Here is a 69875-nt window from a genome sequence, read left to right on the forward strand (position 1 = left end):
TCTGAAATTTGAAATTCATCCGAAATTTGAACCCTAATTTGTATGAAATTTGAATTTTGAAATTCATCCGAAATTTGAACCCAAATTTATCTGAAATTTGAAATTCATTCGAAATTTGAACCCAAAAATTTATCTAAAATTTGAATTTTGAAATTCATTCGAAATTTGAATCTAAAAATCTTATCTGGAAATTTTATTTGATTATGAATAGTCTTCACACGTAGGAACCCGGAAATCTTATCTGAAAATATTATCCAAATTAATTATTTTCATTAAAATAGGGGGAAAAAACAAAAAAATGAATAGTAATTGCCCTTAGCCATGACAATGGGTGGAAACACAAAATACTATTTGCAAGGGCAACCACTATTCATGTGAATAGTGGCTGCCCTAGCTCCACCGTTGTCATGGCTAATGGCAAATGAGTGGAGTTGCTCTTAGAACTCTTATCGATTTCAAGCCATAAAAGTGAAATTTTAGGTTTGGGCCTCATCGGTAAATCTATCTAGAGTTGTACGCATCCATGTTGTTAGCCCCGAGCAAATTTTGTAATCTTAGAACAATGTTTTGGAATGAAGTTAAATTATTTTGGATTTATTTTAATTTATTGGAAGTGCTAGAAAAATGTTTGGAATTTTTTTAAAGGTACAAGCCCCATAGAATTTTTCGGGGAATTTTTACCAATGACAATGATATTGACAAATGCTATTTATTTGTATGATAAAATTGGATTTTACTTTTTTAGGCTTGATTATTATAAATATAAATTGTTTTTGTTTTACTTTCTATAATAGTTTGATTTTGTCTCAAATGCAAGCTAGGGTGTAGATCCTTTAATAATAAATACATAAAATGATAAATAAACAACAAAAAAATCCTTCACGCAAGACATAATGTTAAAATGGTCGAGTTCCTCTAGAATTGGACAAATCGGTCCAGTCAATGTTCGAGAATGACATGAAATAACTCTTTATGCCACTGTCGGATAGTGACTCAACCAATTTATTTAATTTTTATGAGGTTGGACTATTTGGTCTTGGTGTCCTCCTATTTGTCCTTATATAGTAAAATCCCGAATAAATATTGATTAAAATTTAATAATATACAACAAAAAGAAAAGAGAAAAGAAAGAATAAAAGCTTCGCAAATTGGCTATTTATTCATTAATGAAAGCTTCGCAAATTAGCTATTTATTCATTCATATCCAAAAAGATATTGAAAAAGGAGGGATCAAATCCATGGTCACTGTAAGCAAGTTTATGCGATCACTATGTTATTTATATGTTGTATTCACTAAAAAGTTTACGACGAATCACATATTGTTGTATTCAGAAGCTAATTTTGTTTTTTTGGCAAATTGTATTCAAAAGTTAATTAAATTATTGGAAATTATTTATCCACCGTACAGCGAAGCATTTAAGCGGTAAATCTCAACCGCCGAGTTGGCTTCGACTGAAACGACTCCACTCGCATCACAAACCGCAAACAAATATTACCGCTGTTAACTGTAATTACCGAACGAACCGTGTACGGTATGGTCAAATCAATTTACGTAGCCCTGGTCAAAGGAATCAAATTTATTTAAAAAAAAAAAAAAAAAGAAGACAAAAAAGAAAAGAAAAGAAAGAAAAAAAGTAATTCCAATTCCAAAGCCTTGTCTGTATTCGAACGACATTATCGTCATCGTCGGCGTTGTCTTATCCAACCTTTTCCAAGTTCTCACCGCCACAAAACTTCCGCCCATTTGATCACAGGTTCCGCCAATACGCACCGTTTTGAAGATCTCTGCATGGGCTCACCGAGTTAGGGCATTCAGTTCCACAATCTCGCTGAAAAATAAAAATTCCAATACGAAATTCCCGAAATGGCCTCACCCAACCGATCCGTGGACGACATCGTCGATACGACGCCGTTGCTCAGCAACTCGGGCGGGTCGTCCGACGAGTCCAACTCTGGGCGCCACCGAATTGTGCGCCGCCAGAGCCTGCGCGACGCCGCGCGGTTTCTACGCCAAGCCAGCAGCCGTCGGCTCATGCGCGAGCCGTCGATGCTGGTTCGCGAGACGGCGGCGGAGCAGTTGGAGGAGAGGCAGAGCGATTGGGCGTATTCGAAGCCCGTGGTGGTTCTCGACATCATCTGGAACTTCGCATTCGTCGTCGTCGCGGCAACGGTCCTGGTTCTGAGCCGATACGAATTGCCGAATATGCCCCTGAGGCTCTGGATCATGGGGTACGCTTTGCAGTGCGTGGTTCATATGATTTGTGTTTGTGTCGAGTTTCGGAGAAGGCAGTGCCGACAGAGAAGCCGGGTTTTGGGGGTGAATTCGACGGAGGAAGGAGTAGGGAGTGTTGGGAACTTGAGTTCTGGGTCGAGAGAGGAGGATTCGTCATCGCAGTACGTGTCTTTGGCTGATCATATGAATGAGGAGGGTACCAGGTAACAAATGACTTTTTTTTTATGTAATGCAATTGAAATGTTCATGCTTCTATTTGATGTTTGTTGATGGGTTGTTGTTAGTTGCTGCAATTTATGAACTTCTTGTGACAATTCTCGAGTGTTTGCTTAAAATGCTGGCATTTGATTTGGAGCAAAATAACAAAACTTTTAGCAGAATAAGATTTTATGTGTACGTTGACCGATTATGTTGTTTAACATGAATTGCGGATATAGGATATATCTGCAGAATCTATCATGCAGAGTAGGGCAGAGGATTAGTTTTATGATTCTTCTTGGCTTTTTAAGGCTTGTTGATGACTGATGACTTTGGTTTTCTTTCAATTAGTACTTTCTAAAACTATATGTATGCATATTAAACTCTGTTGTTGATTACTGAACTGGTTTTCCACTGGAAAGGGAAGGATGCTGGTTTATTTGCAGCTGGTACTCTGTGAGAAATTGGATGATTTATTTTGGACTATTTCGTTTACATGCTCAATGTTTTTGCTTTAATCTCGCAGCAGTGTTGCAAAGCATTTGGAATCTGCAAATACAATGTTTTCATTCATCTGGTGGATCATTGGGTTCTACTGGGTATCAGCCGGTGGTCAAGCTTTAGCGCATGCCTCCCCTCAGCTTTACTGGTTTGTGCTCTCTCTCTCTCTCTCTCTCTCTCTCTCTCTCTCTCTCTTCCATTTATTTGAAAATCAAGACATTAACAAAATCTTAACTATGGCTATGTGGCTTTTTCTGCAGGCTATGTATAATTTTCCTGGGTTTTGACGTGTTTTTTGTCGTTTTCTGTGTTGCACTGGCATGTATCATTGGTATCGCTGTTTGTTGCTGTCTTCCATGTATTATTGCACTTTTATACGCCGTGGCAGACCAGGTAGTTCTTGTGTATTCTTACCTCTTTCCTGTGTGTGTTGAGTTCCATGTTCATAACTATCAGTGTCTTCTATCATTACCACTCTGTAGGTTATGTGAAATTAATGCAATACTGTTTGAGAAGTACGATATTTGTATGATGTAAATGGTTCCAAATTGAAACCAGAAACTGAATCATTCTCTGTTGTTCTATGGAAGGAAACAATATGTACCTAATAATTAAGTATTATAAAAATTAATCGGGTTTTGTTAGTTTGAATGGAGATATGAACATATTAAGATCCTTGGTTGGAGGATTTTGGACTCTTTAATTTAACTTAACTATGATGGGATTGGTTCCAATTTAGCGTAAATAACTCTATCTGGGGTGGGGGTGCAAAGTCCGGCACAAATGTTTTGTGTAGCTGAATGAAAGAAAGTTGATAGAGTTGATTGCCTTCATGATTTCAATGAAACAAGCAAGTTCCCGTTGTGGTAAAATAATGTGCACTGAGTTAAACCAATGTCTGCTTTCGTCTGGTATATTTATCTTACATTTTGATACTCATCTTAGACAGTTGCATTTCACGGTCTCTCCACAGAGCACCTATGCAACCATTATGATTGAGAGCTGTTATTGGCACTCCAAAATAGTCATCATGCACTCTTCTCTAATGAAAAAAATAAGGACAGAGTGTAGAATGACTATTACAATGGCTATTTTGGAGTGCTAATAATAGTTTTCAAATGGTTTTATATCTTTCTCCTTCTGTTGGTGTACAAGAGTTTGAAAACTTGATGTATAGTAGTTGGCCTTGAAGCACTTGGGGACAATAGAATTATTTCTGTTTTATCAATTCTTTTCGTTTGATCCAAGTTTGCTGACTCTGTTTTAATTGTTTCAACTTTGAAGGGGTTGTGCATGATTTTTTGTTGTTGGAAGTATAGTTTACCTGATCTGTAAATTTACTGTTGTGTAGTTTTAAGAATCTTATATTAAATTTTAATGGCTTTCTTGTCCTCTCTATTGTGTTTCTATGACCTGTTATTGAAGCAGGATGGAGCATCCAAGGAAGACGTTGAACAGTTGTCAAAATTCAAATTCAGAAAAGTTGGCAATGAGAAAGTTGCAGGTGATACACAAGGTGGAGGAGTAATGACTGAATGTGGAACAGATTCACCCATTGAACATGTTCTTTCGCAGGACGATGCGGTGAGTGGGCCCTTTTTTTGGATAACTAATCTTCTTCACTTTCTGAGTTGTGTTTGCAAAAGAGGATGTTGTCTACGTGACCTGTTATGTACTTGGTTTCCTTTTATATTCATATAACAAATCCCAGTTAATTAGTGGACTAACAAACTCTTTTTGGACTGCTCAAAAGATTCTTGTCACATCTAAGTGATGATCATTTTGATTTATAGGAGTGTTGCATCTGCCTTTCTTCTTACGATGATGGAGTGGAGCTAAGGCAACTTCCTTGTGGCCATCATTTTCACTGTTCCTGCATTGATAAGTGGCTTTATATCAATGCTACCTGTCCTCTCTGCAAGTACAACATATTGAAGAGTACCAGCCATGATCAAGTGGAAGTGTAGAATACTTCTAACTGAACAATTGTGCCCGTGCATGCTGGGGGTTTACATACAATTCTTGCTTGAGTGTAATCCAACGCCAAGCTTCGCACTTGACTCACTGCAGGTTTTCTATATGGTCATTGTCGATGTTGTTTCTTGTTGTAGAGTAGGTGTAGCAATTGTCATCGATCTTGTTGTTCCCGTAGTGATGATGGCAGTGGCACTTCGTATTTGTTGTTGCTCTGGCATCTTTAGGTGCCTTTGTACATGGGTATTGCCAGGGTGTCTCCGCAGTAATTATATATCACAAAGACAGTTGTCTTGAGTTACATTTCAATGTGAAGGGCTCTTTGTTGCCAATATTGGCACTCGACGAATGTTGACTTGATACCTTAGAAATGTTGTTAAAAGTTAATAAGATTCTTGTTCATGAAACTTGTTAGATTGTTGTAACATATATGTGGACAGTCACACTGATTGTATCTGATTTGTTGAAAGAGAGGAGCTTGTTATGTGTTGATTTGAGCAAGCTATTCCTTGGCACTTGCAATTGGATAATTCATGTTGTTAATAAAGCTCTCCCATCTATGATCCCTTTTTTTCCCTTCAAATATTGAATCGAAAATAAAGAATGGTATCCCCTTACTTTTCTGAGTAACCACGAAAATATTCAAAACTCCAAGGTGCATTTTTATAAGACTCCAAGAAGTTTCTAGTTCAAGCGATTAAGAGCAAAAGATCCAAATAATTTTAAGAAAAAGCCATGCTAAGCTAACAACTCGATCCTTTATCAAATAAAAAAAGTTATTCCATTATCCATACGGTTATATTAAGAGATTGTTAGGGAAAATTTTGAATTCAAATATCATAATTATTCAACTATAAAAAATAAAAAATAAAAAATCTTCATGCTATACCTCATCGAGAGGTATATTTGAGTTGGATTTTAAAATTCAAAATGCAGGCAGCCAGAGAAAAAAAACATAAACAAAGACAAGGGGTCAACATAAAAATTATCAAAAGTCTGAGTCAAAAAGTATAATAAACCCAAAAAAAAAAGACAAAAAGCATCTGCCGAAAGCAAGAAATGAAAAAACAACATTGTGGGGTGGGCTTCGTGCTCCTTTTCGCGCTCCTCCTCCTCCTCCTCCGAATGTCTGTCGTCTGAGCTGTCTCCTTCTCCCTTGGTTTGTTTCGTTGTTTGTCGTCACTGTCGCAAGTAGGAGGAGGTGTCTGCTAACAATGGAGCACCAACCTCTTTTGCAGCGATATCGCCGTGATCGTCGTAAGCTCTTAGAATTTCTCTTGTCGTCGTCGGGTCTCGTCACGGAGCTCCGGACCCCGACCGGGTCCGCCGCCTCGCTTTCCCACATCGATTTTGATACTCTCAGCGCCGATTATGTCCTCGACTGCGTCAAATCCGGCAAGTCTTTTTTTCATTTTCCCGACAAAATTCAGCTATATAAGTAAATATATTTTTGTCTAATTTTGTTATTGGAATTTGTTTAGGTGGAGTTTTGGATATATCTGAAGCAACCAAGAAGTACTTCCATGAATCTTCTTACCCTCTCATGGTGAGCATGAACACTCTGACACTCGTTTAGCTATTTCTTGAGTATACATACGTAGGCACAGATAGTTGTGAAATTTTGATTCTTGTTATGGTTTGAAGTTTTGGTTTTGGTGGTGGTTCTGCTTTTGTTCAAGAACTGGGCCAAATGTGAGTGTTTTGAAAATGCTATGTTTAAGAGAGATTAAACATCTTCAGAAGATTTTCAGAAGCTGTTTGGCTGACATAAAAGTGTGATAAGAAGTAAAGCAACTGACCCAAAACTCATAGAAGCTTGAAATGAATCTCCTCAAGTTTTTATTTTTCTTTACTGCTGCTAGGTCAAGTAGGTTATGTTTCTTCTGAAAAAACCATAGAATTCATTTTCGTTTCATAATGCTCTAACTTTTCGGCAGATTCATTCCCAATTAGGCAATTCCTTTTTTCTACTTTCTGATCCAGAATTATCTGGATCACCTCCTCGGCGTGTGCCTTCTCCCATAAATGTGAACCGAACCTCCGAGAATGCATCAAGTTCATCCACCCAGATGGATTCTTTGAATGTTGAGGACATTGCAAAGGCTGGTGATTGCTATGGTTTTAAAGATAGAGCCATGCCGAGTGCACCTCCGAAGCCTGTTAAAGATGTTACGAACATGTCATTGGGATTGCCTCATCTGAACACAGGTATGGGTTGCTTTGATTATAAAATAATGGCCCCTGCTATTTGGTATGGTCATTTCTGAAAGAATGTAATGAAATCAGCGTGTCCTCAAATGATAGTCAGACTCTTCTTTTTTAGTGATGAAATTATCTCTGTTCCACAACATCATATGGATTTTTTTTCTTTTTGCAAAAGATGTATATATTTGTATCCTGAAGCTCCGGCCTTTCACATTTTAAGTAAAACTGTAACGTAGCTTCAGAATTTTTGAAGGATTGTCGGATGATGACTTGCGGGAGTCGGCCTATGAAATATTGCTTGCATCTATGGCAACTTCTGGGTAATCTCTCTTTTCTCTCTTTCTATGTGTGAGGGTGGTGAAACCCCTGTTTCTTGCATTCAACATATTTACTACTTTTCAGTTATGGCATTTTGAGATCCTGGTTCGATTTAGAATGAGTCTTTTACTCTCTAGTGCTCTCTTGTTGTCTTACTCTTTGTCTTCATGGAACAGGATTGTAATATGTTCAATTGAGGACAGAAAGAAGCAAAGGAGTTCCAAATTGCTGTCCCGATTGAAGAGTAGAAAGGATACAGCAAATGTGCAGTCTCAGCCTCTTGAAAGACATTTACAGCTCCTCAACACCATCCGTGTGCAAATGCAGGTAACTATTATTTTCTCCTCTTCACTTCTGAGCTGTACTTTTATGTGCTCAGTAAAGAGTGTCAGACTTTAAGGAAAGATGCAGAAAGCTTTCCAATTTGATGTATATTGTGGATATATTGCAGAATCCATGCCTGGAAAGTTGTTTATATGTATGACGTCGAAAACTGAATGCACTCATAATCATCTTTTAACTAAATGCTTCACTTGAAGTCGTCAATTAATCTCTGACTTTGAATTTGAAGCAGCGTACTTTGACATGTCAGATATCAGTAGGACTGTGGCTGGTTTATTTCATATACCAGAAAAGATATACGATGGATGTCTTACTCTTAAAATAGTTGGGTGGTAGACGTCGAAAAGTACTTTCTAATAAGTTGATGTGAGAGAGTATGGATACGTTAATATGAGAGTCTAGCTTAAACCAGTTTGATTCGAAGTTATTCTTTCATAATTCTACCGCTTAAATAAAGTGTTTCTAGAAAGAAGGGGTAAAGAAAAGCTTATGCAAATATTTTTGCATTTCTGTTTGTGTTAATAATTTTCCATGACATGGCCCTGGTAGGGATGACAAACACCAACGTAGACAAGAAGGATATTTCTGTTTCTCACTCAGTTTTCCTTTCTTTCTTAGTAGTGCGACTATTCCATCTCAGACGCAATTATTTCTTCTTTTGTAGATTTCAGAAGCGATGGATGAGAGCACTAGGCAAAAGTTGATGCTGTTAGCGTCGGGGAGAACACGGGTGCAAATCGATGTTCCTCAAGTTTTGATGGGGCTTTTAAATGGAACTTTTAAGTCTGATTTTCCAAATGAAAAATCTTATTTGCAATGGAAGAATAGACAGGTATGGTCAACTTTGGAATATTTTAAAAATGAATCCTTTTAATATCAAAACTGGCTAGAACAAATAGCTGGACTTGGTAAACTGTCATATTAGTCGGACACCTTTCACATGCTGTAGTTTGGCACAAAATTATTGACTAGGACACATTCTGAGTGAGACTGATATAATACATGTACTTTCAAGGACATGCTGTAAACCTTTTACCGACCAGGCTCTGCAGAATGTGATACTGGTTGGGCTTGTGATTCCATGAATCTTAATACTCAAAGCATTAGCCCTGATAGTAGGGTAGACAAGTTGCCAAACTTAGTGTAAACATGCTGGCCTTACCATGGCTGTTCTCATTTTGGGCCTTAGGTTGGTTGTTGGTCAAGAATATTAGAGCTGCCCTGATGTTAAAGGTCGATATATAAGGCACCATTTGGCATTGTCATAGCAACTTTAGCAGTAATGGAAGTTGTTTTTGTGGGATCTAGGCAATGTGTAATGGGTCCTGCCAGAATCTGTTCAGCTGGTTAATTGTTTAATCCAAAATACAGGGTAAATTTGAGAGGTTGAGGAATTTGATAATTGGCAAGATATCGACGTAGTTCTTGTCATGTTTGTGTTGTACTAAAGGACTTTGTTACCTTGTTAAATATAGAAAGGATCGTTTTACGCTTTGACTTAACAGAATGATTTTGTACTAATTTTGTAGGCAAGTATCTTAGAAGAGCTTCTCTGTTTTTCTGCTAATCTTGTAGCACATGATCAACAAGCTATTAAGCGCTCTCTAGCTGTGGTCAGAAATTCGAAGGTGTGTCCTTGCGAGTTTGCAGCAGTATAGCAACAGTTAATTTGACTACTTATTGGGATGCTTATTATTAATTTTCTTAGCTGTTTCCACAGTTCGATTATGGCCCTGATTGGTCTTGATGTTGCAGGAATGGGACTTTATGTCTCTATCTGAACGGGCAGAGGTTCTATCAGTTATCAAAGAGGCGGCCTTGAAGTTTTCATCTCTTCCAGGACACTTCGGTATCCAAAGTGAGACCTATTATTGGACTTCTGGGTATCACCTGAATATTAGACTTTATGAAAAACTACTTCTTGGAGTGTTTGATGTTCTTGATGAAGGCCAGCTGATAGAGGTAGATATATCCTTGTATTAATTTCAGTTAAAGATCTTCTGTTTTTGTACTTATAGTTTTACTTTTGGTTGAAGCTCAACTCTGCTGCTTTCGTTCTTTTAGGAAGCTGATGATTTCCTGATGCTTATAAAGATGGCATGGCCTACTTTAGGCATTACTCAAAAAATCCATGATGCACTATATGGGTGGGTTCTTTTCCAACAGGTATACATATTATCTTTTATGTTTAACATCTGTGGAGCATGTTTTGTGATGCAACTTTATAGATGCATTCTTCAATCATGATAAAATTATAGTAATCATTTACCCTTCTCTAAATCTATGTGTACTTGATCATGAATGTTAATTTTATAGTGCACGGGGTAAATTTAAGTAAAAGAAGCAGTAATCTATAGTATTGTAACTGAGCAAATGTCCTCAACAGTCCTGAATTCCATATATTGCATTTTGATGGCATCAAACCTTTTCTAATTTTTGGAATAGTAGATTGAAAGAATATTGCACCATTGTTGTTTAGGTTACCTATACCATTGCCTTTCACTTGCCATGTCAATACTAAGTACCATCCCTAAGCAGTTATCTGAGGCAAATTTCTGTGCTGAAGTTTGTTGCGACAGATGAGCCTGTGCTGTTGGAATATGCAACACTAGAGTTGCAGAAAATTATATCAGCTGAAGATGATGATGAGAAGTTGAGGCTATATATGAATAGCCTGTTATGTTCAAGGCAATGCAATGGCAGTGAGATAAAGCTTAGTTTGGTAGAGGCTGTCTTCTACTTGATAAGCATCTGGTCCGAGAGTAAATTGGAAGATTATCATCTGCATTTTAGTCAGGTTAATTTCTATTCTTTAACAGTGTTGTTATATTATATCCCATTTGCGTTTAGGTTTTACTTTTACGAAGAGACAACTTGTTATATCTTGCAGCATTGTCTACAAGATGATCATAATCTTTATCATTGTTACTCAAATATACAAATGAAATGATAATAATCTAAACTTTGTAACTTCTTGTTAAATAATGTTGACTTATTTTATTTTTCTTTTGCATCCTTGGATGTCGTGTGCAAGTGAAATTTACATATTGAAAAAGGCTTGTAGAATGGTTTTGCATTTCCCGATATTTTCCTTCTAATTTTGAAATTTTTATTTCAGCAACCTTGTCACTTAAAGAAGGTATGGAGCTTAGTGTCAGTAGTTGGCATTCATACTTTCCGCGATGGTGGTGATATGAAGGTTAGCTTATTGTCAGGAGTTGGCATTGATACTGCTTCAATGGTCTAATATGGTTCTGCTTGTTGCTTGATTAAATATTTAACTACACACATTAGTTTTTGGATAAAGAAGCTTGGTGGTTGGATCTCAGTTGAATTTTGAACGGACAAATAATCTTATGAAAACTTTCATACTTGCAGTTGAGCAGGTTGAATATTCTCGATGAGGATCCTTCTACAATATTTGAATCTTATGTGAAAAGGTCCATTGAAGCTGCATACAGACGGGTGAGAGATGTTTGATTTCAAGTTTGTATAAGATTTAGTTGGCCTTTCAGTTTTGGATGACACTTATTTGTTTATACTTTTAGGTAGCAAGTAACATAGATCAGTTATCCAAAGTGGAAAAGAAACATCCCTTAAATGTGCTTGCAAATGAACTGAGGTTGATTTCTGAGAGAGAGTTCAATGTGTTCTACCCGAAGCTATGTAAATTGTGTCCTCAATCTGTGATGATCGTGGCTATGCAATTGCACCGGGTTTATTGGGAAAGACTGGTCTGCTTTTGCACCTCTATAAATGAATTATCAATTTTCTTGCAGCCTGTAGGCTGTGAACTTGTAATTAATTTGTTGTATTAATGTGCAGAAATCATTTATTGATGGAGTATCATCTCTTTCTGAAGATGTTATATCGGTGCTTCCAGCTGCTCATTTATTGGATCAAGGCCTAACTCAGCTATATAATATTGGTAATGGAGCAAACAGCGGAGATCTGCACCATTATCCGGTTAGTTTATGGTTAATGTATTTATTTTTTAAAGTTTTTAATGTGAGGATATTGTATATTTGTTTTTTTAATTGCATCTCATAAATACTGTCGTAAATATACCGGAAACCAGAAAAAATATGCAGATGTTCAGTTCCATTCTTGTCTCTTTTTTTCTTTTGGGCAAGAATGCTGTTATTGTCACGTTTTCTGTTTGAAATGTATTTGGATTAGCAAATCTACTAGCTTAAGTTGTCACTTAGGTCTGTTAACTGAGTTTCTGAATTTCAATTGCAGTCGATGCTCAGTTTTATTAAAAAAATTATTTTGCTTTATTCTGTGATCTTCCTTATCTTTTTCTGATTTGTTTTCTGCTTGCATAAAATTTTGTTGTACTGCTGATGATATAATCATTCTGTTCTGGGATTAACGCACATTGAGTTCTTTTATTCTCTATACATATTAATGACTTAATGGCGAGGTGATCATTGTGGTCTGTAGACTTCAGGAGCCTTATAGCATTCAATTCAATTTCTGCTGTTCATTTTGTTTGGTGATGGGTCCAACGTAAGAAGAAACTCAAGAACTGACAATGTCAGTTTTGAAAAGATTTGCATCATGCATGCATTTTAGAGCTTATGATTGTGATTGAATTTTTCTTTGTTATTTAGTTTACAATGTACTGGATTTGTTCTTGCGTTCTTCAGCTTTAGGTTTTGTTTTTTCTTATATAATTTCTTCGGCTTTAATTAGATGAGATGTCAAAGAATAATCTGTTTGGCCTTTCTATTTTGGGCAGATTGGCGAGGTTGCTAAACCTATCATTCTTGATTGGGTGATTGCTCAGCATGCACGTATATTGGAATGGACTGGACGCGCGTTTGATCTTGAGGTTGGCTCTACGTGGACTTGGATGGTGTTGTTTAAAAATGCAAATTTAGTTTTTTCCTTCCCGTCTGACTAAACAGATGCACTAAGTTAACAAGGAAATATAACAAGGAAATAGTATATAGCTTATCAAACAAACTGATAGTGTGATTCTAGGCAACCAGTGGGTACAAGAAAGTAGATACATTGCTGCTTGATGATGTGTACAAATGCATTTGTCAGAAAATAATGTATTTACTTTTGATCAGTTGTCATGCTGATCAGCCTGTAAGACACTTTAGCATGGACCTTCACGTGTGCTTGTGCATGTGAGAAGAGAGCAGATGATGAAGGCAAGGGATAACTTGTTGAATTTTGTCTTTTATATATTTCCTCTCTTATTTTCCATGATTTTAGCCTGTCCTATTCCTTGTGAAGTGTAACATCAATAATCCTAATTAGTTGGGATCTAGGATTAGTTGGGTTGCGCCATATAATTTTAGCAATATGTAATTATCTCAGCGCACAAATGAATGAAAATGTGCCTCCAAGTTTGAATCTGTTGGTAAATTTTTCTTTTTCTTCTTTCCCAGTTGTAGATAAGTTTGATATCTGATGTATTTGTTGACCATCTACTTGGTAACCACCTAACGTGTTTTCAAGTTTGGATATGCTTTAAGAAGAGGACGTCTTCTCTTTAATGCTTGGTACTTTATGTTTTAATTTTTTTGGAATGTGCAGGAATGGGAACCTTTGTCATCTCAGCAAAGGCAGGCACCATCAATAATTGAAGTATTTAGGATTATAGAGGAGGTACTTATAGCCAAAACATGATTTGTTGCATTTTATTGAACTGAGATCCAACCGTTTGCAATGTTTTCATGATATTTGTGATAGAGGTTCACTGAACTGTCTTGACAGACAAATAGGTGGGAAGTTCAGAGAATGGAAGTTGTTTGATTCAGCTCTTTGCATTTGTCTTTTTCTTTCTTCTTCCACTTAGAAATCTCCTTCAAGTTTCCTGTGATTGTTATATTGTCCCAATCCAGATTACTGTTCTAATTGTTTCTCTAAAAGTATATCTTATACCAGGTTTGATATTTGCTTCATTCCATTGTTTATTGCAGACTCTGGATCAATTTTTTGGTTTCAATCTCCCTATGGACATCACACATTTGCAAGGTCTGTTATCTGTTGTCTTCCACGCCCTGGATGCCTATTTGCTGAAATTGCTCGACGAGTTAGGTATTACACATCTCTGCATACTAGTATATTTAATGGATTCATTTATTACCCTATATGCTTCCTTGACTTTCACTTGAAAAAAAATCAATCTTAACATAACTTCACTATGGAATTTGATTTTGGTGTTTTGACTTATTTTCTTTTGGGGTTGGGGCATGTGTGAAGGCCTGGATGCTTGTTACTAGAGAATGATATTGATAGTTTTATCTTTTTATCTCTCTGTTGACATGTTTTAAAGCATAATGTTGATACTAGAAAAATACCTTAACAAAAACTTTCTGAATTATCTATCAAGTTTCTATAGGACATAACGTATCAGAAAAGGATTTTTAAAAAAAGCAAAAGTTTTGCTTATGGACACTGTTTGTGTAGCTGTAACTATAATGAGACAATTCTTCTGCCTGATCAGGCAAAACAAGAGAGTTGTACAAGATGTATTGAATCAACTCCATTCATTTGTGCCGAATTACTTGAGGCTTTTGAGAACTTGACAACTAAAACTTTTCGCTAATGATACCAGGTGTCAATATATATGTGTGTGTGTGTGTGTGGCTTGATGATACACAGTATATTTTAGTAAGTTTTGAGTCTGCATTGAGTGGACGGATAATTTACTGTTAGTCATTACAAGGAGATCTAGTTTCTTGTATTAACAGTCACAGTGCCTCCATGCAGTTGAGAAGAATCATTTATATCCATCACCTCCTCCATTGACTCGTTACAAGGAGACGACGATTCCTGTGATGAAGAAAAAGTTGCTGGAGTGTGTGCCTCTGGATGATAATGTGTATGACAAGTTGAATAGTTTGACAATACCCAAACTCTGCATCAGACTGAATACTTTAAAAGTACGTGAATGTTGTGATTTATAAATACTTAAATAATCAGTTTATTTTTTGCAATTTGTATAAATAATTTTGCAGGAACAATTGAATCTTTTTCTCTGATGCAAAGTGTTTTTTCCTTTTATCTGATGCTTGTAATTTTCAAAATGGATCATGTAATTATGTCATCATTCATATCAAAATATTGAAGATTTGGATAGTTAGAGAAAGATTAATATCAAAGTTGAGTAGTAACCATCATTCATAAGTCTACTTTGATGAAGTTTATTGGCCAAAAAGAGACATTTCCAGTTTATATTCAAACGCCTGGAGACAACAATTATTTGGGACATTTGAGTCCTTTGAACACAACGGAAGACTACAAGCCCCATTTTGATAATAAGACTGCAACCTGTAAGAGTGTGAAAATCTAGAAATATATTGGAATGATGAAGGTTAAAGTAGAGTCGTAATCCCCCCAAATTTAGTGTGCTGATGTTGCATGCATATGATAAATACTGATTACAAGACATGGATGCAAAGGAGAACTGATATGAGGATTATGGGGGTGATGACAGACAATGATTTAACTCAGAAGCTCTATATTTTGATACTTTTTTGCCTTATAATATCGGCAGTTATTATTGTATTATATACCATCTTACCAAATCTGGTAAACTAATTTAAATGCCTGTGAAATATTTTATGTAGTAAGCTCAAGTCAAGGTCTTTAGTGGGATCATTTGTTACTCCCATATCCTCGGTTCTGATGATAGAACCTCAACTTTGGTATTTGGTATTGCAGCATAAGTTCTTGAGCCCATCTTGAAAATTGTTTGCATTTCATTCTTCCTCCCTTTTCCTTTAGATGGTGCTACTTTTGTTAATTATTTGAAAGAATACAATATACTGATATATGTTTGTTCCTGCAGTATATTCAGAAACAAATAGACATACTAGAAGAGGGGATCAGAAAATCTTGGGCACTTGTCAGACATTCTTCTGATAAAAAATGGGGTATGCTACTTTGTATATTGATACTCAGTGATGCCCTTTGTATCTATTGCAGTTAAGTTGTAGGTTTCGTGCTAGGTATAAAAGTTTCCTCATAAGGACAAAACTAGAATTGTGGCATTACAAGGGAAGTACTTACTATTATTGTGGTACTCTTTTTCCTTTTACTACTGTGCATAATAGCCATGGTGCTGACCTTGCCTAGTCTTTGATTAGGACAATACTTTGCAAGATGGACCAACCAATCAACTGATTCTGGTTGGTGCTGTCACAGAAAAAGGCAGATCTTAAGACTTGAATGTGTCATGCTTTATCTGAACTTCATTCCTTTTTTTTCCACACAGAAGGTCCAATTGCTTAGTTAATGGATAATCAAGTTGAGGACATTATAATCACATGTAATATTAACAAGAGTTATGCCATAGTTAAACAAATGCTTTGTTTCCTTTAACTGGAAGATGACAAGCAAAATCAGAGTAAAATGACAATTTTCCCAAGTAGTACAACTCAATTGATTGATATTTACACGCTTATGGTAATTTTTATTTGATCAGACAAGAAACAGTCTCTAGGAACCTCAACATGTAATGAACAAGTTGATGAGCTCTTTGCCACCACCTTTGAAATTATCAGGGATACTGCAGCAAATGCTATCAGCAGACTTTGTGACTTTACTGGTGAGTTAGCTTTTTCTATCAACTCACTAAACGTGCTAATAATATGCTATCTAATTTTTGTATGTCTCACTTCATCCATAACATTATCATTCTTGTAATGAAGATATTTGTCTGCATAATTTGAAAGTCAGGTCCCCTCATTTGTAATTGTCCTTCTTCTGCTTGATTTGTGAAACATCACCGTGAAGCTCTATCTACAGTTGGTTTTACTGATGACCAGGCAATGGATAAACCCTCTTACAGAAATGTGGCTACATTGAAGTTTGTTATACAATGACCAAATATGTGGCTTTCCTATACACATCTAGCAATAGGCTTTTATGCTTAGCTTCACTTGAAATTTTGAATAGAGTGTATGTGAATGTTAAGTTTCATGCTTCAAGGGAGGGGGTGATACTTGATGGTCTAATATAACTTGTTTGCCTAACCTGCTCTTGCTCACCATTCTGTATTATTATAATAATAATATTATTATATTTCTGTGAACTTATCTCATTGTCGCTTGGTGAAATTAAGGAACCTACTTAGTTTTCTCCATTAAAATAAATTTAAATGATATAAGTGTGCGGATGTGCATGATGATAGAAGACAATTATGCTCAATCATGTTTGTTAAAATTCAATTACTAGGTGCAAGAGTCGTGTTCTTGGATCTCAGGCGTGCATTCCTTTTCGGTTTATACTGTGGTAATGTTGAAGGTGCTCGTTTGGATGGTGTTCTCACACATATTGATACTGTAAGATATTAATCTCTCTCTCTCTGTGTATAAGTTTGTGGTTATGGTTTCATCAAATATTGTCAAGTGGATTCTCTTCATCTTAGAGGCATTTTTGTAGGTCCTTGGTCATCTATGTGGTTTAATTGATGATTCTCTTAGAGATGTCGTCGTTTTAAGCATCTTTCGGGCATCACTGGTATGTCTCATTATTAGAAACTAATCTTCTGTGGCCCGTTTCTTGTGGTGGTTTTAATCTTGCATCATATGTGGTTTAGGAAGGCTTTGTATGGGTGCTGCTTGATGGAGGGCCTTCTCGTGCATTTTGTGATTCAGATATTTTACTGATGGAGGATGACCTTGCCACACTAAAGGTATGGTGCTCTGTCTCTGTCTGTCTGTCTGTCTGTCTGTCTCTGTGTATCTCCAACTAGCATTGAGACAAAATCACTCTTAATTCTTAGATGCTTAGGTAAACTTGTTCAGAAAGAAATGGTCAAATGTGTTGCCACTAACATTAATATCAAATTTCTTTCAAACTCAATGACCTAAGAGAACAATTTCCAAAACTCTGGAAGATGCTTGCGTGCTTAAACTTGAGCTCATAAACAAATACCACTTGATGTACATCCCTAACTTATGGAGATAGCTTGGGTCTGTAAGTACCGGGGGATGGTTTACGCTCATACATGCTCATTACTTTTTGTCAAAATACATAACCATATATTGGTTGCTAATGGAGCTATGCTGCTAAACTTCCTAGGAATTTTTTGTAGCTGATGGAGAAGGCCTTCCTCGATCGCTAGTGGAGCAGGAAGCAAAATTTGCTGAGCAGATACTGAACGTGTATTCTTTTCAGGTTTGGTCTCTTGTAATGAGAATTGTATACCCTCTCTGTTGAACTTGAAAGGCTGAAACTGGAAGCATGACACGACCTCTGTTTCTGTAGACTGAAAGTATTATCCAAATGCTGATGGCTGCAAGTGAACAAATATCATCAGGCTTAGATTCACATGATCACAATCATGTGCGCTTAAATAATGCCCACACTTTGGTACGGATTTTATGCCACAAGAAAGATAGAGAGGCCTCCAAATTCTTAAAAAGGCAATATCAGTTCCCCATGTCTTCAGGTAATTTTTCCTCTCCATCTATTTCATTGCATGAAAGATAGGGTTCTAATGCAATAATATCTATATGCTAGTAGAGAAAGTGGGTTTTGGTAATTTAAAAAAAAAAGTTGGAAAAAGTGGGGATGGCGGTTTGCTCTATGTTATACTGGAACTCTGAGCCCGTCTTAGCATACTAGAGATTAACCTAAGAAGATCTCCACGAAGATTGTGTACAGGAGGAAGTTCTCCCGTTTAAATCTTGGAGGAGGAGCATGTTTACGTCATTGAGCAGCAAATATATTGTTAAAGCATTTGACACAATTGATTCTGAAATGATTCTTTATTTTTTAAAAGAATGTGCTTCAAGAATAATAATCAAACTATTTTATCTTCAGAATCACAAGAAACAGAAAAACTTAGTGGAAACATGGCTTGTAACTGTTCGCTTTTTATTTAAAATTTTTCTTTGAAGACATTATATTTCCAACTAACATCAATGTGATGATGTTTCTCTATTATGGTTTTCTATTTCTGGTGTAATAATTGAAAAAAAAAGGTAGGTTCCATAATTCTTGCTTCTGATATTTTATGGTCTAACCTGCAGCTTTACAACCGAATTTCTCTGGCTAGAAATAGTCAGTTTATATTACACTCATGTCAGCATTTCTCTTTGCTTTTCTTTTTCCCTTTTTTCAATTGCAGAGTATGAAGACACTCCGTCAAAGGATCCAACTTCCCGGTCACCTCTCAGATCAGATCTTACGAATCGAAGCATGTCGTTTCATTGGAACAAGATGAGTCCTACTAGTTTTAAGACATTTAAGAAGAAACTTCAAGATGCAACATCTGAAATCAGGAACGTGGCGTGGTAGTGTGCAGCAAGAGAACGGGCTGTAAGGCAACTTGTTCTCAAATAGATGCCGAAAGGGCATCGAGTTGGCTCTCCGGACCGGTAGAAGAATGAGGCACCGAGATTTGTGTGCAGCCAGCCAATTTTTGTATTTCGGTATCCGTACAGCTTTATTGGCAAACTACCACCGCCATTATGATGCTTGCTAGTTTGTGCGTTAATTTATTCGTTGAACATAGGGGGACAAAACATAAAATACCAAAAGACTATCAGTTCTGTTATTCTGCAGCGGCCCAAAATTGGGAGATTTTAGAATAGTTTGCCCCTATATTGCGAGTAGAATACATTCCTAAAACCTTAAATCAAGTAATTTCGTACTAAAATCCAATTACATGTAGCGTCGAGGGAAAATATTCTCTTGTTAGACTGTATGGCGACATACTAAAACCTCGAATCGAGTAATTTCATATTAAAATTTAATTATATCTACAAGAATTAGATGTACGAATAATTTCCCACACTATGGCAACATAATCATCTTATATCTGTGAATCTGAACAAGATCATGTTGATATTCCTAATATTAGGATTAAATGTACAAATTGAGAAAAATAGAGAGCAGTATTTGTGTCAATGTCAATGACTCGATGTGATCTAATTTTGCACCTATGGCTACTTTCCATTTTCCACATGATATCATAATCAATTACACCTTTATGTTTTAAAATCAGCACTCATAATTTAAAATTAGAGTCCCGACATACCGTCCATGTCTTCGGTGCAAAAAACACGCATCATCTCCAACAAGAGATCCACACTCAAGTGCTACCTCAACTTTACTTTTTCTCTTACGTAAAATAGACTCTAGTGATAAAGACTATAACCTCTCTAATGATTAAGAGCATTTAAACAACCTCAAATTTTCCAAGATAGGAAAGAATTGGGGAGAGAGAGGGGGTGTGTATTTTCGGAGGTGTAAAGCCACTTTTACATCCTCTTCACATCTCCGGGGGTTGTAAATGTGGTTACTGCAAAAAATGTAAAAAATGATGCACATGTGCATCTAAATTTGCATATCACAATTGTGATTCAAAATTACAATCGTTTACATCTTCCCATTGAGGGTGATTCCGATTACAAATGGTGTATATTTAACATACACCTCATTATACAACCCCTCATTGGAGATGCAAATTTATAATAGACTTAATAATTTTCTCTTGCATTCAAGATTTTGTGTTGTATTCTTTCATTCCTCCGTCCGATGGAAAAAAGAGAATATTTTTGCTCACCACTTTAACACTTGACATTTGTCTATGGGTATAATCATGATTCCACAAAGACAAAGTAAAAAATTAACTATAGTTATGCACATGGACACATGTCAAGTGTTGAAAATAATAGTGATATATATATAGAGTTAAAAGTAGGGAGTAAAAATATTTCCCTAAACTCTAAAGAAAAAAGAAAAAAGGAATCTACATGATTGATGTGGATCTCATATCATGTGACATGGAGGGGATAAAACTTTGAGAAAAGACAAACACAAATATGGCCTCATGTGGGCTCTTGATTGCTTGAGTCACCATGGTAGTTGTGAATTAGATAGCCCATCACATTCAGAGCACTTTGATAAAATCATGGGATTTGAAATGGTTGTAGGTAAAGATGAGCTTACAGTTGCCATGGATCTACACTTGGGAGGAATGTGGAAGGATGATGCATGAGTGGTGATAGTTACCTAATTGGATTTTCATGAGTAGCTTTACTCACTTTATTTTCCAATACTTGTACTTGACAATTAGTGACAATTAGTGCTAGTTTGCTTTTTTGGTCCCCTAAATTAACACCTCTCTCCTTCTCTTTTTATCTTTTTCCTCTTTTTTCTTCATAATGGTACTAAAATAAACAGTGCTTATAATGAAAGATAAATAATTCAAATTTGCGACATTTTTCAATATTTAAACGAGAAATACTAAACCAAAAGCTAAGCTAATTGGTACACAAAACACGCATTTTTTTAAAACCTGATCCAACGTCAATTAAGGAGTGGTGATACTCGCGCGTTGAGATACTCTCTCAATTTCTGGAATGGTGCCCTTCAGAATCACACGTGGCCCATCTATGTGCCTCTTTGCAACCAAAACCCACGTGATCTAACTGCCCTTCACAATTCACAGAGCACTCACCCAAAGGTGGCAGTAGAGCTGTCACCGGCGTACCAATGACTGTGCCACACATGCCAAATGATGGCGCATTGACGGAGTTTGGCTGCCCATGACCGCTGACCGGACCCAAATTTTCCAACTTCACAGAAAGGTTCACAATCCCATTGGTCCTGGAACCGTCTCTAGCCCGTAGCCGGTAACTCAAGTACCGTGCTGAACCGGCCGGCGGAAACCCAATATCTTGAGCAGAGATTTGGCACCAGCCCAACTGGGTCCGGCCCATTATGAGCCCCTTGCTGTAAAGCTGCAGATATATGCAAGAGTACCTGTTTGTGAAGAAACTTGTGTCCACAGGGACATGAAATTTGTCACCCCATGTAGGGTTGATACCTCCTTCATCATCCACCCCTGTGCTGTACACGTGGCACTTGTGATCACCGTTGGTGGTGGTGAGGGTAATGAAGGTTCTGATCTTGTTTGAGAATATAGTAGGGGAGGTGGTTTTGAGGCCTTGGGCTGATATCACTGTGATCTCCATCTTCATCAGTGGCTGGTGATTGTACTCCTTCAACATGATGTTATTGAACTTGGCTTGGAGTTGATTGGTCTAATTATATACATATATAAATATATATATATATATGAGTTTGTATATATATATATAATATATGTGAAAGTGTGTAGCAATAATAGAAAATTAAATATGAGAGAGAGAGAGAGAGAGAGAGAGAGAGAGAGAGAGAGAGGGTTCTTGGGAGCTTCAAAGGGGGTTAATTACAGTGCAGTTTCCTTGTGGAATAATAATGGAGAATTTTGGAAATGGAATTTTGAAAGGGTGGATGATGCAGCTTTATATGACTCATACACTCAAAAAAGCAATGGAATTTTCCCGCTTGCCAAGTCAACTAGAGGGACGGTTTTTGTGTTTTGATGTTTTCCCCCTACCCATATGCCCGTCAGTCACTAAACAAAGTGTGCCAATCATTTTTAATGTTTCTCTCGAAAGCAATAGAGCCTAAGCTTCGCCACTTCTTGATGATCCGAATCCTCCGTTTGAATTTTTCCTCTCATTATATGTTTGTTTTTATTCTCGATTACAAATGATTGTAAATATTTAAAAGTAATTTATGATTTGCGATAATTCATTTTTATAGGTTGTTTATTGTTAATTATTTTGTTTTTCTATCAAAAATAAAATTATACTAATATTAATTTCTTGTATAGATAGTTGCTCAACCCATGCATTTAATGTGGGGTCCAAATAGTTGTCAAGTAGCAAAAGGCAGCTTCTTTCCTTGATTTATTTTTCCACCAAGTTGTCATGCAGCATACTGCAGATGCACAAGTCGTTTTGTTATAAAATTTTCTTTAATTTGCAAATTGCAAGTGCCGTCTTTGGTCGTCTGCATGAATATTTTTCCATGCAAATTAATTTGCAGAGCAATTTCATGGTAGAAGTTTGGCAAATGTGTAATCACATGGGCGTCAAGAGGAATTGAAGTCAACCCAATTTTGCTGATCACATGCATACAAATTCCACTAAGCTTTTCATAATATTAATAGGTCATGTTAGTGGTCGGCACAAATATACGAAAAACAAGAACTAGATCTTGCCCAAAGCAAACAAGGAAAAAAACAGTTTTGCCACTTTACTTTATAGATTGGTCCCAGCCCAGCTGCAGCAAAGCATGTGTAGCTGAGGTGAGGGTTCACATTAACATTATGTTCTTGGCAGATTGTGTCGACTTTTGTGTTGACTCACCACAAGATCGGGATATTCATTTACTTCTCAATTTTCCAAATTTTTTTTCTTTTTTTGTGTGCGTATATATATGTATAAAGAGAAACAATTAATTAGAGAAAATTTTAAATATATTGCAGTCGATCGACAAATTTAATATTTGTATTTGGTTTACTAACTTTCCGTTGTCTTTTATTTTTTCATTTTTTAATAGCTTATGTTTACATTGAATATTGGGATCCTTAGAGAATCTTGCTTGTAATTATATTTGTTATAAGTCTAGATTGACTCTCAATAATTTCAAAAGGACATTGCAATAGACAAAATTCATAGAATAACGAGTCAATTTGTCACGTATCAATGAACCATTAGGAAAGTTGAGTGGTCACATGGCAAACAGAAAATGAAATATACAGTGAGATTATATAACAAATTACATTTATCTGAATAGAGATGATTGGTTTCGATTTTTTTTAGTCTCTGTGTGGAGGAGCTTTGTTTTTGGTTGGGTGATGGGCCTCTTTGACTTTTAGATGGTATTAGGGAGGATTGGTCTTGAGTGGTTTGTTTGATTTACTTGTAGTAGGTATTTGACTCTTCTGATTAGTCATTAGCATGAGAAGTACTTTTTACTCCGGGATTTTATTCCACGTAGTTTTCTTCAAGAAGATTTTAACGAGGCCACCGTTAACATGCTCATTTTTATCATGTAATGTTCCGTTTGAGTGGTCACATTGATAAATAGAAAACAAAATTTACAGTGAGATTATATAAAACAAACTACATTTATCTGGACCCAAAACTCTCTGTTTCAATCCATAAAAGTAGAATTTGAGAACTAGTAGTAGAAAGGGCAAGGACATCCAACTCATAAATTCCATTCAATCCAAAACCTGGGGTTAGAGTGTTAAAATTTAGGAGACATTTTGTAATGCTTGTCGATAAATTATATGCAATTGGGCTTATATCCAAAGTAGTTCGATGCCTCGACAGAGAAAGCTGAAGAATCACTATTCAAGAACAAAGTCCTATTTCCCCAAGGTCCTTGGCTCTGAATCCGACCAATTGCCATAACTTAATGGCACCTCAGAAACTCTAAACCTAGTTTTTGTCGTAAACCTGTTCGCTCGTTTACTCCATGAACTAGACAAAATGGAAGAAATGTAATAGAAAAAAAGCTAAAAAGCCTCGGTTGTGCGTGTTTAGGGTCTTCAATGTCACAAACCAAAACATTCCCTTTCAAGTCCAGGGCATAAAATTGTCCCATTGAATGTCACATACCTTTCGACAACGTCGTTGTTGATGGGGATCAAAAGTAAGAAAAGGTACCATGGAAACTTTCTTTTTTGTGGCCCAAAAGGCTAGAAGAACCCTTAGTCGGCCCATTTCTGTAGGCATGCATGCATGGTCCATAAATTTCAATTACTAATTTGGGACCGCGAATGTGGTTGGATGAGTTGATCAAGATAATATATGTGTGCTTGCTCGTCCATTTACACCTGAGTTCAACTCTCTTTTCCTTCTCTAGTGTCGAATAAACATAAACCACAGATCACAGACAAATTTATGGGATGGGGGATTGCCAGGCACACTATGAACAGTGTTTATAAGAGGTTTTAGAGACTGTTCCAACAGTATTTCTTCTAGCCATCATCCAACTTGTGTGAGTTTCTTTAGAATAATAATGAATGTAACGCATCCAAGTGGCTTAACATGGCTGTTTACTAAGATGAAAAATTACTCAAAATCCCTTAACGGGTCTTTTGCAATTTTAGGCCCAAACAATTATCCTTACAGATAACGAACCTGACATGATAGCTCCACTGTCAATTCTCAATCAACCATGAGCATAGATGATGGATGACTCAAATTGCCAAGCCAGACCAAATTACGTGATTTTTTGTTTTTGTTTTTTTGTTTTACAAAGCGGCATTCTAGATTATACGAAGGGGAGATCGAACTCAGATGCAAAGAACGGACAACATTGATTGGACACTAGCAAAATGAAAACGAACGAAATTATGCTAATTATTAGCTAAATTATCACTAACATACATTCACCACATTAGTCAAATGTGGCGTGTTTCTGTTTGTCCATCTGCTTTTGAAACAACAAACAACAATTCATGGATAAAATTTTTAAGGAATTAATTTATACAAGCGGGCTCACAATTTTGACTGTTCCCGCCTAACTCTTCTGGCGCTTCATGGATCAAGGAAAAATTTCATCCGCGCCCAAACTACAACGCACGCACGGCGTCGTTTCGCAGTTTCCAGAACACACTAGAAAATCTGATCCTTTCTTTCCATAAACGACGTGGCGCTATCACAGTCATTTGACTCGCACGTGCGCACTTTTCTCCTCGTGCGGTGCTGTCCACTCTTCCATTATCGGGAAAAACAAATCATAATCACCATCGTCATCCGATCAAGTCCGTCACTTTCCGAGCTCCAGCCACGTGGAGTCCTGATCGCGCTTCGAACTCCCATCTGACGGCTCTGATTTCATCGCCTCGGACCCTTCCCGATGCTGCTCCTCTTCCTCCTCGTCTCTCCGCACGCGCTTCACCCCAATCGACACCCCAAATAGCCTCGGCCTCGTCTCCTCCTCCTCGTCTTCCTCTTCCTCCGCCGAAGCCTCCGCCTTAGACCCCTCGCGCACGACGCCGTTTTCAGACGGCTCAGCCTCCTTCACCGGCGACAGCTCCAGAGGCTTACCCTCATCCATTACACTCCCACCGCCACCGCCGCCACCCTCCAACTGACCAGAAGCGTAGTTCGTCATCAAAGCTAATATATTGTTACACAAGCCGCGCAGCTGAGTCAGCTCGTGACTTAGCTGCATGTTCTCTTTCCTGAGCCGCTCGTTCTCTTCCAGAACGTCCGACGTGGTGGTGCAGCTCCGGATTCGGCTCAACATCGTAGCCGGAGGCGCCACCGGCGACGAGTTCGACGAGATCACTTGCTCGTCGCCGGAGTTGGACGGAGATACCCCGGGAGCCACCACAGATACCGTCGCCAACGTAGCGGTAATCGCCGCAGGCGACGCCGACACCGACGGCGAGATTTTCCGGCGCTGAATCTCCCGTAGGAGGCCTTTCTCACCTCGTTTAAAGCAATCGTTCGCGAACTCCCACCGATCCGGCACAACTTTCCGAAATCCCTGCAAGTACAATAGAAATCGATTAGAAAATAGAATATTTACGTGCTTAAGTTTGTTTGGCTGCCGAGAAAGAGGAGGAAAGTGAGGGAAACAGAGAGGGCTTACGTAAGTGTTGAGCTGGCGGACGAAGCTGGAGAAGTTGTTATGCTTGAAATACTTGGGGAGCAAATCTCTGGCGAATTCGGCGGGTCGCCAGACTATGAAGGCCGATCCGTCTTCGCTCCACGAGATCAAATCGTCGACGGACGGATCGTCCACCAGCTGATACGTTTTGGTCAAAAATGGCGTCGGAAGCGTCCTTTGTGAGTCTCCACCTCCTCCAGCGCCGTTAACCGGGCCGGAGTCGCCGTTCTGGTCGGCCTGCAACGACGCCATGGCCTCTAGGCCTTCGGCTTCTCAGATCCGAGCTCTAATAGCAACTGATTTATCAAATAAGTAACTGTTGTTCAATATAACAAATAAATTAAAATTATTTAACGTTTCAATTGGTTGCAGAGAAACCGTGGAGCAATTAAAAATAAATAAAAATTGAAAAAAGGAAAATTCTGGAGGAATTAATTGATTTAATTTCATGTATGAAATGTCTAGTAGCTTCAGAAAAAAAAAATTTAATTAATTAAATTAAAGGAAACGTATGTACCTGGAAAGTGAGGCTTTGGGATGAACAAAGTGTAGGGATTTTCCCACCAACCAAACGGAAAACTGGAAAAGAAAGTTCGTTTCCTACACGAAAGCTAACTCTATCTAGAACAGTGCTTGGTCTGTTGCACCAAGGCTTAACCAGAAGAAGCCGCAGCAGCTCCGAGAGAGAGAGAGAGAGAGAGAGAGGCAGGGAGAACTTCCCTGCTCTTTTTGTTGTTTCTAGAAGGTTCTGGGGTGCGTGGAGTAAATGATAGGAGCGAGACGGAAAAAGGGAATTCGTGGGTTCGAGAAGGAAAGAGAGAAAGTAATTGTTTTATTTTTTTAAGGAAAAGGAGATTGGAAAAGGGCAAAAACTGTGGGGGCCCACGGACAAGAGGGAGTGATTAAACAACGGATAGGAAGGCGCGAGAAGTAGGGGCTAAGAGAGAGAATTAGTAGGTTTTTCTTCTAACGTCTTTTCCAGAAGCTTCTCCCATTCCTTCATTTTCTATTATTTTATTATTATTTTTTGCCCAATTTACGTTTTGTTCCCCGTAACTTGTTTAGTTTTTCATGTTGGTCCCTGTTTTCTTTATTTTGAGAATTTTCATCCATTGCTTTTGGAAGGTTGGCAATTCTAGTCCAAATTGACAAACCAAAAAAAAAAAGATTTTTTTATCACAAATGATCCCTAAGGTTTACGAAATTATCATATTTTGTTCCTAATGTTCTTTTGTGACACTAATAGTCCTTAAAGTTAGCTTCCGCACAACAAAATGATTCCTGTCGTTAGATTCCGTTAATTTTTTTGTTAAATTAATGACGTGGCACATGTGTGGAGTTCATACATCCAATAATATAGAGCCACGTAGCTTTAAATATAATATAATATTTTTTAAATATTTTTAAAACTTAAAATTTATTTAAAAAATTAAAAGCAACTTAAATTTTTTATTTATATTTTTAAGTTTTAACATAAAACTAAAATATCAATTAACATAAATTTCCTAACTTATCTTCAATTCAATTCCTTTTCAATTAATTCATTCTCACTCGATTACGAATCAGTAAACATGCCATAAATTCAACATATTGATTAGCGCAAAAAAATCCTTCCATTCTATGGAGGCAAAACACTCTTTGGTTGTCGGCTGTTTTCTACCTAGCACTGCTCCCGGAGCTTTAATGAAGTTAGGTTTGTGGATGCCTTTGGAGGTAGGGAATATTAATTTGTGAACACCTATTACAGTTTGAGTATATAACACATAGAACCCGTCAAGACAGAGGCATGTAAAGTTGTTATTGGACTTTGATGAATTGACATGTTATCAAATAAGACTAAAACACCTTGTGACGGGTACATTACGAAGATTGCAATGGAAAAATCTGTGAGAAAGGGGACCCAAAATTATTTTTTATGGGTGTCTTTTTGCGACTCTTTGAAGTACAAATAATTCTAAGAGCATTCACACAACTCAATCAAATTAATATTAGAGAGGGAAAATTCGAACACATGATCACAAATGTAAAACTAACTACTCTTGACCATTTGAAGTTGTCCAGATTGAAAGGAGCTGGCTTTTGAGGGCAACTCTCACACGTGATCTTCCTCTATGTCTATTTGTTTGCAGAATCTCAATCCTCAGCACGATGAATCTTGCAAAGAGTTTCATAGTAACTAAACAACACAGAAAACAACAAAAGAGCTGAAACAAACAATCAAAATGAAAAAAAAAACAATAAGTTCTAGAAGCTCCATCTTGATCCACATCACCAGCCTTATCTTCAACTGATCCTCATCTCCCAAGATCAGCAGAAAGATTTTGACTAGAAATTTCTTCAATTTAAAGCATTTCTTAGGGCTTCAGCATGACCCATGAGAGCAGCATAACTAATGCCTTCAATAGAATCCCCTATATGGTGAAAATCCAAAATGATCAAGAAATGGTTTGTTCTGAATGATTTGTAGGTTAGGATGCTCAAACCCAAGCTGATTAACTTTTCAAGTTGACCTGTAATTTATAACAGAAAGTTAATTGAAATTGATTGTTGGTGTTACTGCCTTGGTCAATCCTAGGAAGCTTTCGAAGAATTCAATGGACAAACAGTGTGACACGTATCAAATTCTAAAGTAAAAGATATTTTTCTAATACTTAGGTGTGATAGTAATATCGTTATTATGTGTTACTAATTCATGTGTTATGTTATATGTGAATGCTACATATATAAAAACATGAGTGAAAATGAGTGGACGCGGTATGACATTCGAAAATCTTCCCCCATTTCACATCCAACTTCCACTTAATTTAAGTAGGACCAGTCCGATGCTGCCACTGAAATGCACAACATATTAGAGGTATCGTCTCTTTTTTATATGGAATTATTCTGTACAAATATTCATCTTATTTATTTATTTATTTATATGTTTTCCCTCTTTCATTGAAAATTATTGCAGGTTGCCCGGTAAACTTCCTGTTGAAACTTTATTAATTCGTGGGTTCTTCTAGTAGCCCTTAGCCAGCTCTCTCTCTCTCTCTCTCTCTCTCTCTCTCTCTCTCTCTATTCTCACTAGATCAAAACGTTTTTAACATTGCCCCCATTGCTTAGCTGCTTAAAACTACAAACCCGCACGTCTCTGTGCTAAGAAAATTATCACATCCTGAAAACTGGTCAAATTCCTCAGACAGTTTGGATACGTTTATTCTAAGAAAATTCCAGACAGCCTAATTCCAAGACCCAAGTAAACATTTCTAGAAGCAAACGCAAGTTTATGCTTCAATTTGTTACCACACAACATGCATGGAATAATTCTTTTTCGATATTTATATATACTTGCCAGAAAAGGAATTTATTCCCATGATGTGGCCCAATTACATTTCTTTTAAATGGAAAAGATAAATAAAGGAAAAACACTTTAGTAGATGAACATATCTAGCAGGACATCAAATAATACAGTTTTATTTCTCAAGGCAGTGGGAGGTAAGTCACTTAGACAAACTTCCGTGCGCTAATGTACAATTCCATTCAATACTTGGACTGGTAACCTCGTGGATTGTTTACCGCCCACTTCCATTGGTCCCTGCACATCTCGTCTATTCCGTATTTTGCCCTGAAACCGAAGATATAAAATTAGCGAAGAAGAAAAACTATGCGGCTCCAGTCATCATCTTGAAGGATCAAAAAGAATGTTTTGCATTTGCATAAAAGAAGAGATGAAATCTACTTACTTCCACCCGAGTTCCCTTTCAGCTTTCTCTGTTGAAGCATAAACAGCAGTAGCATCTCCCGGCCTCCTTGGGCACAGTTTGATGGGGATTTTCTGGGATATACACAATTAAGACAAAGTTCCATAATGAAAAATTGATTGAGAAAAAGAAAGAGATAGTCATTTAAAGGAATCGCACAATCACCTTGCCAGAAGCCTTCTCGAAGCCAGCAACCATTTGAAGCACCGACGTACCTTGTCCGGTTCCCAGGTTGTAGGCAACACATCCTAAGACATGAAATTCTATTTAGAACACCCAAATGCCAAATAAAATTACCACAAATATTTCTGACATGATAGAGTCATTCAGAAACATGACACTCAAGATAATAAGAACAATCACCTAGATTCTCTGTAGTAAAAAGCTTCTGAAGAGCAGCAATATGACCATCCGCCAAGTCCATAACATGAATGTAGTCTCTGATCTGTGCATAATGAAGAGAATAATAAAACTGGTAATTAGGAAAACATGTGGATTTAATCGATTGCATAAGACTAACAAGAAAGTCGTGTATTAGCAGCATGCTGAAGGATGATTCTATGAGTATAATATAAAACCATATGCAGTCCAAGCCAAAATAAATTCAACACGGGACCAGTAGCTGGATGTCAATGAACAAGTGAATTCTTGCCAATCCTACCCAGTCATCTTGAAGAAAAACAATCTTGATGGATTTTACATACCGCAGTACCATCCTTGGTGGGATAATCATGACCATAAACATTAAGCTCAGGCAATCTTCCAACAGCTACTTGCTGTATGTAAGGCATGAGGTTGTTTGGGATGCCTTTGGGATCTTCACCAATTTGCCCACTCTCATGAGCCCCGACAGGGTTGAAGTACCTCAGTAGAATAATTTGCCAATCTGGGTCTGCTATGTGTATATCTCGAGCAATTTCTTCAAGGAAAAGCTAGTAAAATGGAGCAAATCCTATGTTAGAGAAGAAAGAAAGAAAGCCATCTAATTTTTAACTCAACATTAATTCAATATTTTGTGGAAGAAGATATGTTGTATACCTTTGTACGGCCATATGGATTCAAAGCTACAAGGTCAAAATCCTCAACACAAGGAATTTTTGAAGGTTGCCCGTAAACAGTTGCAGATGATGAGAAAACCATCTACACTCACACAACATCATATTCATCACGTTAATAGGTGGAAACATGGGAACATTTTACAAAATCAATGTCTCAATGTTCAGATGCTCAATTCCACAGAAGTACTTTAGAAAAGACGAAAATAAATAAGTTTCTTTTCTCTAAATAATGAAGCCAATAATTCAGAACATCAGTATGTTTATAATCCACTTTGTCCTTCTCTTTAGTTTGACTGGGGCATAAGAGACAGTAAGAGAAACCAATCGCCAGCACAGGCACATGGGGGAAAGAATGAACATTTAAAACATTGGTCCAAGTTCCACTGGTTTCCATTCCACACGGTTGCCAACATATGGAAAACAAAATAGTAATCTCTGAACCTAATTTGAGGTCCAACTGCAGAACTCAGAAAAAAGAAGAAAAAGGAAGAAGAAGTTGAGAGATCAAACCTTTTTACAATTGTATTTTGTCATGACCTCATAGAGATTAATAGTGCCAACCAAATTATTATCATAATAACGGCGTGGGTGAGCAACACTCTCTCCTACAGCTTTCAGGCCAGCAAAGTGGATCACGGCATCAAATCTGTCCCATTATAATCCAACAGCAAAGTCAAATACTTGAACGTTATAATTACATACTATGATGTAATTAAGAAAATTACTCACTTTGTTTGAGAAAACAGCCTCTCCAAATCGTCCTTATTTCTGAGATCACCCTGCAACCAAAAAAAAAAAAGAAAAGCATAAGTAATTGAATTAATGAGAATGAGGCCAAAGTGAAAACACAAAACACAGTGTTAGGCTTATAAGAAACTAGGAATTTTATTGCAATAATTGGAGACGATTCTAAAGCAACTGAGCCGAGCAAAACTATGTTCAACTTAATTTCAAGAAACGAAGCACAGTTATCAGGAATCCAAAATTCCCTTTCACTCTAATTCCCAAAATAAGTAACAGAGCATCAAGAAGTCAAAATTTTCTTTTCCAATTTTAAAATTATCTAGGGAACCAAACAGAGCAGCGTAAAGCCAAAGCAGCAAGTCCACTAAACAAGAAAAAGAGCAAAAAGACAAGAAAAAGAAGAAAAAGAGAAGCGGCCATAGCCAATGAACAAGTGAAAGTGAGGATAGCGATATACCAAATGAAAGTGGAGCTTCTGAGAGAGCTTAGGGCCGACCAAGTCCCGAACGCGATCAACAGCTTCAATGACGGAATTGTCAAGATTATCAAGGATGGAAACCCTAAACCCTGCTTCGAGAAGCTGAACCACCGTGTGGCTCCCAATAAACCCCGCCCCGCCGGTCACCAGAATCGTCTGCTCCATTGACCCCATGCTTCTTGCCTCCTCCTCCTCACACACTCACCACAAACGAACTCACAGAGAGAGAGAGAGAGAGAGAGAGAGAGAGAGAGCGAATCAAGGAGGGTCGTTTGGGAATTTCGGATAAGCAAGAAAGTGAAGAAGAAATGTGAATTTGAATTGGAATTTATGAGATTATTATACTATATATATATAAAAGAAAAAGGGGGAAAATTCAGTTGATTGGGGAATTGGATAAGAATGAATAATTGAATTACGTGATTGATGATAAACACCGAAAAAAAAAAAAAAAAAGAAGATAAAAATGAGAAAAAAATTGAAAAGGGTGAGAAGTTCAGTTGAGGTGAGTAGAGAGAATATATGGAATCAGTACAGTTTGTTTTGCTTGGCGCGTTTTTAATAGATCTTTCCTTTTCTGTTATGGCGGAGCTGTGACGGTTGCAGTCGCGCGAGTAAAGCGCGTTCGTACTCTCCAGTGCCAGTGGTATTGGTAGTTTGCGAATTTGAAATGGGTGTGATTAGACTCTGACGTGGTCTATCCTATTTCTGTTTTTCCAGCGAATTTGGATATTTTTGTTTTTCTTAAATTGCTTTTTCTTTTTCTTTTTTCTTTTGAAAGCGATATTTTTTTTTTTGTAAAGTTTGTAACGAACGAATTTGACATGGTTTGGTTGGCGTGCCGAATATCGTATCCTATAAATCTTTTTGGAATATAATGATAATTAATAAATAAATATGGGAATTTTGGCTTTTCCTTTTTGGGGAATGAGGAGATAGAGGACTTTTAGATTTAGGAACATTTTTTATTTGACGAAGCAATGTTTCAAACTAGTTTAATGTATAGAGAGTGGAATAGAACTCGGGTGCAAAGGACGAGCACACCACCTTAAGTGACCAAACTACATCTACTTACTTAGAACAGGGTAGAGTTTGAACAACTGAAATGAAAGAAATTAACTCCTTTAATGTGAAGAAGCACACACTAAAGCACATCCATTTTGGGCAAAAATTTGAACCGTGGAAATTTGGCTTCTTCTAAAAGTGTCAAGGTTAACCTATGCACCAACGTTAACGTCTGATGAAGTAGCATATGCAGAGAAAAGTTGGCCACATTTAGTAACACCTGAATCATTTTCGGCGTCGAATTCACGTTCCAGGCACCTTCCTAGAGATTTAACGGCAGCTGAAGAAGCATCAGGTCTTCTGGAACTTCTCTTTCTTATGATGGAAGGAGTATTTTTGAAACTCAATGCCAAGTTCTTCAGTCTCGACCCGGGACTGCTGCCACTGCTGAGATTCACATTAACATTCTGCGCACGGCTTTGGGGTGTGGAGTAGCAGGATGGACTCTCAAGGGGGGAGGACCTGGTAGAAGCAGATGCACCCACGAAAACCGATGAAGAGACTGATAAAGGGCTGTGTTTGGAAGATCCACTTGTGATTAGATTTGTCAAACTATTTGCTCCTCTATCTGATGATCTACATTTCTGCACTTTGACAGGTTTCCATTCTGAACAAAGTTCATGTCTATAAGAACATCCAAGAGTCAACTCTGTAGAGCAAGCGCTATCACTAATCTCCAACCCTGTTCTCTGATTGAGTGAGGCCAGTCTATCAGAAATCTGTCCGGCTGGGTTAATCTCGACAAGGCCCGATCTTAATTCACCGTTCCAGACATCAGGATGCATATCCACATCACAACCATTAGGTGAGTATGAATATAATTTTCTCTTCAGTGTGCAGTTCCAGTGATTTTTAATTGCATTGTCAGTCCTGCCAATTTCAATACAGATGAGATGAGTGAGTGCATTCAACAGAAGGAGCCAATCTCCCCATCTGAATTGTGTTAATAAACATAAATTACACAATCATTAATGATTTATCTATGTTCATGGTAAACTGTATCTTCACCAGCAAATAGTACACAAATAGTGCATGTCTAAAATCCAAATTTTGACCAATTTAATATATTAATCCTTATACAAGTGATAAATAATCCAGATTTTTACCTCATTTGCACCACATACAATCACAGGAAAAAAAACCATGTGCATATATGTTCAAGTTCCCAAAATATGTTGTTCAGTCTTCAATTAATGAATTCATCATATACAAATAAACACAAAATCATACTTTCATCCCATCAGCTTTCAGTTATTGCATACCTTCCAGGTAGAAACCTGGCTATTTCTGCCCACTTGTTACCAAAGAGTTGGTGGTAGTAAGTAAGAACCCACTCCTCTTCTTCTGTCCATGCATTTCTATTTATAGCCGGGCATAAGTGATTGTACCACCTGAAAGTAATTATTAACTTCATTATTGTCTAGTATATAATCTGCATAGCTAACTATTAAAAAACACAAAGGATGTGAACCATAGATTTGCAGAACATATGTTGATTGAATGGTACTTGGTGCCAAAAGTTTGATGCACTGACTAGAAATCGTTGCTGCCTACCTTTCTCGGCATTGCTTGCCCATTCGACCTGGTAAGAACTTTGCAATAACAGACCATCTTTTAGCACCATGACTCTCAACTTGTTTGATTATGCAGTTGTCTTCCTGAAATCCAGATAAAGGAACAAATATCAGTTTTCCTTCAGTTAGTTTGTTCAGTCAACTTGTTTGTCCGTGCTTCTTAGTTTGTTTTCTCATTGATCACATATCAGTTTAGCATAAAGTAAAAGCATGATTTCCCCATTGTTATAAAAGCATGCAAGAGTGTTATGTTTGCACCTCCTTTGTCCAGGGTCCCTTCACAATTTCAGGATTTAGAACCTTTTGCCAGCGCTGCAGGCACTGAACATCTGTGCGCCCAGGGAGACACGCAGCTGCAGGACATAAGGAAGCAATCAAATCACAAACTTTGCATCAGGCAACTTTCAAAAAACTAAAAGCACACTTTTGAAAACCAACTGAAAGACAGTGGCATGCCCACCTATTTCCTTCCAATTACTCCTGTTAAACTTTCTGACCAGCTCTCCTAGAAGACCGTCCTGCCATAACAAGAAGTCAATTGATTAATAAAGTGATTAATTTCTGAGAAGCTAAGGAGACTAAAATAAAGTCTCCACGTAGACTAAACCAACATTATAAATATAAGAACTTCTGTATTTCCTTCATTAACAATGTATCTAAAACTTACATGCTAAACTGGCATTACAGAACTACCAAACTAAGGAATTTTCACTACTGACCTCTTCCTCTGTCCAGCATTTCGCTGACCGTCTCATCGGACCAGTGGCTCTCCTAGAACAGCAAAGCAGACCATTCATCACAGTTTAGTATCAAATTAAGCATTTACCCAAAACCAAACCAGAAAACTCATGACCAAAGAAAAAATTAACTCAAATGGCGATAAGGCATAACCAAGTAAATTGTAATATGAGGAAAAAGGTTAATTGAAGAATCAGATGCCATCATAAATATGCCCCTTTCACGTAAAAAGTTAATTGAAGCAACATACCGAGTAGCAGAGCTTGGCTTGGACGCAGGCGAGTCAAAACAGCCTTCAGTTTCATATAATGCTTGCAAAAGGAAACCAATTTTCTCGTATGGATCCACAACCACCTCCTGCAGCTGCTCCTTTTTCACTTTCGCCATGATCTCTTAGAAAAATCAGTTTTCCTCAACCTTGAACATATTACAAGCAGAAAACAAGCCCTAAATCAGTTAAAGTTAAAGTTTTGATCGTACTAGAAAATTCAACATTCTGTTTGGTTCCTGAGAAAACAAACTAATTGAAGGAAAACTAAAAGTGCCAATTGATCTCACAATTGCATCAAAGCCAGTAATTTGAGTGATATAATGAAAAAGCGACAAAATTTTGTCATATTTTCTCACATTTTCTCACCAACCAAACAGAGCAGCAGAAATTTCAACGAATTGCGAAATGAACCATCACCAATTGCACAATGAATCACATACTTGAACCAAAACAAACACAAAAAATAAGGAAATGCAAGAAACTTAAAACCACAAAATTAAAATCCGAACCTTGAAAAAGAAAGCTTCGAGGGTTTCTGAGTGTGTGAGAATCTAATCGCCAAAACTACAGAAAGCAGAAAGAATACCGAGCTGGTTTTAAGCAAGGGCAGTGTGAAATGCGAAGGGCAGGACTTTTGGCGGGAAAGTTGGGAGCTTCTAATTTTGAGCGAGTGGAAGCGAAAGCGGTTTTTGTTTGTTTTCTCAGTGGTGAGCTCTCTTTCTGAGAGAGAAAAGTCAGAAATGATTGAGTGAGAGAGAGAGAGAGGATTTGTGGTTGTATTTATTTAAGCGTTTTGGAGAAGTAGCGTACGCTGGAAGCTGATGGCCAAGAAGGAAGCTTTGGTGTTGTATTTGAAGCGTTTTCAAGAAGTAGATTGCGTTGGAAGTTTGATCAACCAACGGCGGTTGTTTCATCGCGTTTTGGAGGGTAGGAAACGTTTGAATTCGTTAATTGGATATGGGCTTTTAGGTGGACTCCATTTCGGCCCAATACAATCTTGATGTTCCTTCATCGATCTCGTCAAAGCCGAAACTCATCTTATAAACGTGTAAAAAGCCACATATATGAACATCATATCTCTCTCGAATTTTTCTACCAAATTTCAAACACGTAATTTATCATATATGTAAAATTTCACATTTTCTTTGTTTAATTTTTTCTTTTCCAACCCAACCCCACGTCCAAAACCAAGCCCACCATCACACAATGAAAGTGGAACTCCATCTATTAGGAAGAAAAAAACACACACACACACCCACCTAGTAAAGTGTTTGTGTTGAGAACGTACGCACAAAATATGACCAGATATTTGTTGAATTCAATTTGTTGTTTGCAACCCATCAAGCTTATAAACTTGCTAGTAGGTTGAATTCAGTTTGTGGTGCACTATGATTGAATATTGTGGAATTCTCTAGACAAAGCCACAAACTTGTCGGTGGACTTGGTGATGTCTCGGCAAACATGCATATGTTACCAATCTAAGATGGAGCTAAGGCCAATTAGTCTACACAAAGCTATGTAACCTCTTGCAGGGTAGGTGTCATCAACTCAGATACACTGGCTGCATGAACCTGCTCCCTTGGTTCTACGATGCCCTGGTAGTGTCTTGATCATCAAATATATAAGCGCAAATGCGTATGTCTTCTCAAGTCTCACCAAAAGTCATAAAGAAAGAATCAATGGTCCTTCTTTCAATATGATTTTTAGCTAGGATCCTTCGTCGCAGATATGATTCAAACTCATGAAACTATTGTCTTGTACTTCCTAAACCCCTTCACTTACAAACCAACAATGATATCAGAGCAACACGACTCAAAAACCATCACATACGCACTGCTCTATTTAAAACACAAACCTACCCATTGTAATTCATCTACATCACACTCTCCATTAAGAGGCTTATATTTGAAAGGGTGAAAATTTACTAACCGAATCTTACATAAAAAGTAGTTAACATGAGTAAAGGCTTCATCGATCAGATCAAGCCAAACTGATCTTAAAAACGTGTAAAGATTTGTGCTTATATGAAAATATCACCTCTTGATTAGTTTTGTGTACCGAATGTCAACCACTTAATCACCACCTCCAAAAGAAACGACCCCAACCCAAAACGGCAATCCCTATCTATATAAAACCCTACACAAGCTCAAACACTATAAATAACCCAACCGCCAAAATGAGTCTTTTCATCAAACGCTCCTCCTCCTCCCTCATCCTCTCTACTACTCCACCGAATTTGGAGTAAAGGTTTGATGGACACTAAGCGTGAGTCCTGGAACCACCAAATAATTTGGCCCCAAACCTACTGTGCGAATTCGACAACTCATGTCACGACTGCACGACTGGTGCCAAATCGGTGATTGCGGAGGACTCCTCCAGGGCAAAGCCTATGGTTCATCCCCAAACACCCTAGCCGAGTATGCCCTAAACCAATTTGGCAACATGGACTTTCACTTGTAGATGGGTTCAATGTTCCAATGGAATTTAGTTCCACGTCTAATGGGTTCACTAGGGGGAACAAATGTATATATCAAACGCAGCGCCCTAATGAGTCGAAGGCTCCTGGTGGCTGCCACCTTTGCATTGTGTTCAAAACTGACTGTTGCACTTCTGGGAAATGTGCGCCTACAAATTGGTCTAAGTTTTTAAAGGATCGGTGTAGGGATGCTTACCCTAAAGATGATCCAACCAGCACTTTTACTTGTTCTGGTGGGATTAATTACAAGGTTGGTTCTGGCCTTAAAATACTATGTGGGTTGCGTAATTAATAAGATTGTACTAATATGGATCGTTAATAAGTTGTGGCCATTACAAGAGTTCGACTTTCACTATCCTATTTTTAAATAAAAAAAATATTTCAAATTCAGAAATTTAATTGGTTGGTTGGAACAGTATATTTGTAACAAAAAAGAGATACATTTTTGGGTAAATTACTCAAATAGTCCTTAAACTTGTACGCGATTTACATTTTGGTCCTTAAATTAAATTATTAGTCCAAATGGTACATAAACTCTATTTTAATCGCTCATTTGATCTAACCGTTACATTTTCTGTTAAATGTAACCAAATTTTAGGGGTAAATACGACTTTTCATAATTAACAAATAAAATAGGGTTAAAATAAATACAAAATTAGAAAATAATTGAAGAAAAAGAGAGGAAAAAATCATGAGACCCAAACCCTCCCTTCGATTTCTTCTCCCCTATTCCAATTACTGAGTTTTTATTTTTTTTTAATTATTTTTTATTTTAACGTACGAAATGACCAATTTGCCCTCATATTTAACAGCAATATTGACAGAATGTAACGGTTGGATCAAATGGGCGATTAAAATAGAATTTATGGACCATTTGGACTAATAATTTAATTTATGGACCAAAATGTAAATCGCGTATAAGTTTGAGGACCATTTGAGTAATTTACCATACATTTTTTTTTCAAAGTTAAGAAGGGGAAGGGGGAACTCTCTCTCTCTCTCACACACACACACACATATACTATAGGGGGTTTGAATCTAAGACCTCTTGAGAACGAGAAATTTTTAAATATTTTGAGTACACCACGTGACTGATGTACTATCCAATAGACATAGGACATGTGAAATTATTCTCCAACTTACTACGTTGTTTTTTATGACATGTGACTAGCTGCTTTGGAAAAATTCCACATGTCCTACATCTATTGGATGGTACACCAACCACATGGTGTACCCAGAATACCAAAAAATTATTCCTCGGAAATACATTAAAGACCTGGGACAATCCAACTAACACCCCATTGGTATATCAAAAGTAATACATTGATTTTAGATGATTCACTGTGTCAAATTCAAAATATTACATTAAGTATTTTATATACATTACACCTATGCAACTCACTAAAATGTTAGCAAAGAAATGTTAATTAATGTATATGTTGACTGAAAATAATTTCTTGAGGTACCTTTCCTTTCTTCTTTATCTCTCCATCTCATCAAAACTCATGTTCAATTCATCATCTTCCTTCGCATGGTCTTTGAGTTTGGTCCTTGAGAATCTCACATGAGAAAAAAGAAAGCAAACATGAACCGAGGACAACCACCCATAAGAACATACGCCTTGAAGAAACTATAGCAAGTCATCCTCAGTTCATATCCACTCTCCATCTCTTCATGCAAGACTATTAGACAAATTAATGGAATTATAATGATCTACCACTCCATTTCATTAATTTTATGCAGCTTTGCTATCCAATTTATATGCAAATATTGCAAACAACATGTTTGCAGTTCTTTTATTATTATTTCATTAAACATGTGTCATAATAAATCCGAAATATGAGCTGAGGATGACTTGCCAGGATTTGTAGGCAAACATTGCACACGCCGAGTTTGCAGTTAGGTTCTTTCACAATTATTGAAACGTACTCACCACATAGAACGCTTTCTTAAGAATCAAAGAAATGGATGCATGGATAAAATCTTAGCAACATTTGTGGGCTTGGCCTTGGGCCCTTGGGTTCTCTTACAAAATTTAGTATTGCAAAATTATTGGTACCTTTAAACATGCATTCTGTTCTGAATCTTGTTTTTTATTTCTTTTTTGGTAAAAGTTCAAGTTCTTTTATTCCTCATGTATACATATTTATTCCTTCATTTCCTTTTAGATCAATCATGGGTTTCATTCGGTCTCAATACCTAAAAATAAAAACAAATAAAAAACGAAGAGTATCAAATTCAACTAAATATTAAAAATACACGAATTGTGATTTCAAATTTAATTAAATATTAAAAATATATGAATTGTGATTTGTACCATATCAACTGACAACGTATTGTACTATATCTCTAATAGAAATGAGTCGAGAAACAATTATTTATTCCATTAGAGGCATAAATCATCTGTTGCACAGTTGTACCTAAATCTCCACAACTCGCATTGTGGAACGTACTTGAAAGAATTCTTCTTTATTAATTCCAGTCATCCATCCAGTGGGATCTGAAGTGGGACCAAATAAGATCTTGAGCTGGGCCTGAGTTTGTTCTTTTTCTTTTTTCTTTTCATTTTAAAGTTTTCGTCAAAGTGAGAATAATTAAGCATCGCCTACTATCATCAATCACCATCTCTGCCTATATACATGGGCCAAACGCGTCATAACAATCCCAAGGCCACCATACATCAAACAATGAAAATGGAAAACTATTTATGAAAAAATCACAGCAAAGTGTGTGTCGAGAACACAAAAAATATGCAAAGATCATACAAGTCATGTTTTTATACCTTTAAACAATAACTGATCAGTTTGCATGATATGCTACAATAAGATAAGATATTTCATACTTACTAATATGTTAGAGTAACATAAATTTTAATGCTTTTATCTTTCGTAGAAATAACACTTCGCACAAATATTTAATGATTTATATAAGATATTGGGGTGAATTAAATATGTTTGACAATTGAAACGTGGAAGATGCCGTATACAGAGGGAAGCATCAATTTGAGGTATACTTGCCCTCCCCGTCATATACAGAGGGAATACGGAAGAAAAATGAAGACAGAGAAGATAGGGTTTAGAACAGATATGAATGAATAAAGAGACATCGTAGAGTGGGTGCTTTGCGAGAGATAATTGAAGAGGACATACAAACAAAATGTGTTTCTTTCAACCTAGTTTGTAGAAATAAAAACGTGATTGAGATGACTCGGTTGCATGTTGGATTGATAAACACAGAAATATCTATTTAATAACATTTAATAATTTAAACAAACCAACACCAACTTAATACACCCACTTCCACTCAATTTGAATTCTCCTAGCCAGAATGTTTAGTTGGGTATGTGTTAAATCCATTTAAATAATGATTTTTAATCTTGTTATATACAATATAAAGTTTCTTTTCTTTTTTTTAAAAAAGTGATTAATTGTGAATTAGTTATTCTTACAGTCTAATCTATTGAAATTCATGTCGTCTAATGTGTATCTTAATTGCCGTTATTGATATAAGATTTTCATTTTTTAAAGACACACTTACTAATTCATAATTCCTATTGGCTTATATTTTTATAGGGTTATATTTATATTTTTAAGATTAAATTTCTCGTTTTGTAGAGCATTTTCAATATTCTAGCAAGTTTCCTAGTATTCATAGTAGAGATAGTGAGACAAGAGAAGAGAAGAGAGTAGGATAGAGGTTATATTATATAAATGGTGTGTGATTAAGTATTTAAGTTGGATAAAAAAGAAAATTAATTGGGTGAAATTACCATGAGGTCCTTAATCTCAAAGTCCATTCTTAAAGTTATTTAATCTAGAAAGGGTAATTTTGACATTATCAAAAGACTTCTGAATTTCAAAAAGTTTGAACGCCAGCTTACTTTTGATTGAAGAATATTTGTTGTGCATTTCTAATTTCTATATTGTTAAATTTCAAAAAGACGGGCCATTGGCCTACTACTAACAACACCGATATTGTCCCCAACTTAATCACCTATAAAACCTAATAAGTGCTGGGTTTATCACAAAAGGCCTCAATGATATTAGTAGTGGAACCATTCATTATATATTGTATTTTATTTAATCAAGTTTCCGATGTGGCACTCATTCTTCAACACGCCCTCTCACTTGGGACCATCACATAGAAGGCCACACATGGAACCAAGTCCACATCGGAGTCAAACATTCAAGCCCAACAAGTGAGCACCACGTATTGGGTAAGGGTAAACATTCAAGCCCAAAATGTGAACACCACATATTAGATAAGGGTAAAGGCCCAATTTAGGCCCAATCAATCAACCCGCTCCGATACCATGTTAAATTTCAGAGAGACGGGCCAGCGGCCCACTACTAACAACACCGATATTGACCTTAACTTAACCACCTACAAAGCCCAGTATATGTGGGGTTTTATCACAAAAGGCCTCGGTGATATTAGTAGTGGAACCATTCATTATATATTTTATTTTATTTAATCACGTTTCCGACGTGGAACTCATTATTCAACATATATAATTGACAATCTGGTAAAATGGTCATGAATTGTAAACCAATGGTCTAGCATGGTGGAAAAAGGGTCTAACCTAATGAAAAAGGATCTTAACTTGTAGACCAGTGGTCTCATGTTCGAATCCTTATGACACTCTGATTGTATGTGTGTGTGTGAGAGAGAGAAACCCCTCCTCACGTAATTTAGACTATATTACTTATATTTAATCATGTAAAAATAAATAAGAATAATTAAGCAAGATAATTTTCATGAGGCCTAGAATTATAGACAATTATTGTCTTTTTTAATGGGGTATTGAATAGGCTGGTTGCAATAGAAATAGGCATGCATGCACAAGGGGCTTGGGAGAGAATTTTTAATGTTTTTTAAAGTGCCATTAAAACCTTCATCAACATAAAAGATGCGCTTGAAACAGTCTTATTAACCTAGATTCGACTAAATTCGAGGAAACTAGTCCCTGAATTTAGTAGGCTAGTTTTTATTGTGTTTTGGCTAACCATAAATGCGTGAGTAGTGTTGCGTGCAGTTTTGGCGTTTTGATGTGTTTTAAAGTGGTTTCCTATGATAGGATTCGGCCCGAAATCTTCGGAACCCAAGACGAAATCCTGTGAAAAAATTCCGATATCACCCCGATGCTGAGCCCACTTACTAATACTAGAGCCCCTTTCTTATTTATTTTATTTATTTATTAAGGAAAGGGGCACAAGACTTTCTGCCAAAATTTCGACAGAGTCTCCCCTGTAAATTAGAATTTACCAAATTTTCCAACATGTTAAACAAACACAGTTTATTCACAACTGGCAGCATACATCAGATAAATCATACAATTTACATATAGGGCTCCGGCCTTCAAATAATTCGAAGCTGAACCACCATCAATGCTCTTAAATCAAATAATGAAATTAAACAATGCAATTAGTGAATTCAAACTAATTATGCATGCTAATTGTAATCCACTTAATATAACTTCTCGATTTCCATCATGTGATATTTGGCAACCAACCACAATCGCAAGTAGATTAAGGACTCAGTCTAAATCGTACAACGATCCAAAACAGGTTCCAAAACTGTCTTGACCACAACCACATTTCAACAACACTCACTTAGCCAAATAGGAAAATTAAAAATCAATCAATCAAGCCCCGTTTTCAAACGAGTTTAATGACCATCGACAAAGTCAAAACCAAATTCATCCAAAGACCAAAATAACTTTAGTTCGAGGCTGCACCCTGGTGGGACCCCAGGCTACCTACGTACTTTTACTGAGGGATCAAGCCACACGTAGTTCTTACATCCATAATCACGAACCAGATGATATACAACCATTTTCAATAGTACAAATAAGTTATTTCTAGAATTATCTTTCCCTTTTACTTTAAATCACAACACACCAAACATAATTCTTTTTAAACATTAATCTATCCTCGACATAGTAAAATAATCCATTTTTCCTCTTTCTGTTACTTTACTATACACCGGAGAGTCCAACGCCACACGTAGTAAAGTACGATAATCCAAGTGTACGGATCTTTTACCAAACACCTGATAATCCAACGCCATGTGTGGTAAGGTAACCATCATCCCAATGAGCATACACGCCGGAATATCCAACGCCACATGTGGCCCAACTAAACCATATATGCCCAAACGCCGGAATCATCCAACGCCACGTGAGGGTACAACCCAAACCATGTTCTATGCGCGCAGACAACTTCATCACACGTCGGATCATTCCAACGCCACGTGTGATAATCCATAACAAATCATAATGTCTCACATGCCGGAATATTCCAATGCCACATGTGAGATCCAATAATCACATATTTTCCCACATGTCGAAATTTCCAACGCCACGTGTGGGAAATCCAGTATATGAGGGATGGTACTTAACATAGTGTAACTATATAATTTCCAAAATAATCAACATTATTTATTAACTTAATTCACCATAATTCATCCAAACCTCATCACAAATAATTTGAACAACTCAACATAAACTCATCACCAAAGCAAGTCAAGCTCTCGAATCTCGAGATAAACCAAATTCACAATTAAATAATACTAATACAAATATATTTAAATTTCCCAAATTTTCATTCAAACTATATTTCATGCATATTCATTTAATTATTGAAAATAATGCACGTTTCAAAACAAAATTCACTTAATTACGAATAATCATAGCCGAGCCCAAGGCTCACTTTCACAACCCACCAATCCGATATTCCAAGCTCACCCATTCCATAACTTCAATTGTCAATAACAAAATCCAAGAATTTCTATAAGATACTATAAACCAAACTCCTAATCCTAACATAATTAGGACAACTCCAATAACGGTCAAGACTCGCTTACATGGTCATTCTAGTACTTCTCAAAGGATAAAACTACCTCGGAAGACTCATGGTCAACCGAGTGGTCTAACTACCCAAACTTGGTCAATCGGGCCCACGGGGTCCACGACCTCCGATTTCTGATCTGAAAGTTCCTATGGATTCCACAAGGTTCAGGATACAAGTCCTGTCGGATCGCTCACGATCGCACGATCGGATAGTTATCGTAAGACGCAAACTTTAAGTTATTGAATCGGAACAGCCGGGGCTTTGATTCACAATCCGCGAATTCCTACACGATCATAGAGATGCCTAGATCAACATATATTGAAATGGAGTCGATCCAACGGTCCAACCATATCAAACCTGGATAATGCCTAATATGCGATATCCGATCGATGATTAAATGATAACTAGATTCATATCCGAGCATACCGTCTTGGTTGGGACGATATGAGAATTATTTTAGGACTCAAGGACCGGTCAAAAAGTGGCCCACGCGCCGCCACACAAGCCGGCATCGCGTGGGTGTCCAAAGGGATTCCTGCGATTGGAAAATCTCCAAACTGCCGGTCAAGACTTATACCTACACAATCAGCACATAGAATGGAGCAATTTTTGTTTGGACCTACCCTAAAAAGTCAACAAAAGTGGCCGGAATCGGAGGCCAAAATCGGCCAAACTTCCATAGCTTATTTAACCACCAAAATGCAGAAATTGATCCTAAACAACACCACCAGCAGCTAGAACGCATTAAAAGGATGAGAAAACATACCTAGATCGCAAGATTTGGTAGCCAGTATCGCCGGAACGAGCTCTGAAAAATTTGGGTAAAAATCAGCTTTGTTTCTGCAATTTCCAGCGATCGTGGTGGCTGTCGGCTTCGGGAATGGAAGGAGGAGGAGCTGGCGGTGCTTTTGGGACTGGTGCCACCCCAAGCGATGGCTGGAGGAAGCGGTGGAGACAGTAAAACAGTTGCCGTTGTGTGTAAGCAGGGGAGGGTATCACACAGGAGGGAAAAGAGAGAGAGAGAGAAAGAGAGAGAGAGAGAGAGAGAGAGAGAGAGAGAGAGAGAGAGAGAGAAATGAGGGTTTTTCTGAAATGAGGGTTTTTTTGAATTTAATTAAACCCTTTTCGAAATAATTACGATTATGCTACTAAAGGTATTTTGATCGTAACTTTTTCGTTACAAATCTGATTCAAGCTTACTACGCATCTACGAACTCATCTCGGTACGATCTACATAATAATACCACTAGCTGCCCCAAAATTCGTCTAGATTAAAAAGTGACCAAAATACCCCTACTTTGAAGGCAAAATTGTAAATTCATATTAAATTAAATTAAATTAAATTAATTAATGAATAGTCTTATTTTGGGTCGGGATGTTACATCCTATTATTTTGGAATTTTATAGCCTAATTTAATAAGGTTTTAGTTTCCTATTCCTAATAAACTTGTAACCCAAGTCTTATGAGATATAAATAGGACTTTTGGGGTTGATTTAAATTAGCCGACCAAAAGAGTGGTAGGGGAATTTAGAAGAGAGAGAGACACAAGAAAATTGAAGAGGGAATTGTAGGGTGTTTACAAGGGCATTAAATGGTTTGAGCAAGGGTGAGAGAAAAGATAGTTAGGGTTCTTGTGAGAGCTAAGAGGGTTCAAGATTGTAACCAAAGTTGTTCTTACATACTAGTGAATTTCTAAGGCGGATCACCAAGATGATGTAGGCACGAGGCGTAACCTCTATAAATCTTTGTGTTCTTGTGCGTTTGCTTACTCACTTCGTGGTGTGTGTGTTTTATTCTCAAAGGGGTTTGTGAGTGTGACGTCGCATAATTCATCAACGATAAGGTCTTGGAATGCTTTCACACAACAAGTGGTATGAGAGTCGCAGTTGCGGTGAATATTGATTTATGCCCAAGAGCTCTTACAGTTTTAAGGGTGACGGTATGTTGACGATGGCAGACGACAATAAGACACCACAAACGGTGGCCAGTGTAAAGGTCGAGTTGAAACACTTCACCGGCAAGGAGAACTTCACACTTTGGCAAATGAGAATGAAGTACATCCTCAATGAGCATGTTCTCAGTGTAGTCTTATCAGGCAAGGAAAAGAGCCGAAAACCTTGACTGATGCGTAGTGGGAAGACCTAGTTTAGCTTGCTAAGAGGTTCATCAAATAACATCTCATGAATGACGTGTTGTGTAATGTGATAGAGGAAATCACGAATCAAACATGGGAAAAGTTAGGAGAGATGTTTGCGTCGAAATCATTGTCTAACAAGCATTTCTTGAAGGATGAGGTTCTTACTCTTCGTGTGAAGGATGACAGAAACATGATGAAGCATCTGAGTACCTTTAACATGTGTATTGCAAACTTTCAATGGATTTATGAGGTTTATAAGTTAGAAGATAAGGTCGTGTTGTTATTGACATCCTTGCCTTCGTCTTATAAGCACTTTCGAATGACGCTTATATTCGGCCAGGGAACTTTGAAGTTTGAAGAGGTGGTGCAAGACGTCTTGAAGTACCACCGGATGGTTCAATGTTCCAAAGGAGGCTCTCAAAGTGAAGGTCTTGTGGCGAGGATTGGAGGGTGGGACCATTCAAGCAAGCATGAGGGCAAGACAAGACATGGTAGGAATTCTAGATTTGAGTATAATGAAGATTGCTTCAAGTGTAGGTCTAAGGAGCATTGGAAGTGGAATTGTCCGATATGGAAGGAGAAGCGGAATAAGATGAAGGATACCGAAGGTTGAGGTGCAGCAAACGTGTCAACTGGTGACAGCGATGACGAACTTTTGATGGTTACGGATGAGGAGCATAATGTGGACGTCGTCACAAATTCTTCGAGTAAAAGGTCTACTTCAGTTTGAATTTTAGATTTCGAAAGCTTATTTCATGTGTGTTCAAATAAGATGAAGTTTGACACATATGAGGAAATGAAGGGTAGCAAGATTTTGTTGGGAGGAAAAATAAGTTGTGATGTTTTGGGCATGAGAACAATGAAGATCAAAATGCACGATAATGTTATTAGGAGCGTTAGTAAGGTAAGGCATGTATCGGCACTAAGAAAGAATCTTATTTCTCTTGGCGCTCTAGATAGAGAAAGGTATTCGTACAAGGCCAAAGAAGAGAAACTTTTAGTCACACAAGGTTTGGTCATGATTATAAGGGGGAAGATTCAGCCTAATAATGTTTATCAGCTTTTGGGGTACAATTATAGGTGGAGGAGAGAATTCTACCAAGGAAGACTGCAAGATGGAGTCGGGTGTGGTTTGTACCAAGGAAAAGCGGGCAAAGGATCTTATTATCAATGAGCCGGTGCAACGAAATGAGGTTACAAGTTCCCTCAAGACAAGGGATGTTAGTCAAGGTTGATTTATAAATAATTTATCATCAAGGGTGCTTGATTTCAAAGATATAGAAGCGGCAGAGTCGGAGGACAAGGTCCATAAGAGGGAAGTCAAGACAAGTGATAATGGGAAAACATTGTTGGGTCGATGGCAATAAAAAAGACACTTCTTACCAAGGTGGTCATGGAAGGAACTCCAAGATGGGTGGAGCTTGACATAAGGGTTGGATAAGATGGGCATCAACAACAAACTCACAAAGGGGTTCTACTTGAGGTAGAGACTTCATCACAAGCAAGGTCCGAGCCAAAAGAATCCATCAAACCATCTCAAAGGTTTGGATGGAAGGACAATATAGATTCAACTACGTTTCGGAGTGCTTTTGGGAGCATGAAGCCGAAGGTTGGATGGGTGCTTTGATGAAAATAAAGGAATTAGTTCATAAGTCCAAGAGCAAAGTTAGTGATTGCGTGGGGATTAGCATGCGGTTTGCGTATCAAGGCATGTCAAGAATTCAAGATTCTAAGAAGGCGATGAGTAAGGAGTTCAGCATGGGGGATCTTTCTTCTACACAAGAGGTCCGGGTTGCCCAAGTTTAGCTTGGGTGGAGCACCTCCTCACCCATCTAAGGTGCATTGAGGCAAGAGGTTTCTTGCCATGGTGGAGCTCTTGGGAATTACTAGAATGATTTCCAAGAGGTTCAAGATGTTCTAGGGGTCAACAATAGGACTTTTGGGGCTAGGTTAAACTAGCCGAGCCAAAGAGAGGTCGGGGAATTTAGAAGAGAGAGAAACAAGGGAATTGAAGAGGGAATTCTAAGGTGTTTACAAGGGCATCAGAAGGTTTGAGTGAGGGTGAGGGAAAAGAGAGCTAGAGTTCTTGTGAAAGCTAAGGGAGTTCAAGATTGTAACCAAAGTTATTCTTACACACTAGTGAATTTCTCAGGTGGATCACCAAGATGACGTAGGCACGAGGCTGAACCTCTATAAATCTTTGTGTTCTTGTGTGTTTGCTTACTATGTTCGTAGTGTGTATGCTTTATTCTTGAAGGGGTTATGCGTGTGTCATCGCATAGTCCATTAACGACAAGGTCTTGGAGTGCTTTCGTACAACAATTTTGTCCTTTATGTCATTGGACTAGATTCAGGGAAATTATGACTGTAGAAAGAGATTATATAAAATTATTTTCGAGAGTGATTCTCTCCATATCGTTTTAGCTTTTTGGCTGGCTCAAGTCAGTGGGTAAATTTTTACACATGTATGTCATATTGCTATTGGGATGACTCCCTTTACTGTGTCCTTTATACCTAGTTTAAATAAAGGGGTGCCTATGCACCTAGGTTCAATTTAAGCAGGAAACAATCTTGAGACAAACCCAATATAATACCCCCCTTAGCGAATGACAAGAATAAAAATAAAGAGGCACCCATGCTCTCTCTGCATAGAGATAGGGGATGGCTAAGGGGAGAGACGATTGGTGGGTTTGGGGAGATTTTATTATTATTTTTGTTTTAAAATTATAATTTTCATCTTGCTAAATGAATTAAATGTTATAAACAGGTCTTTAGTATTACTAAATGAAGTACATGTTATAACATAGGATACTAAAATAATACATGTTATAGTATAGGTGGAATGATAAATCTGCTGCACCGAAAAATTCTAATTTTCTTCTAAGAGAATTTATAAAGAGAAAAGTGTTTGATGAAATACAACAGACCTAAAAGAAAAGGCTAGGCAACAATAGTGGAGAGGATTTCATTTGTAAGGGGGTCTCTCACAAAATATATATAAAAAAATTTGAACTCACAACATGACTAAGTGGACAAAAACATCATGTGTAAGTCAAAATATTTACAACTTTTTTCCTTTGATAATCTACACATAAATTTTTTTGAAGACCCATTAAACTCAATAGAAGAAACCAAAATCTCACAAACCCAAACAAACCATATGTTGAGGAAACACAATACAAAGTTTCACAAACCCAAAACACAATATAAAAAAAAAGAGAAAGTTTAACAAACCTTAATTAACTGAGTTAATTCAACTGAAAAAATTTGATAATATATAATATGAAGAATAAGAAAATAAACAAAAGTCACGAGCATAGTTGTATTGTAAGAGCAAGGAGGAAGTTTATTGTGTCCACTGAAGAAATGGAGAAATAGGGGAAAGAGTTTTAGATTTTAAGGATTTGTGTTACAAAAATTATTATAATATAATAATTATAGATTAAAAAAGAGGTAAACATGAAAATGAAATTGTTAAAGGTGTTGTAAAATATATTAATTGTTGTAAATTAATTATGTGTGGAGCCCACATGTTGGAAGGGGGCCCACACGTTGGAAGAAACTTTTGCCTACAAAAGAACCAAAACTAGAACAAACTGTGAATGAAGAAATCAGTTTTTACATTTCTTTCTCTCTGTTTCAATTCCCTCTCCAATTTCCTTTAGTTTTATAACACGTTATCAGCACGAATTCGCTCTCAAATATACGAATTCTCTAATGAAACTCATCTCCTCAACCCTCTCCTCTCTCAGCGAGAAAACACATGGCCCGGTCTCCGCAAGTAAGAGGTCTCCCTCCTCAAGTTGCTCGCTTTGGTCTGCCATGGTTCTTTCGAAATCAACGACACTGGTACCCAGTAGCCCTCCCCAGACACATGGTTGAGGAGGAGGTGTATGCAGCGAACTGGACCCCTCTGCCTTCTGTTCAACTGCTGGTCCACCCCCACAGCTCTCGGCTTCAGCCGCAATTGTTTTGGACCCCTCTGCCTTCTGCCTTCTGTTCAAGGAAAGAAGAGGTAGAGGAGAGACAATCCTGCAGGATGCGGCCCAACCCCACCTATCTTTCCTTTGAGCTGATAATGAGCTTTGCCTTGGCCATTGACTGGCTGCTGGAGCTTTGCTTTGCTTTACCATACTTTAATGAGCTGACATTGATTTTCATATATATATATTCCCTCTTCAAAACCCATATCCACATTTCTAGATCTCCCTCTGAAACTTCTACACCATCATCAATCCATCACCATGGTTCTCTCAAAAACTGCTTCGGAGTCGGATGTTTCTGTCCGATCAAACAACAAAGCTTCCACCTCCTCTGTTCCAAGAAACTATCCGATTGGTACTCAGGTCATCCACCATGTCAAAGGTCTTGGTCAGATTGCTAAAATTTAAATAAATAAATAAAAGTTGTCGTTGAAAAACAAGAAAGAAGACAAAGTTGTCAACAAAAAAAAAAAAAGTTGTCAAAAAAAGGGGCTGTCGTTGAAAAGCAGAGAGAACAAAAGAAAAAGGAGGAATATGGGAGAAAGATGGAGGTGGGCGGTCAAGGCTACAGCAAATCCACCGAAAGAAAGAAAAATCCAATAAGCCCTCTGCCCCTTATGCTTTCTATTACTTTATTGTTTCTCTACAGTATTTAATAAGTCAATTGGTGCAGGTACAGTGGTAGCAGTAGAAAAGGAGGGGATAAAGGCAATTGATTTGAAAGCTTGGAGCATGCGTAATATTCCACTAATCACTTTTCCTACTTTTCTTATTCTATATTAATATAAGGATATATCAGTATAATAATATTATATTATTTGATTGTGGTGTTGATATGAACCCACAAATAATTGCCTTTACTTTATTGCAAATTTACTTTTATTTAAAGTATGATGTGGAATTAACCCTCATACTTTATGAAATTACTTTACTGTACATTATTTACTGTATGGTGTAGGTTTATTACCCATACAACATTATTTATTTAAAAGGGTGGTGCGGGTTTATCGTCCACGCCTTTAATGTCATTTAAATGTATGGAGCAGAATTAGTGCCCATACAAGCACATTTCTTTTATTTAAAGTATGATGTGGAATTAACCCTCATACTTTATGAATTTATTTTACCGCACATTTAATTTTATTTAAGGTATGATGCGGGATTAACGTCCATACAGCAAGCAATTTAATTTATGAATTTACTTTACCGACATTTAATTTTATTTAAAGTATGGTGCGGGATTAACGTCCATACAGCAAGCAATTTAATTTATGAATTTATTTTACCGCACATTTACATTTATTTAAAGTATGGTGCGGGTTTATCGTCCATACCAGTAATTTCTTTATTAGTAATTTATTTTATGGATTAATTGTGCTGTATGATGAGTTTTTACAGTATACAGATCAGGACCAGAAGTTCCTTGATCCTCATCATACAATTACATCAGGACTTGAAGATCCTTGATGATGATATTGATATGAGAGCTGGCAGTCTCTCCGGTACTATACTTGTAAACAAGAGATCGGACTTGAAGATCCTTGATCCTTGACATGTAAATAAGGACCTAGAGTTCCTTAATGATGTAACAGTACCGTATTGGTTAAAAGTGCCGTACACATGAATAATAACTGTACTGGCAAATGTACTGCACATATGAATAGATATGTATTCATGACTTGATGAATAGTACTATTCACATGAATAGTGACGTATGCATAAATATTAACCATTTTGGGTAAACCGTCACTATATACAAAAGGGAACCTGCAGTTCCTTAAACTCATGGATGAGCAATTAAATGAGATGCCAGAAGTTCCTCAAAATATGGACAATTATGTAAGGGCTTGAAGTCCCGAAATATGTATAGAAAATTGTAAAAATGTCCATACCATGAGAATATGTGATTTTGGCCTGAAGTTCAAAATCTAACAGTGTTGAGAACCTAAAGTTCCAACAGTTAAATGGACAACCCTTGAGGTATTATTGCAAATTGTGGTACACCACATATTTCTTTGGCATAAGAAATGATGAATTTAATAAAGTTCGATTTTGTTATAATCGACACCTCAAGGAAGAAATATATTTTGTGAATTCCGGTTGTTAAGAATACACCGTGAAATGGATAATATCAGTATAAACTTCAAATGATGAATTGAGGCTCCCCACATATTTTGTTATATCTGGGGCGGAAGCCCATGGATCCAAATATATGAGAGATCCTAAAACTTGAAGTTGTGGGTATATAGTAGTTAATGCTCTTCACTACTATATTGAGATATTATCGTGGCTTTTACTCAATTCATATTTCATGTCCATTTGAAAATGGCGAATAAATTATGAGTTTGGGTTTAACCCAGACCAAAAATTCTGGGCTCACATGCATGGAAATATGAGAGATTTGATGTGGTTATTTGAACCTATAAGGCACAAGGTTCCAGACCGTCATTTTGAAAAGACGTAAAAACCACATATGCAAGTTTAAGAACGTGCGCAATTATTATAAAAAGGAAAGGAACATACAACAGATAGATTTTTACACCTGCAATGAAGGTGCAGGCCCTGTAAAATCTATAAAATTACATTATGTTCTGGAAGCCTCTGAAGGAAGAGGACGGCGCCTCTTAAGCCTAGCCATGAGCCTCTCATGGTCTCCCAAAATTCTTTCATTTGAGACCTGCAGCATGTCTAGCTTTCTCAGTGTATCAGCAGAGTACGAACTCACCAGTTTCAACAAGGAATTATTCTCTCCTTTGAGTTTCTCAACCTCTTTTTGAGACTCATGAAGCATTCTTTGAAGAGAATAATTTTCAGTTGTTAGCTTCTGAACCTCGTTTGCTCTAACACGCAAACGATCAGCCAAGTTAGAAACAGAAGCAGCACTCTGAATGCTAAAAGCCATTGAGTCATCAATAGCCTCTTCCTCAGACCTCCCTGTCAACAACATTTCATCCATTGGAATAATGAAATTCCTAGCTACTGTGACAGCAGTAGCATCATTCATCATCACAGAATCATTAACTGTGAGATGACGATTTTGGGATACAAAGGATGGACGCCAAACTTTGGCGTCACTGGTTGTTGTGGGAGCATCATTTAAATTGAAATTATTTGGGCAGGAAGAAGAGGAAGCCATTTTAAGAAGGTTTCAAAGAAAGTCTTACAAAAACTAAAGTTTCAGAAAATGAAGGAAGTTGAGTTGAAACGCAGTTGCTCAATCAAGTTTTGCAAAGGCAATATCTATAGACGAAAATGTGGCAACTTTTCAGGATTCCAATATCTTCTCGAATCCCCACATTATCTTTTTCTTTCGCAAGAGTCCAAAACTTCACGTGGCCTCTGATAATGCCTGTCGGCACTTTCGGCATTTTCAAGTATTATTTTCAAAGCCGATCTTGCTTTACGGATTTCACGGAGCTACTTTTTCAAAAGTATCCCGAGAATCTCGCAATTTTCCCATGGTTAATTTGAAATTCACCGGTTCTACCTATTCATTGTATTTGTGTATAAATGTGTTACTAACGAAATTTTCTTTGCAGAAGACATCCAGTTTTCCCATACAAAATGATGCTATATCTACTTGTTTTTCTTATCATTAAGCACTTAATATGCCTGAGAAGCAAGACTATCTCTGATCATCCATTCAGGAAGCAAGACTATCCCTGATCATGTTTCTGCAAGATCAGGGAATTGTGAAGGCGGCCTTGTGCTCTAATCTCCTGAGGTCCTTCTAGACTAGGAGAATTGAGAGCTTGTTTTCTGCTCCCACCAGCTTCCTTCCTTGATTGATGAGCTGCTTGTCTGCTCCCACCAGCTTCCTTCCCTGATTGCTTACCTTATCTTGCAATCAATATCACAATTTTTTTGCATTTTTTCTCTTTTGCAACTCTCTGTTCATAAGAGATTTTATTTCTTTAGAATGAACATCTGAAGAAAGAATCCATGAAGTGATCCTAACTCTGAGAGTTATTGACAGAGAAAAGAATTGTGATTTTGCTTTGCAGGATATAACTAGATCATCAAGCACTACATTTACTGGGCCGATACAAGCTTGAATGATACTTGAGAAAAGTTTCTCCCACCTAAGGATGTAAGCAATACTTGTGTTATTTTATGCTTATATACTTATTTGATATTTTATCTTGAAAGGTAACCAAATGGGGAGATAAGTCCGTTCCAAAAGAATGGCTTGTATGTATCCATGAATTATTAATGCAAATTTTACAAATTGCAAGTTGGATACATTGATAATACACTGCACAAATTAAAGTCCCATAAGAACAGAATATGGGTATAGCAGTGATCAATATGATGCACGCCTGTTGCGTAGCAAATGATGTGGATTGAAGTCCCGAAAGGACAATCCCTTGACATGTCAATATTGATATTGTGCACGCCTAATGCGTTGCAAATTGTATGGGTTAAAGTCCCAGAAATTAATTGACATGTATATATATTAATCTGTGCATGCCTGCAGCATGACAGATATATGGTTCTAAATGTTCCAACTCCCTAAATGGAGATTATCCACGCCCTACTATAACATAACGCTCCATTGGAGGTTATAATCCACATTCTCACATAATAAAAGCCCCCTGCAGTGGCTTGGGTACCCAAAAGCAAAGAAATGCTTATAATTGATGCATGCGCATGCACATGAGAATGGTGGGATCATGAATTGATGAATGACAAATTTTGATTTTGGAGTAGCTACTCAAATCATCAATGGGCTGTGTTGATTGGAACCACGTTCAATTATTAAATGTCGACAATATCATTGGCCAAAATGGAATGAGGCAATTCCATTATAGATGAGAATGAACGTGAAAGAACAAACCCACAGTACGAACCCCAAAATTTGTTAATACTGAAAGTTATACTTGGGTGTTCGGAATAAAAGGGAATATACCTACTTTGTATGACACAATGTTTCTGGCAGAAACAAGGAATGTTGGGTTTTCTCCATATCTACAGATTCAATTGTGCCCCCCCTTATTGCACATTTACGGAGACCAACATGTTATCTTTAAGGGTTATTAAATGCACAAAGCATATCACCTGAAGTGATTCCCTAAAGATGTATAAATAGCTGGGTTAAAGCTATATAATGTGTCATAAAGTTTAATCCCTTTAAACAAAATCCTTGAAAGGATTGAAATTGCATGAAGCAAGTCCCTAAAGGACATGTGCCTGAAGCACAAAATCTGTACTCAATACTAATGTACATAAATTGCCTCAGTGAGTATATTGATTATTAATATGTTTGCAAACACATTAAAGCTTCTCAAGAGTTCCAGAAATATTTGTCTCGACTGAAAGATCGAGCATTATGCCAACGAGATTATTGCTTATACTAAGAAAGTATTGAAGCATTTTTATGAGGATTATTCGTTGGACACTTGAAGGATTTTCCGGAAGTATATTGGACCGGACATCGTATTTTCCAGATAGAGCTCAACTCCATCATTTTGGATGATGTGAGGCATATTTGATGCTATCTAAGCATAACACCATATACGGGCATATTTTTGAGTGAAATTATAAATAGCCCAAGTGTTATTAGATATGCGGACTCTGGAAATCTCTATGGTCGCTTACTGGAAACAGCTAGTCATGAAGTTTTCAGGGGGAGATATTCATCAGGGGGAGCATGGTATTCATAAAGACTTTCATACACTGTACTCTTTTTCCTTCATCAGGTTTTTATCCCACTGGGTTTTTCCTGGTAAGGTTTTAACGAGGCAGTGTCGCTCAAGATTGACTCACAGAAGCAGTGTCAACTATGATATTCAGACAGATGATCAACAGTATGGCTTCAAGATATTCTGCCAAGCATCAGGGGGAGCGTGCCATCAATACAGACCTTTCCACACTGTACTCTTTTTCCTTCGTCCAGGTTTTTATCCAACTGAATTTTTACTGGCAAGGTTTTAACGAGGCAGTGTCGCACGCATGTCCATATATACAGAATTTTATGTTATACATTGTTATGTACTCTTTTTCCCTTCGACCAGGTTTTTATCCCACTGGGTTTTTCCTGGCAAGGTTTTAACGAGGCATATTCCATATCATTTGTGGTCTCCAAGGGGGAGTGTTGTAAATTAATTATGTGTGGAGCCCACATGTTGGAAGGGGGCCCACACGTTGGAAGAAACTTTTGCCTACAAAAGAACCAAAACTAGAACAAACTGTGAATGAAGAAATCAGTTTTTACATTTCTTTCTCTCTGTTTCAATTCCCTCTCCAATTTCCTTTAGTTTTATAACATTAATATATATATATATATATGTATATGTATTATATAATATTATAAAAAAAGAAGTGTTGGGGGGTCTGGGACCGCACTGGTCCCTTAGTGCCCATTTGATTAAATATGCGCAAGTACGATAAGAGTTAGAATTTCTCTTATCTTTATTGAGACTTTTGTTGATGTTGATCAGTGGTTATCTACAATAACTAATAATTATAGTGGAGAGGACATTGTGGTTGTGGGCAGTGGATGGGGTCCGAAATTATAAATGCACTATAAAGTTTCCAACACAAAAAACCAACACCATTGGCCTTTTCCCTTTCTCCAACGGCATTACTAAACTTGGTTATAGACCTATAGCAAATTAATGATGATGGAGTAGAATTGTATGGAATATCCTCCTTCAAAAAAATAGAAAAGTTTGCAAACATCCGTTTAGTGAAATGACTCTCTCACATGTAACTTTATGTGCCATTCACATACTATAACACATGTGAAAAAGTCGTTTCATAAACGGATGTATGTAAGTTTTTTTTTATCTCTTTGAGATGCCGTATATGGACCGGTGCAACGCTAATGGTGAGAAGTTTCTTGGCTCTTTATTGAGACTTGCTATTGCTAGTTGGATAATTCCCATCGACACTGCCTGCTTAGTGCTCCTTAATTTAGTCAGGTCAATTAATTAACAACTGGCCTAACCCTTAATTATGTGGTGGAAAGAGTAGGTAGATAGAGCTGTACGTTCATAGCCAGCCCAAGTATACTCCAACTCTAAAACTAAGCTCACCAAACTAATTAAGGGAGTGAGTGGATCCTAAAGCTGGCTGACTAACTTCATCAACTTGTACAAGTCGAAGTAAACCACACCATGTCGAAACTTGGTCAATTTTCACCTTTTTCTTTTTCTAAATCAATTGTGAAATTTAAAGAAGATTTAAACTCAGAAAATCTAACTTGTCTTTGGTTGGTTTTTTTTTTTTTTTTTTTTTTTTTTTTTTTTTTTTGAGACATGCGATATTGTATTCAAGAAGAATCAAACTTAAGATCTCGATGCAAGGGTAATGCATTTAACTACTTAAGCTACAAACTCTTTGCACCTCCTCTTTGGTGGTTGATGAATAGCTATGTATATTTTCTGTTTATTAATAAAGAGAAATTCAAATTAAGAATATGTTCTAATATTGTATTTAATGGTGTTTTTCGTTGCACAATTTTTGCTTAATCACATTTTGTCTCATAACTGACTTAATTTGTAAAATAAAATTACATGTGCGACATTACCTACTCCCCGTGGAAAAAGTCTCTCATCACTTTTTCTAATCTCATGATAAAACGAAGAAGAAGAAATATTGGTCCTCTTTCCATGCGTGGAACAATGAGCTAAGAAAGTGACGTCCTTTTCATATTTATAATATGTCATATATGTCGCCATGCCCTGCTCTATATAAGCTTAAGAGACCTTAACAACAAATGCATAAAAAAAACAAATTGCATTATGAGCATCCTCAAGAACCTCCCAGCCTTCTGCATCCTATGTGCCACTCTCTTCTTTGCATCAACCAATGCAGCTAGATTCGATATCCGAAACAACTGCCCCTTCACAGTCTGGGCAGCAGCCGCGCCAGGCGGTGGACGCCAACTTAATAGAGGCCAAAGTTGGGCCCTAGATGTGCGTGCCGGAACCCAAGGGGCTCGCATTTGGGCCCGAACCGGATGCAGCTTTGATGGAGCCGGACGTGGGAGATGTCAAACAGGTGATTGTGGGGGTGTCCTCCAATGCCAAGCCTATGGCCAACCTCCAAACACCCTAGCTGAGTACGCCCTTAACCAGTACAACAACTTGGATTTCTTTGACATTTCCCTTGTTGATGGCTTCAACGTCCCTATGGACTTTAGCCCCACGTCTAATGGGTGCACCAAGGGCATCAGATGTACCGCTGATATTAATAGGCAGTGTCCTAACCAACTGAGGGCTCAAGGAGGCTGCAACAACCCTTGCACTGTGTTCAGGACTGATCAATATTGCTGCAATTCTGGGAGCTGTGGCCCAACAGACTTGTCTAGGTTTTTTAAGGATCGGTGCCCGAGTGCTTATAGCTACCCTAAGGATGATCCAACGAGCACATTTACATGCCCTGGCGGGACCAACTATAGGGTTGTGTTCTGCCCATGAAGCAGATTCATTTTCTAGGTCTATAATATCTATGAATAAGTCTGTGATCAAATAAAATTATGGTCTGAGCTCAGGGCTTTGTCATCAGCATATGTGGTGTGCATTATGTAGCAGCATATGTAATGGTGTGCATTATGTAGCACAAAGTACTTGAACTCTCACACTTGAGTTCAGTCATATCATAATTAACATCAAAGATGAATGTATCCTGCTTTGGATTCAGAATATTTTTCTTAATACTTGTCGATTTTGCTTCATTGGTTATAGCTCTTTCTATCACCAAACGTATATCTTCAGTGGCCATTCCTGGAAAATGGATTCATGGTCTCTCTAGGGAAGCTTCTCTTATTTTCTTTAGTTTATTTTTCAGATTGTTTTTAGAGTGTTTGGTTCTATCTATTTTGGAACCCAAATTGTCCCTTTAACTGTTTGGGCAGCAAAGTTTTGCAAACCTTCGAGTATAATATTCCACTAATTGTAGTATTTATTTTTACTTTGATTGAAGGCGAATGCCTGACTTTGAGAATTTCTTTTATGCTATTTGAGACTTCTATAGCTAACCTCGTCACTGCTGGCTCTGCTCGGTGCTCTCTTAGTCGAGTCAAAACGTTACAAAGTTGTATTTTTACTTTGGCGCATTAACCCAAAAGGAAATCTAAACACAAACATGTATACGACTCTTAGGAATATTAGGAAAGGGATCACTAGACTTAGGATATATGCATAACTGCGCTTAATCATTTGAGCTGCAAACTCTTATTAACGATTATCTAAGACTACTAATAACAATATTCTCTTTCATATTAGGAAAATGATGATTTTGGTCCCTCTACTTTGATTGTGTTTTTCTATTGAGTCTCATAATTAATTATATAAAAAATTCAACAATGGAACTCTATTGAATAATGTTTCCTCGTTTATATCATTTTATTTTATTGTGTGTTTTTTATGCATCACGTGACATAATATCGTGTAGCAAATACTTCAAAATTATACAGCATGTGCTATTATCAACATCTAAACCCTAAACATTTTGAGTACATGTATTAGATATACCATATAACACTAGTAAAAAAAACCCCTTGCGAGACCAAATTTTGCGCGACGAAAAACTATTCGTCGCTCAAAGTCACTTTGCGCGACGAAAATTGAAACTTCGTCGCTCAAAGTCTTGCGCGACCAAGTTTTGCACGACGAAAAATAATTCGTCGGGCAAAGTCACTTCGCGCGACAAACTTTTGCGCGACGATAATACATCGTCGCTCAAAGTCTTGTGCGACCAATTTTGCGCGACGAAAAGTAAACTTCGTCGCGCAAAGTCCTTATAAAAATAAATAAAATAAAAAAATTATTTTTAAAAATCTTTGCATGAAGTAATCCAAACATTTTGTCACATAAACCAATTTATTTTTGTTTTTTATTTTGCGCGACGAAAATTAATTCGTCGCACAAAGTCCTTATAAAAATAAATAAAATAAAAAAATTATTTTTAAAAATCTTTGCATGAAGTAATCCAAACATTTTGTCACATAAACCAATTTATTTTTGTTTTTTATTTTGTATGCATAACACTTAAGAAATTAAACGGTATATATATTTATTAAGTAACTTTAAATTTATTATTTTAGATCGGATCGGTTTTTTATTAGAAAAATATATTCTTGTTGTTCGGATTGGGTTTTTGTTAGAAAATATATATTTTAAATTGACGATCGAATTATTTCATTGTATTCATATCGGGTCAAGGAGTGTAGCAGTAAAAAAATAATCAACATCGGAGTTAAAATAACCGTTAAATCTTGATTTTTCATTATAACCGTCGAAAAGTTTTGTCCCCTTACTTGATCTCTGAATGTTTATTTTTTCTGATTTTTGGCGTATATGATCTCGAAGTATAAACAAACAAGTTTGACGGTTGGATCGTTGAAACTAGTTTTTTTGAATGCATATGCCATCAAAACAATATATTCACTAACAATTAAAAGTTTATTTATACTTTCGTTAAATATAACATAAGATTTTGTGGTATCCACTAGTGTAAATATTTTAAATTGAAGATCAAAATCAGTCATTGTATTCATATAGGGTCAAGGAGTGTAGCTGTAAAAAATCATCAAAATCGGAGTTAAAATAACCATTAAATCTTGATTTTTCATTTATAACCATCGAAAAGTTTTGTCCCGTTACTTGATCAATGAATGTTTATTTTTTCCGATTTTTGGGGTATATGATCTCGAAGTATAAACAAACAAGTTTGATGGTTGGATCGTTGAAACTAGTTTCGTAGAATGTGTATGCCATCAAAACAATATATTCACTAACAATTAAGAGTTTATTTATATTTTCATTAAATATAACATAAGATTTTGTGGTATCCACTAGTGTAAATATTTTAAATTGAAGATCAAATTCAGTCATTGTATTCATATAGGGTCAAGGAGTGTAGATGTAAAAAATCATCAAAATCGGAGTTAAAATAACGTTAAATCATGATTTTTCATTTATAACCGTCGAAAAGTTTTGTCCCGTTACTTGATCTATGAATGTTTATTTTTTCCGATTTTTGGCGTATATGATCTCGAAGTATAAAAAAACAAGTTTGACGGTTGGATTAAAAAAACAAGTTTGACGGTTGGATCGTTGAAACTAGTTTCGTAGAATGCATATGCCATCAAAACAATATATTCACTAACAATTAAGAGTTTATTTATACTTTCGTTAAATATAACATAACATTTTGTAGTATCCACTAGTGCAAATGTTTTAAATTGAAGATCAAATTCAGTCATTGTATTCATATAGGGTCAAGGAGTGTAGCTGTAAAAAAAAATCATCAAAATCGGAGTTAAAATAACCGTTAAATCGTGATTTTTCATTTATAACTATCGAAAAGTTTTGTCCCGTTACTAGATCTCTGAATGTTTGTTTTTTTTGATTTTTGGGGTATACGATCTTGAAGTATATACAAACAAGTCTTATGGTTAGATCGTTGAAGTGTGTGTGTGTGTGTGTGTATATATATATTTATTTATTAAGTAGCTTTAAATTTATTTATTTTGTACATATAACACTTAAGAAATTGAATAGTATATACATTTATTAAGTAGCTTTCACCTTAATTATATTTTAAATCATAAAATAAAATGTTTTTATTTTTTATTATTCAAAACAATTATTTTTATAAATATTGTGGTACGAACCAATTTTTCGTCTCTCAAAAGTTTGCGCGACCAACAGTTCGTCGTGCAAAACTCAAAAAATTTGGACGAGTACCAAAAATGGGACGCGGGTTTTTAAAATTAAAAAAAAAAACTTTAGACTTTGCGCGACCAATATTTTTTGTCGCTCAAAACTTTGCGCGACAAATATATGTTTTTCGTCGCGCAAAAATTTGGGCGGGTACCAAAAATGGGACGCGGGAATTTTTTAATATAATTGTTTTAGACTTTGCGCGACCAATATGTATTTTTCGTCGCGCAAAAAGTTAAAAATTTTGGCGGGTGCCAAAAATGGGATGCGGGAAAATTTTTTTTTTTAAATAATTTTTTTAGACTTTGCGCGACCAATATTCATTTATTCGTCGCGCAAAACTTTGCGGGACCAATATTTTTTGTCGCTCAAAACTTTGCGCGACCAATATATGTTTTTCGTCGCGCAAAAATTTGGGCGGGTACCAAAAATGGGACGCGGGAATTTTTTTATATAATTGTTTTAGACTTTGCGTGACCAATATGTATTTTTCGTCGCACAAAAATTTAAAAATTTTGGCGGGTACCAAAAATGGGATGCGGGAATTTTTTTTCAAAAAATAATTTTTTTAGACTTTGCGCGACCAATATTCCTATATTCGTCGCGCAAAACTTTGCGAGACCAATATGTTTCGTCGCGCAAAACTTTGCGCGACCAAGCGTATTTTCGTCGCGCAAAGTGATACGATTTTAAAAACCGAAATAACTCCTCCACCATTTTCTCAATTTCTTTCTCTACTCTTACCTCTCCTCTCTCTTTCCCTCTCCCCAAATTCCACCCTTTCTCTCACACTCACTCCTCTCACTTAATCTCTCATCTCTCTCTTCACTATCTCTCACTCTCACTCTCACTCACTCTCTCATCTATCTTTTCACTATCTCTCACTCTCTCATCTCTCTATCACTATCTTATCTAATTCTCTCACACTCACTTCTCCCTCTCATTCTCACTCACTCTCAATCTTGCCAAAAGGTATATTCTCTCCAAATTTTAAATTTTTTTCATTAATATGTGTTTTTGGAGTTAGTTTTGATTTTGTGTGGGGTTTGGGGTTGAGTAAAGGGGAGAGATTGGAGTTTGGGTTGGATTTGTGGTATAACAATTTTAGGGGAGATTATGCTTTTGTTGTTGTTGTTGTTGTTGTTGTTATTTGACCATATTTGTTTTTTTTGTAGGTAATCATCGAGACTTTGATGGCTAAAGTTGAGGATTATGAAGCTATCAAAACATATCATCCGCCACTACCACCACAATACGCTTGTATTAGTATTTTATTATTGCACTTTGTTAATTTATGTGTACATTTTGAATATTATATATATATTTATTTATTTATTGGATAATTTGATCACTATTTTTCATATGTAATTTTATTTTGAATATGTCAATTTAAATTAAAGTAATTAAGAAAAATCTTACAATTAAATTAAATTTAAAAAGTAAAAATTCAAAAAAATTAATATAATTAAATTAATATCAATTTAAATTAAATTGATTTAAAAAAAATCATACAATTAAATTACATTTAAAAAGTAAAAATTTGAATAAATTAATATTAAAGAAATAATAAAACAAAAAGTCAAAAACCTTGCGCGACAAAATATTTTGTAGCGCAAACTATTAAATTAGTTTATTTTAATTAAAGAAATTTATATTTGTTTATTTTAATTAAAAAAATTTAAAACACAAAAAATATTTTGTCGCGCAAATATTTGCGCGACGTTAGTATTTGTCGCGCAAAACTCTAAAAATGTGGGCGGGTACCAAAAATGGGACGTGGGAATTTTTTATTTTTTATAAATTTTTTGAGACTTTGAGCGACCAATGTTTTTCGTCGCGCAAAACTTTGCTTGACGAATATTTTTCGTCGCGCAAACCTTTGCGCGGTCAATGTGTTTCGTCGCGCCAAACTTTGCGCGACCAATATTTTTCGTCGCGCAAACCTTTGCGCGACCAATGTGTTTCGTCGCCCAAAGTTTTGCGCGACCAATATTTTTTCGTCGCGCAAAGTTACTTTGCGCTACCATTATTTTTTCGTCGCGAAAAGTCACTTTGCGCGACCAATGAAAAAACTTGGTAGCGCAAAGTATTTCTTCACGATCTTTGTTGAGTATGCACAAGAAAGGGAGTATTTGCGCAAAAAAGAAATGGAAAAGACAGATCAGGAAACCATGGCGATGGATACAAGTCATATGTCCCATGAAACAAAACAATTTTGGAAGCTAGAACGAAGGGATGTTATGAGAAGAAGACTTTTCCGAGATGATGGGTCTAACAACACGGATTGGTTGAATGATAGAAACCATTAAATTAGTTAGCATATCTTTTATGTATTTGTATTTTAGTTGTTTTCTATTAAAGTTGTTGTAATTCATGTATTTTATTTTAGTCGTAATTCGTAATGACTTGTATTACATTTCGTTATTTGATAAACAAAGCATTCAATAAATTACCTTTTTATTCAACATATTCCATACTTCAAACCATACATAATAAAAATAAAAATAAAAATACAAGGCACAATAATAATAACCAACCACAACCAAACCATAATAAAAAAAAATGCAACACAACCTAACCATAACTAAATAAAATATAACCAAACCATCTATGCTCCATCATTAATCTTCATTGCCTTTCACCGCCCATAGATGCTCCATCAAGTGAACTTGACGCATTTCATGAATATATGAAGATTGCATCTCCGTATATCGATCTATCATTCGGGTCATCAAATGACCATCCCTCACCAACGGTTCCGGCTCAAACGGATCTCCATTTGGCCCGATGGACCTTTCATAAATCTGTGTCAAAGCCGTGTTCATTGGATCCGGTTCGTAGACCTCTAAAGCATCATAATCGTACTCATCCTTCACAATCATATTATGGAGGATGATGCAAGTCATCATAATGCTTATGAGGATCTCCTAATCAAACATACGGGCTGCAGCTCGAATAATCAACCACCGAGCTTGAAGGATGCCAAAACACCTTTCGATATCTTTCCTGTATCCCTCTTGATATGTAGCAAATAATTTTTACTTCTGGGATCGGGGATTCGGAATGGATTTTATAAAAGTCGTCCACCTCAGGTAGATGCCATCAACTAGATAGTATCCCGTCTGGTATACTGTATTGTTCACTTCATAGGTGACATTGGGGCCCTGGCCTCTCAATACATCGTTGAAGACGGGGGATTAACCCAGCACGTTGAGGTCATTTTGTGATCCTGCAACTCCAAAGAAGACATGCCAAACCCATGTGTCGAACCCATCAACCGCTTCAAGGATGATACTTTTTTGGCCTTTTCTATTTCCATAATTACCTTGCTAGGCAGTTGGGCAATTCTTCCATTGCCAGTGCATGCAGTCGATGCTACCAATCATTCCAGGGAATCCTCGAGCTTCGGCTTTTTGTAGAAGCCGTTGGAGGTCCCTAGGAGTAGGTCTACGCAGGTAGTCCCTAGTGTACAGAGTTTCAACAGCTTGACAAAATCTTACCAAAGCCTCCAACGTAGTGAACTTCCCCATCCGGGCAATCTCATCCACCTGATCAGCAGATGCTCCATACGCCAACATTCGTATAACAGCTGTAAGCTTTTGCTCCGAAAGAAGCCCCAAAACCCCAGCAGCATCACACTTTTGAACAAAGTGTGCATCATAATTGCAAATATCATGCATGACTTTATTGAACAAATGAGGTTGCATTCCAAATCGCCTTCGAAAATCAACATCAGAGTACAAAGAAGTTGGGATAAAATAATCTTCCAAAAGATTCTTACCCCGAGAATGCCTATGTCTTTCCACATTCCGGCGGCGCCCGACTTGTGAACCACGGCGGCGACCTTGGTTCTCTTCTTCTTGCAAAGCCACTGCTATGAGAACTTGCTCATCGGCTTGTCTCTGCAACTCATTGACTTCATCTGCTCTACGGTTTCTCTCTCTTGTTTCTCTCTCTTGTTTCTCTCTCTTGCATCTCCAAGCATCTCCTAAATTCTTCCATTCAGAATGAATGAAGTATGAATTCTAAACTCAGAGAAATGAAAATGTAGAAAGATGTGGTGTGAGAGGTATGAGCTGAGACTCTGGTTTTATAGAAAATTTTGGCAAGATAGACATGCCACGTGACTTGATTTTATTGGATGAAAATCTTATCTGAAATTTGAAATTCATCCGAAATTTGAACCCAAATTTATCTTAAATTTGAACCCAAATTCATTCGAAATTTGAACCCAAAAATTTATCTGAAATTTGAACTTTGAAATTCATCCGAAATTTGAATCCAAAAATCTTATCCGGAAATTTTATCTGATTATGAATAGTCTTGACACGTAGGAACCCGAAAATCTTATCTGAAAATATTACGTAAATTAATTATTTTCATTAAAAAATATGAGGAAAAAACAAAAAAATGAATAGTAATTGCCCTTAGCTAAGGCAACTGGTGGAATCACAAATTACTATTTGCAAGGGCAACCACTATTCACGTGAATAGTGGTTGCCCTAACTCCACCCTTGCCATGGCTAAGGGCAAATGGGTGGAGTTGCTCTAAATGAAGTTTGCTTTTTCTGAGAAAATCCAATTAGAGATTGTGATACGCCAAGCATCTTGCGCATTTCAACATTATCATCAACTCGTTGACTGATTCAACTAGTAATCTGGAAATTTGTTCGTAGTTAGAATTCGATCCATGAGGAGCCTATGAAATTTTAACATCTGTTTGGAAATTTGTCTTTCTAAAGTCATGATGAGCATATTATATTTACCTAAACAATTTACCTGGTATAATGAACCTATTTTTTTTCCCTCGAAATAATGTACTTTTTCTTTCCTCTAATAATGTATACCTAGTAAAACAATTTATCTAGTATAATGAACTTATTTTTTTCTTCTAAGTAATGTACCTATTTTTAATTTATAAAAAATGTGCATAAATTTCAATTATACAACGTACCTATTTTCTATAAATTATTGTGTACCTATTTTTAATTTATGAAAAATGTACAAAAATTTTAATTACAAAGTAATTGACCTATTTTTGTTAATTTGTTTTGGGTGAATAATATACCTATATTTTTATAGGTATATATTTATATATATATATATATATTATATTTTTATTTTTGTCAATTTTAACATCTGTTTGGAAATTTGTCTTTCTAAAGTCATAATGAGCATATTATATTTTAAGATCTGGAATATGCCAACATTGACTGGCACATAGTGAGGATCTGGAACGAACAACCACTCAAAATTAAAATGCTAATTAGATTTTTATTATTTTTATTACTAGAAAACTGACGTGTAGGGAAATTATTGTAAAAAGAAAACAAAAATGCGAAGAAAAGGGTAGGCACGTGTTCCCATGTGGGTTGCCAAACCAAACCACACAAAAAACCAATACCCATGTGGGTAGGCATTAATTATATATATAATACAAATGATACACACACACTTTGGGTCCTTTTCAACTAAAGTATATCCGATTGACATGATATTGGCCCTATTTCCATGTGTGCATGGAACAATGAGCTAAGGAAGGGACGTCATTTTTCAAAATTATGTACGTCATACACTGCCCCTTGCCTATTACCCCGCTCTATATAACCTTAAGACACCTTCTCACAGTTATTAAAAAAAACACCACCTCCAAAATGAGTATTTTCAGAAACCTCCTAGTCTTCTGCATCCTATGTGCCACTCTCTTCTTTGCATCAACCAATGCAGCTCATTTCGATATCCGAAACAATTGCCCCTTCACCGTCTGGGCAGCCGCCACGCCAGGCGGCGGACGCCAACTTAATAGAGGCGAAAGTTGGGGCATAGACGTGGCTGCCGGAACCAAAGGGGGTCGCGTTTGGGCCCGGACCGGATGTACCTTTGATGGAGCTGGACGTGGGAGATGCCAAACAGGTGATTGTGGTGGTATCCTCCAATGCCAAGCCTATGGCCAAGCCCCAAACACCCTAGCTGAATATGGCCTTAACCAATTTAACAACTTGGATTTCTTTGACATTTCCCTTGTTGATGGCTTTAATGTTCCCATGGACTTTAGTCCCACGTCTAATGGGTGCACTAGGGGTATCAAATGTACGGCTGATATTAACGGGCAGTGTCCTAGCCAACTGAGGGCTGAAGGAGGCTGCAACAACCCTTGCACTGTGTTCAAGACTAATGAATATTGCTGCAATTCTGGGAGCTGTGGCCCTACAGATTTCTCTAGGTTTTTCAAGAGTCGGTGCCCGGATGCTTACAGCTACCCTAAGGATGACCAAACAAGTACATTTACATGCCCTGGCGGGACCAACTATAGGGTTGTGTTCTGCCCATGAAGAAGCAGATACATCTTCTAGTTTATAGTATCTATGAATAAGTCTGATGCAATAAAATTAGTTTGAGGGCTTTGTCATCAGCACATGTAATGGTGTGCATTATGTAAAACAAAGTACCTGTACTCTCTCACTCGGTTCAGACATCATAACGAAATGAAAGTCTCAGTTTTTCATTTTCTATTGAGTAGCACCATCCTTATTTCGATCTATTCGATGAAAAATGAATGAAAAATAAAGTGAAACTCTTACGATCATTTTATTTTTCTTAATGCTGGGCGATTTTGCTTCATATTTTACCTAATGAATGTGAAAATTTGGTTACCTAAATTCGAAACTAATGTTGAAGCTCAATGGGTTATAGCTCTTCTATCACAAAAGGTATATCTTCAGCGGCAGTTTGAGATCTAAAATGGAAAACAATTCAGGTTGTCAGATGCAGTTTGAGATCTCTAGGGAAGTTTCTCTGAGGGTCCGTTTGATAACTATTTTAATTTTAGTTTTTTGTTTTCATTTTTTGTGCTAGAGTAGTGAGGGGAA

General features: G+C 36.9%; 7 protein-coding genes and 1 pseudogene across 20 annotated transcripts; 4 read left to right on the forward strand and 4 right to left on the reverse strand.

The window, feature by feature from the left end:
* Positions 1-1640: 1640 nt before the first annotated feature.
* LOC117627977 (E3 ubiquitin-protein ligase At1g12760-like) lies at positions 1641-5436 on the forward strand. Of its 4 annotated transcripts, none has more exons than XM_034360308.1 (5): positions 1641-2436; positions 2961-3080; positions 3193-3325; positions 4358-4516; positions 4726-5436. In XM_034360308.1, the coding sequence occupies exons 1-5, from the start codon at positions 1865-1867 to the stop codon at positions 4897-4899; spliced, it is 1158 nt and encodes a 385-aa protein (XP_034216199.1). In that variant the 5' UTR covers positions 1641-1864; the 3' UTR covers positions 4900-5436. The 4 variants fall into 4 exon arrangements, with proteins under 4 accessions (XP_034216199.1, XP_034216197.1, XP_034216200.1 ...); XM_034360306.1 differs by having other exon boundaries at positions 1642-2436; positions 2958-3080; XM_034360309.1 differs by having other exon boundaries at positions 1643-2436; positions 4361-4516.
* A 559-nt stretch (positions 5437-5995) lies between these two features.
* On the forward strand, positions 5996-19442 carry LOC117628038 (protein unc-13 homolog). 9 transcript variants are annotated; one of them, XR_004585883.1, is made up of 25 exons: positions 5996-6301; positions 6388-6452; positions 6844-7114; positions 7365-7431; positions 7606-7756; positions 8436-8603; positions 9301-9399; positions 9527-9733; positions 9836-9937; positions 10338-10568; positions 10890-10970; positions 11150-11236; positions 11320-11505; positions 11597-11737; positions 12516-12608; positions 13325-13396; positions 13711-13828; positions 14504-14676; positions 15585-15669; positions 16221-16343; positions 16973-17079; positions 17180-17257; positions 17337-17432; positions 17835-17917; positions 18008-18123. XR_004585883.1 is itself a non-coding variant. In XM_034360393.1 (25 exons), the coding sequence occupies exons 1-25, from the start codon at positions 6121-6123 to the stop codon at positions 19040-19042; spliced, it is 3354 nt and encodes a 1117-aa protein (XP_034216284.1). In that variant the 5' UTR covers positions 5996-6120; the 3' UTR covers positions 19043-19442. The 9 variants fall into 9 exon arrangements, 6 of the variants coding, with proteins under 6 accessions (XP_034216284.1, XP_034216283.1, XP_034216285.1 ...); XM_034360393.1 differs by lacking the exon at positions 17180-17257 and adding an exon at positions 18873-19442 and having other exon boundaries at positions 17822-17917; positions 18008-18191; XM_034360392.1 differs by lacking the exon at positions 13325-13396 and adding an exon at positions 18873-19442 and having other exon boundaries at positions 17822-17917; positions 18008-18191.
* Positions 19443-20938: 1496 nt separating this feature from the next.
* Positions 20939-22092, reverse strand: LOC117628128 (annotated as a pseudogene).
* Positions 22093-24933: 2841 nt separating this feature from the next.
* LOC117628665 (heat stress transcription factor B-2b) lies at positions 24934-27045 on the reverse strand. 3 transcript variants are annotated; one of them, XM_034361162.1, is made up of 3 exons: positions 26733-27045; positions 26198-26501; positions 24934-26092 (listed from the first exon to the last, which is right to left on the reverse strand). In XM_034361162.1, the coding sequence occupies exons 2-3, from the start codon at positions 26465-26467 to the stop codon at positions 25367-25369; spliced, it is 996 nt and encodes a 331-aa protein (XP_034217053.1). In that variant the 5' UTR covers positions 26468-26501; positions 26733-27045; the 3' UTR covers positions 24934-25366. The 3 variants fall into 3 exon arrangements, with proteins under 3 accessions (XP_034217053.1, XP_034217052.1, XP_034217051.1); XM_034361161.1 differs by having other exon boundaries at positions 26198-26531; positions 26733-27044; XM_034361160.1 differs by having other exon boundaries at positions 26198-26511; positions 26733-27043.
* Positions 27046-29440: 2395 nt separating this feature from the next.
* Positions 29441-32749, reverse strand: LOC117628664 (bifunctional UDP-glucose 4-epimerase and UDP-xylose 4-epimerase 1-like). Its single transcript, XM_034361159.1, has 9 exons — positions 32218-32749; positions 31746-31795; positions 31527-31662; positions 30997-31098; positions 30663-30890; positions 30322-30403; positions 30124-30206; positions 29941-30032; positions 29441-29822 (listed from the first exon to the last, which is right to left on the reverse strand). The coding sequence occupies exons 1-9, from the start codon at positions 32410-32412 to the stop codon at positions 29738-29740; spliced, it is 1053 nt and encodes a 350-aa protein (XP_034217050.1). The 5' UTR covers positions 32413-32749; the 3' UTR covers positions 29441-29737.
* Positions 32750-33221: 472 nt separating this feature from the next.
* LOC117628663 (transcription factor MYB3R-5-like) lies at positions 33222-36641 on the reverse strand. The gene is made up of 8 exons (XM_034361158.1): positions 36396-36641; positions 35866-36032; positions 35597-35648; positions 35338-35395; positions 35136-35230; positions 34858-34961; positions 34566-34694; positions 33222-34173 (listed from the first exon to the last, which is right to left on the reverse strand). Exons 2-8 carry the CDS (start codon positions 36000-36002, stop codon positions 33456-33458), a joined length of 1293 nt encoding a protein of 430 aa, XP_034217049.1. The 5' UTR covers positions 36003-36032; positions 36396-36641; the 3' UTR covers positions 33222-33455.
* Positions 36642-59079: 22438 nt separating this feature from the next.
* On the forward strand, positions 59080-59996 carry LOC117627388 (protein P21-like). The gene has a single exon (XM_034359463.1). The coding sequence runs from the start codon at positions 59080-59082 to the stop codon at positions 59755-59757; it is 678 nt and encodes a 225-aa protein (XP_034215354.1). The 3' UTR covers positions 59758-59996.
* Positions 59997-68631: 8635 nt separating this feature from the next.
* Positions 68632-69511, forward strand: LOC117627387 (protein P21-like). The gene has a single exon (XM_034359462.1). It carries the CDS (start codon positions 68661-68663, stop codon positions 69336-69338), a length of 678 nt encoding a protein of 225 aa, XP_034215353.1. The 5' UTR covers positions 68632-68660; the 3' UTR covers positions 69339-69511.
* Positions 69512-69875: the final 364 nt, after the last annotated feature.

The sequence above is a fragment of the Prunus dulcis genome, chromosome 5 (assembly GCF_902201215.1).
Source record: "Prunus dulcis chromosome 5, ALMONDv2, whole genome shotgun sequence".
NCBI classification, from domain to species: Eukaryota; Viridiplantae; Streptophyta; class Magnoliopsida; order Rosales; family Rosaceae; genus Prunus; species Prunus dulcis.

Excerpts from the sequence above, each read along its gene's own strand:
- LOC117627977 (XM_034360306.1), top strand. The coding sequence starts at position 1,865 with ATGGCCTCACCCAACCGATCCGTGGACGACATCGTCGATACGACGCCG. Across the intron at positions 2,437-2,957 it reads ATGAATGAGGAGGGTACCAG|CAGTGTTGCAAAGCATTTGG; the intron begins GTAACAAATGAC and ends TTAATCTCGCAG. Across the intron at positions 4,517-4,725 it reads TTCTTTCGCAGGACGATGCG|GAGTGTTGCATCTGCCTTTC; the intron begins GTGAGTGGGCCC and ends TTTGATTTATAG.
- LOC117628038 (XM_034360392.1), top strand. The coding sequence starts at position 6,121 with ATGGAGCACCAACCTCTTTTGCAGCGATATCGCCGTGATCGTCGTAAG. Across the intron at positions 6,302-6,387 it reads CCTCGACTGCGTCAAATCCG|GTGGAGTTTTGGATATATCT; the intron begins GCAAGTCTTTTT and ends GAATTTGTTTAG. Across the intron at positions 11,506-11,596 it reads GGGTTTATTGGGAAAGACTG|AAATCATTTATTGATGGAGT; the intron begins GTCTGCTTTTGC and ends ATTAATGTGCAG.
- LOC117628665 (XM_034361162.1), bottom strand. The coding sequence starts at position 26,467 with ATGGCGTCGTTGCAGGCCGACCAGAACGGCGACTCCGGCCCGGTTAAC. Across the intron at positions 26,093-26,197 it reads TCCGCCAGCTCAACACTTAC|GGATTTCGGAAAGTTGTGCC; the intron begins GTAAGCCCTCTC and ends TTGTACTTGCAG.
- LOC117628664 (XM_034361159.1), bottom strand. The coding sequence starts at position 32,412 with ATGGGGTCAATGGAGCAGACGATTCTGGTGACCGGCGGGGCGGGGTTT. Across the intron at positions 31,796-32,217 it reads AGAAGCTCCACTTTCATTTG|GGTGATCTCAGAAATAAGGA; the intron begins GTATATCGCTAT and ends TTTTGGTTGCAG. Across the intron at positions 30,207-30,321 it reads TTTTACTACAGAGAATCTAG|GATGTGTTGCCTACAACCTG; the intron begins GTGATTGTTCTT and ends TTCATGTCTTAG.
- LOC117628663 (XM_034361158.1), bottom strand. The coding sequence starts at position 36,002 with ATGGCGAAAGTGAAAAAGGAGCAGCTGCAGGAGGTGGTTGTGGATCCA. Across the intron at positions 34,695-34,857 it reads GGCAAGCAATGCCGAGAAAG|GTGGTACAATCACTTATGCC; the intron begins GTAGGCAGCAAC and ends AATTACTTTCAG. Across the intron at positions 34,174-34,565 it reads GCCAGGTTTCTACCTGGAAG|GACTGACAATGCAATTAAAA; the intron begins GTATGCAATAAC and ends TGAAATTGGCAG.
- LOC117627388 (XM_034359463.1), top strand. The coding sequence starts at position 59,080 with ATGAGCATCCTCAAGAACCTCCCAGCCTTCTGCATCCTATGTGCCACT.
- LOC117627387 (XM_034359462.1), top strand. The coding sequence starts at position 68,661 with ATGAGTATTTTCAGAAACCTCCTAGTCTTCTGCATCCTATGTGCCACT.